Here is a 72,089-nt window from a genome sequence, read left to right as displayed (position 1 = left end):
AAAGATAAGGCGACAAAGCGAAAAGAAGTTGTCGCAAGACCAAATGATGAATAGGTATAGATCCCAAGAGGACCAAATTTCTAGGGGAAGTCGGAGAAAAACGGAAAGAACAACAGTTAAAAAGTTAAGAGGATCCCCAGCAGATTTGCGAGATACATGAACAACTCCGACAGATTCTCGACCAAGCTCCACAAGGGCCGGACAACACAGAGCGGGGAAGGAAGAGAAAAGAAAAACCATCCCCAGCAGGAATATCAGCCCCAGCAAATAATATCATCCCCAACAAGTTTTATAGCAAAGCAGGGAAAAGAAAAGGGAAAAAACCATCCCCAGCAGAAGTGGCACGACCACTCGCCCCGTTTTAAACTAACAAATTTTTCTTTGATTTAAAGTAGGGAAAGGAAATATTATTGACAGCAGAAAGACAGGGTCACAAAGAAGATTATCAAACTGGGGCAGAAAATTTTCTATCATTACGAAAATTTTCTTGAAATCAGATAGCCATTTGGGAAAGAGAGAAGATAACACAAATTTTTGGAGGAAGTAAAATCCCCAGCAGTATACGAGAAGGGAGATACAAGTTTTAAAAGAAAAGCAATCTTGGAAGAAGCAAGATAACCCAAAGTTGTAAAAGCAATGACCTTTGAATCAATATCATCCCCACCATTATTAAAAGGAGGAAGATAATTCCCCAGCAATGTTATTCCCGGCAGGTTTCAGGGAAGTGAAAGCACCAGCTTTAAAGGAAATAGTCTTTGAAGAAGGAAAATGACATATTGGTGAAATAAAATATCGGTGTTATCCCCAGCAGTATTTAGAGAAATAAAACACCAGTTTTGGGGGAAGCAGTTGAAAGAAGATGATTCAAGTTAAAGTAGTCCGGAGCCCGCCTGGAGAACGGAGGCTGAAATTTCTAAGAAATTGTTGAAGTCAGGAGCCCGCCTGGAGAACGGAGGTGTTACATTTAAGAAGATGTTGAAATCAGGAGCCCGCCTGGAGAATGGAGGTGTTACATCTAAAAAGTTGGAGAAGTCAGGAGCCCGCCTGGAGAATGAAGGCTGAATTATTTTTAAAAAAGGTTGAAGAAGTCAGGAGCCCGCCTGGAGAATGGAGGCTAAATTATTTTTAAGAAGTTGTTGAAGTCAGGAGCCCGCCTGGAGAATGGAGGCTAAATTATTTTAAAATTGTTGAAGTCAGGAGCCCGCCTGGATAATGGAGGCTGATTTATTTTCAAAATTGTTGATGAAGTCAGGAGCCCGCCTGGAGAATGGAGGCTGACATTTTTAAGAAGTTGTTGAAATCAGGAGCCCGCCTGGAGAATGGAGGTGTTACATTTAAAAAGTTGGAGAAGTCACGAGCCTGCTTGGAGAATGGAGGCCGAATTATTTTCAAAGTTCTTGAAGTCAGGAGCCCGCCTGGAGAATGGAGGCTGAATTATTTTGAGAAAGTTGTTGAAGTTAGGAGCCCGCCTGTAGAATGGAGGTTGTTAAATTTTAATTTGGAGTCAGGAGCCCGCCTGTAGAACGGAGGTTGTTATATTACAAGATTGGAGAAGTCAGGAGCCCGCCTGTAGAAATGAGGTTGTTATATTTAAAGAAGTTAGGAGCCCGCCTGGAGAATGGAGGCTGAATTATTTTCAAGAAGCTGTTGAGGTCAGGAGCCCGCCTGTAGAACGGAGGTTGTTTATTGTAAAAAGTTGAAGGAGTCAGGAGCCCGCCTGTAGAATGGAGGTTGTTATATTTTTGAATTACTGTTGAAGTCAGGAGCCCGCCTGGAGAATGTAGGTTGTGTCATCTTTCAAAAGTCAAGTTGGAGTTAGGAGCCCGCCCGCAGAACAGAGGAATACATTTCAAGATCAAATCAGAAGTCAGTAATGAGGAGGGTTACAACAAAAATCCCCAGCATAACAAGCTTTAATGTAGGAAGCAGTGTCCCCAGCAGACAGAGCGGAATGATAAAACTTGTGTTCACAAAAGCAAAAGGCCAGTGTCATCCTCAGCAGTTTTCGAAAGAAAAGCACCAGAGGAAACACAAGCCGACAAGAAAGCAAGGCAACCAAAGCAAGTGGAAGATAGATAGGATTTTGTAATTCCTAGTTTAGTCTAGCCTCTTGTTTCTTTTGAGCACAATGTAACCAGGAGATCAGTAAGCAGTAGTAACAACATGCAACAACAGTAACAACAAAAGGCAGTCCCATGGTAGTCCCAGCTGCCAAAAATTTCCTGAACTACATTAACCTGATTCCCTTCTAGCCAGGGATATGTAGGAAACCTTTGAAGTAAAGGTTCGGTTAAATATTTTTCAAAAAATGCTTCACACGGAGTATTCCAACAGGCAAAAATCGCTCGTTTCCGCTCACTTTATCTTTGCACGAAAACCTTTTGTGTTTTCGGACAAAGAGGGGCAGCTGTGGGCACGTGATTTTTGCTTCACGAAAACTACTCCAAAAGAAATAAAAAATAAAACAAAACTCTCTTGGTGTACAATTTTTAGGATTTGTGTGGCATTTTTGGATAATTATTTGTGTTTTTGTCCGTAAATGTTTACCTTGTTGTAGTTAATTGTAAAATACAAAAATACATGTTGCATGCATATTTAGGATTTAATTATGCATTTAGGAATTAATTAAACCATTATTTGGCTCTAAAAAGAAAATCACAAAAATATGCGTTTTATTCTATTTGTTGTGATTGTGTGATTTTATTTTAAGGTTTTAATTTGTGTGTTAATTGTTGTAAGTGTTAATTAATATTTGTGTAGTTGCATTTAGGAAGTCAGTAATATTAAGGGGTTTTCAGGGTTGATTTAGGAATGAAACAATTAGGATTATATTTTAGTGTTAGTGCTTTGTTAGTGGGATATTAATTAATTTGGTAATGGTGAACAAAAGAGAATGGGGGGGCTGAAATTAAGGAAAAGATTTCCTTAGTGAGATTTTTCAGATTTTAGTGGAAGAAAAAGGGTAAGGCAGACTTGTATAAGAGGGAGAGGAGACTGAAAACTTGGTTACTCAATTGAAAAAACTGGATTGAATTTTGAAAGCTGAAAACTTGAAAAAGAGTAGCTATTTTTATTTGCTTGGCTTGAGAACTTGAAATAACTTGAACATTTCTTCTTTTTACTTCTGCTCTATGCTTGGGAAAGTTTTTAGCTGCTGGTTATTTTGTTGTTACACTACTGTTGCAACTTCTGTTGGTTACTACTGCTGCTGACCTTTTTCTTCCTCTTCTTTTATTGCCTAATCCAGGTATATGTCCTGAATCTCAAATCATGTAGTCGTCCAGTCGGAATAAAAATGAAAAATGGAAGTATAACTTCATTGGAAGCTTTAGTTCTTGCCGTATTTTATCATAGTTGATTGTAGTAGTTTGTACTGTAATTAAAATTTTCTACAATAATTTAGATGGGTTTGGACTGTTAAATTCATGGGCTGTTCGGGACATTTGGTCATTTGTTAGACATGTGGTAGTTTAACTTCATTTAGTTGTAGTTAAGTTTTGAAAATAAGAAGTTATTCAAAGCATGAAGTGATCTTGTTATTCACAATCCTCATTCGTCTTGATAAATGGCAGTGTAATCCTGGGGTCACATTGTTTTGTATTTAATGGTAATCATGAGTTAGCTTAGAGCTAGACGGGTAATTTGACTGTTGGATTTTCTTATCACTGATTAGCAGCTAGATATGGCATAACGTTAGATTACGGACTCAAGATCCTTGCAAAGACGTGAACATTAGTCAATACAGTATGCAAGTTTAATTTGAGCAGAATTGTTAGATTGTTGAACTATTGGACGTATTTCTGTAGGAATTGCATAGTTATCAGTTTCAGTTTTGCTAATTCACATATTTAAAATAATGTAGCTTCGGAATCACATCCCAACTCGAATTGGTAATTAGTTAATGTAGTGAATCGATTTAATTGGTTGGTAAAATCTAACTTTAAACTCGCGAATATTGGAATAGAAGTAACTTGAAGTTTTTTTTGTGATTTTTTTTGAATCTCGTTAGTAATAAAGATCCGTAAATGTTAGGTAAGTATAATTGGTTAGTAATTTCGTATAATCCATAGGCTTGATATATTTGAAGTGCGATTCAATGTAGTAAGGCTAAGAACACTAATCCAATCAGTTATTTAAGTTATGATTTAGTTTATCAAACTTTCGTAATCGTTAGTAATTAAGGTTGGTTTAGTTTCAAGTAGTTGAAAACAATTAGTTCCAACGGTTCATTTCATCTAATAATGTGGGTTTAAATTAGCTATAGGATAATTAGTTTCCTTTGAATATATATTGTTTGTCAATTCCGTATTTATTTATAATTTCAATTTCAGTAGTATTGGCTTATAGAATAAGGCATGAAATAATCCCCTTTTATGCAAGTTTGATTGCAATTTTCCGGTTGCGTTTGCTTTAATCTGATAAATAAGTGATGGCCTTTTCAAGTATGTAATTAACTAGGATTTTTCTCTTTCATTTTTAGAGACAAATTTAATAGAAAAATGTAGGCACTTCAAGATTATCCTTTTAAAATAAACGAGATGAGCCTCGCCCAACAAAACGCACAAGTTGCGGGGCCCTCAATAATTGGTTAATAATTGTATAGACTTCGGGATCGGCCGTTTAGCAAATTTCACGGCCTTACCCAAAATAATGATATGCTAGTTGCTTTAGGCACGTACTTTAATAATTCACCTCCTTAAACTCGGGTGCACATTTATGTGACTCAAATCCAAATCTCAACAGAGTCGAGATGTGTCAACAGCCACGGGTGCATTGATTGTGACGTGGTTCGAGATGCATGTCCATGACGTTGCAAATTCCTTTAAAAAATAATGAATTAGACGAGCCTCGACTAAACAAGAATACACAAATTGCGGGGCCCTCAACGGATAGTTATTTCGAATGCTTAGATTTCGAGACAGGCCGCATTGTGAACTTTACGGCTTTTCTCAAAATAACAACGCGTTAGTCTTTAGGCGCGTATTTAATAATATTATTTTCCTAAACTCGGGTGCACATTTATGTGACCCAAATCCAAATCTCAACGAAGTTGGGACGTATCAAAAATTGCGGGTACATTTATGTGGCGCAATTCGAGATGCATTCTCACGACGTTGCAATTCTTTGAATAAACAATAACAAAGCGGTAAAAAGTTAAAATTTACACGTAGGTTCATAATTGTAAAAATTCAGATAATTAAGCCGAATATGACAGTTGAGCGGTCGTGTGCTAGAACCACGGAACTCGGGAATGCCTAACACCTTCTCCCGGGTTAACAGAATTCCTTACTCGGATTTCTGGTTCGCGGACTGTTAAACAGAGTCATTCTTTTCCTAGATTCGGGATTAAAACCGGTGAATTGGGACACCATAAATCTCCTAAGTGGCGACTCTGATTCTTTAATAATAATCCCGTTTCGATTGTCCTTTAATTGGAAAAACTCCTTTACGCCTTTGCGGGCGCGGGTAAAAAGGAGGTGTGACAGTGTATATTTTGGTTTCCTTGTTGATATGTGGACGAAGGCCGATAAGTGTTTGTTCAAGCAAGTTCGACCATAATCTTTCCTTAAATCGCGGCTGAGGGTCGGTGGGTGTTTGTTCAAGATGAGACGAACATAACTTTTCATTAAATTGTGGCTGAGGGCCGGTAGGTGTTTGTTCGAGCGAGGTCAAACATAACCTTTCCTTAAATTATGGTCGAGGGCCGGTAGGTATTTGTTCGAGCAAGGCTGAACATAACCTTTTATTAAATCGCGCTCGAGGGCCGGTAGGTGTTTGTTCGAGCGGGGTCGAGCATAAACTTTCATTAAATCACGGCCAAGGACTGGTAGGTGTTTGTTCGAGTGGGGTAGAACATAACCATTCAGTAAATCGCGGCCGAGAGTCGGTTGGTATTTGTTCGAGCGGGGTCGAACATAACCTTCCATTAAATCATGATCGAGGGCTAGTAGGTGTTTGTTAAATCTAGGCCGAACATAACCTTTCATTAAATCGCGGCCGAGGCCCGGTATGTGTTTGTTCGAGCGGGCCGAATATAACCTTAACATGAAAAAGGTGTGCTTGTTGATACCCAATTTTCCCCTATTTATAGACATATATACTTTCAAAATAGCATATATATGCATATATAAGCATGCACAGGGTTTTTATAATTTTTCTATAATTTTAAAGGCTTTAAAATTATTTAATTCTTCCCCTTTTACTTATAAAATTTCCAATAATTATCCCTTAAATTATTGTTGTGGTAATTTAGCCATCTAAATCCAGTATTTATGCCAAAATAGTACTTAAGTATTTTTAGTGCATTTTTTATAATTGCATTTGCAGTTTTAAAACTAATTTGCATATATTTGCAATACTAGCCCTATTAACGCATAATTATATTTATATGCATAAAATGATCTTCTATATTTTTAAAATATTGATATCTATTTTAAATCATTTTAGTACATGAAATTATTTTTTAGAAATCATCTATTATTTATTATAAATTATATAGTGTTAAATTGGCTATTTAAAACTTAGCCAAATTGTATTTTAATTTTAGCCTAATTTCAACCCAACACCCAGCCTAATTTCAACCCAACACCCAGCCTAATTCTTAATTAAATTATCCGACCCAGGCCCTAAATGCACCTACCCGACCCATGGCCCCATCAGATCCTGGTCGTTGATCTTTTAGATCAACGACCCTCGTTTGTTCTTTCCTTTTTAATTCCAAACGACCCCTAACCCTAATCACTTCTCTACATCCGCCGCCCTAAAATCCTCTCTGCTCTGAAAACACTCTCAACCTAACCCTAATCTTCAACCGCCGACCTCCCATCTCCAGTGACCTCTCATCGTCTCTTAAGCCTCCAATGGCTTCTCTCATGCCATTCTTGCCTTCTCTAAGGCCCTCAAGGGCCCCGAGCCATGCCGACTTGCATCTAGGGTTCATCTTCTACCTGTTCTTGGCTATTCCGGTGTGATTTCAAGCAAAATCATTCTATATTTGCTACAATCTTTGGGATTCCAGACAAGTTTCTTCATCTCTATGTGGGTTCTTCCGAAACCCTAATTTCTTTTCTATACCTCCTAGATCTGTATATATCTAGGATGATTTGAGTTTATTTCTTGAATGTTTTACACTGTCCTTGAGGTTCTTCACAAGAATCATGTGGTTTCAAGTGTTTTTCATCTTCTTCTGAAAGTAGGGTTTTTGGAACTTCCTTTTAAAACCTTGTTTAACTCATTCTTTGTGTTTAAACTTCTATTTCTTACATATTTTGACTGATTCTATGATTTTACTACATCTTTAACTCGTCTATGTTGAAAGCCCTAATTTTTTAGGGTTCTTCGTTTGGTTCTGTGTATCAGCATGACTGACTGGTTTTCGTTTTTGAGATTCTGTGATTTCTCGTGACTATCTTGCCTTGATATATTTCCACTGAGTTTCTTAGCCTAAATTTACACTAATTCTATATGCCTGTGTTCATCTTGACTATTCAAGACTTGCCTTTTTCTCATTGAATCAGTATTGTTTAACTTTCATGTTTGCTAGAGTTGTATGTCGACTCTTGACTATCCATGTCTTACTTTATTTATATGCTAAACACTGACTCATGACTTTCTCTTTGATTGATTCTGAATTCCGTGTTTCTTGGTCTGTTCTGAACATTTTCCTTTAAACCTTCGATTCCTACCTTTCTACTCAATTTGATTGATTTGCTTACCTTGGCTGCATTGGTACTTGATTCTTACTGACTATCTCCTTAATTAGAGTTTTTCTGAACCTAGCCCTAATTGTTTACTCTATGCCTACTATGTTTGAATTATTTCCTTGCCTACACATTGATTTCTTTCCTTATTTGTTACTTGTTCTTACCGTTTGAACTGATTCCCTTAAATTAAGGGAGTACTTGTATTGATTTTGCTCTAATTGGTTCCGAGTTCCATAATTACTATACAATTGTGATTCTTGCCTTATTTTACCTAGTTTCGAACTACTATATATAGGCTCTCTCATTAGAAGTCAAGGCACAAACATTAGTTCAATAACTCTCTCTTACACTTAAAAGCTCTCTGCTTTTTCTTGTTACTTGCTACTTTTACTGAACTAGCTGGCTGTAAGCCAAGGCTAGTTACTGCACTACACCTGCTCTATACTCTATGTTTGCTCTCCTTAACTGGTATGTCCTAATTCAATTTCAAGTCCAACCCTATGTGTTCTGTTACTGCTTTAGTTCATTGATTTCTAGTCTTGTTCCTGCTTGCTATTTGACTGTTCAACGTGTAACTAACATGTCTAAATTATTGTTTCACCTAGCATGCCTAAACTACCCTGCTTAATCACTAGCATGTATGAATTCTGTCCTGTTTAACTTGTAATTAGTATGTCTAAGGATCTGCCTATTGCTTTATATAACATGCCTCAACCTGAGTTGTCCTATGTATGTCAGCATGTTTTGATCAATCTGTTTACTTAGACTTTGATTTAATCTATTTTGCTAAGTTGTCTAATATCTCTAAGTAACTATGTTTCTATGTTTAATTTGTCCACTGTAGTATGTTTCCACATGGTTGTTCTATGATTCATGCTCTATGTCTCTACTTCCAAGTTATATGGCTTATTCCTTAATCCTATAAAACTTTAGAAAAGCTTCTGTGCTCCTGTTGTTATGTGCTTCACTATGACATTGATGTCTTCTGTATGTCCCCAATTCCCACTACCCCTGTGTGAATTCTGTTGTTAAGTGATGCTGGACCTGTTTGTTCTGTAGCCAGCCTATTTGCTTGCTGATTTTTTTGTAAAAATGTTTACATTGTTTTCAAACTGTTTTAATACTGATCAGTCCTTATTTTTAGAAAACTTCTTTACTTATTGAATCAATCCAGTACTGTTTTCTTGTCAAAACCTTTTCAAAACTATGTCAAGCACTCTCACTTTACTCCTAAGTCCCTAGGTTCTGCCCCATCCAGTGTGTGTACTGCCTTGGGATCCTTCTGATATTCCTCTGAACTCTGGAACACTGAGGCTGGCCCTTCCACACCGCACTTATTCAATCCCTATTATGGAAATTCTAGGTGTGAGCACTGCCCGAGATCCTTGAGATCCTTAGGGAACTCTGATGTGCCTAGAAAATAATATTGTCTACGAAATTTGGCATCTGAGGCTATTGGAGGTTTGAGAAATCACTTGGGCCTGCTTCAGGCTCCCTATAGTGTAACTTCTTTTTTTTTCATCTATTTATGTAATTTATTCATCTGGTTTGTAATAATTATTTGTAAATGAATATTGGGGTGATTAGTAAAAAGGGATGGGTAGTTACATATCTGTGGGGTAATATGGGTAGAAACCATGCCTATAAGATTTTATACTTGCTATGTCTGCTTTACCATGCTAGAAACTATGACTATAGGATCATATTAATATACTTGTTACGTTTGCCTTACCATGCTAGAAATTATGCCTATATGGTCTAAATGGTTCCAATAATAGAAATCATGTCTATAGGTTTAAAAATCAACTCCTTAAGTATATACCATACTTATAGAATGTGATCAGATTCAGTTACAACGTGTATTTACATTTGTATTCAGTAAATATCATGCCTATAAGTTTCTAACATCAGTTTATAACAATTAGATACCATGCCTATAGGAATTAAAAATAAGAAATTTTGCCTATAGAAATTAAAATCAATTTAGTTATACAAGTCAGTCCAATTCATGTTATTTCATTTGAATTTGGCTTAGTCAATTGTCCGCTTCTTTAATCGATATTTTAAACATTGCCTTCATTCACTACTGCTAGAAAGCATGCCTCTATTTTACTACATCAAACGTAGTTATCATGCTCTTAGGACATCACTATTCTGCGTTTAGGCAAGCCTATAGGGAGATTTTAAATTCTGTAACTCTGATAATTGTATCTTTTTTTCTATTTAAAGCTTTTTAGATTTAACAGGTTTAAGCTCAGTAGGCAAATCGATTAGAACCTTACTGTCGAGTTTATAAAAACAAAGTTGCATACTTCTATGCATTGACACCCACTTAGATGTCCTGTTTAGGTCTTTTCTCTAATAAGAACTGATTTTGTTTGTGCTTGAGAGGTGCTGCTTATGTGCATTACTTGTGGAGGTGAACCTGGGCCTCTTAACTATTTCTTTCTATATTTAGCTGTTAAGTCCTATGTGTTCTTGCCTGTCGCTTAGAAGTTTCTCCTTTTAAAACACCTTAGGGGTTGTCTAGAACTGCTCAGATTTAGAGGTCCTAAAATACCTCCCGGGACACAAGGAAGGGATGGGTAGTGCACACATAGATATTGTCAAGGTTATTAGAACGCTTTACACTATGACCAAAGGGAGGGACTTGGGTAGAACGGGATATGATGACTACGCGCTAATGTTACGTGTAGCCTCTTATTGAGGAGTGTTTACCGGGCACTGCGTGGGGTGATCCTGTAGGCTAACCAACCTAGGACCCCTCCTTCCCAAATTCCCTTTTCCTAAAACACTACTTTTCTATATTACTTGTTCAAATCCTTTGTCTTATTATTTGAGCCATACAATGTCCAACATGCTTTATTTGCAATCATTTGTTTCAACTGCTTATTTGTTAAAGGACTAATTCATAAGTACCAGTTCGGCCGGGACCCACAGTTATGGACCGAGAGGGGTGCCTAACACCTTCTCCTCAAGGTTATTTCGATCCCTTACCTTAAATCTCTAGTAATGCAAACCAATCCAAGAGTTAATCTCTTTTGGTGCCCTAACGCACCATAATCCGTTAGGTGGCGACTCTTCAAAATACCCAATTCCCAAAAGGAAAAAAGTTATTACCCTCATAAATGTCAAAACCCGGACCTTTTCTTCCCCGTAAAAAAGGGAGAGAAAAAAGGGGGCGCGACAGCATTGCGACTCTGCTGGGGATACCTTTAGGCTCTTACCATAACGAACTTGTTTTTATGAATTAGTCCAAACATGCTTTATCCCGTACCCTTTCCCCTTGTTTTCATTTAGCTGTCTGTTTTCTTTTAAGCATTTATGATTCTTTATCCCTGAAACTGACTTATCTTTTTGTTTCTTTTTCCCGTAGATGTCTTTCAATTATTTAAATACCGTATTTATTTTTCCTACGTACAAATACTTGACTACATATTATTAATTATTGCATAAATCATGCTCCACATCAGATTTCACTCGTGCATATCAAATCCTATAGAAACGCTTAATGAGTGGTTGCACTTTTCCTATTTATTACCCTTAAATTCAGAAAGTCTTATTTGTGGTAAAACCAGTCGATCAGCGGAGCAGTCGATGTTTCCGTGCCTTCCCCCTCAAGTTGTCCGCTTGAGGGTACCAGTCTAAAACTCCATAGCAGCCTTACTCTGGTCAAAATTGTGCATGCATCATGGTCAAACCTAGTCGGATCAATATGCTGTCCACATAATGATCCTTTAAGATAAGCCTTATCCAAAAGTCCATCGGGTTTTCCATAATCCCAACGGACACAACCACGTTCTGCGCATTAATTTGGAGAACTAAATGCCGATATGCTGATCATAAATGTATAAATAGTCGAGTCTGGTGGGGGTAAGGCCTAACCATTTTGTTTTGCGGAAAATGAGGAACGAGGTCCCCAGCTTTGGTGTGGTTAGCACACCCTCACTCTTGCTAGCCTGGTGGAGGAATCCTCCATCAGACAACCAAATCAATGAATGGAAAGAGAGGGCTGCCAAATCTAGCGAAAAGCTGGAATACCAGGAATACATCCTGGTGGAATTGGAAGGAAAGGTGAGGAAGAGAGTCACCGACCGCCAGAACGCTGAGGGAAACGAAGGAGTACATTTGGCAAAGGCATTCTTACTTGTGAACCTACGCGAACTGGAGGATTTGATCAACGAGAACATTCAACCTGAGGAAGGTCCGGCTGGGACCAAATAGTCTAGATTTATTTGCTTTTTCCTATAATGTAATAAGGCCAAGCGCCAGTAGTGACTTATTTTCTTGTCTTAGTGTCATTTTGGGATTCGTCTATTTTTATATTATGAAATGAAGCATTTATTGGCATTACAAGTTTTCCAAATTTATTTGTCTCTATGCCTATCTCGGGCACAACGAGGTTCCCAAAGTAGGACACGCATTTACATTTCCACAATATGTGTTTAAATACTGCAAATATTTCAGAATCCTCACTAACTCGTTACCTTTTTGTTTTTCCTTATTTTTGATTATTCCCATCCCTTTAGGTTGGTTCACTCATACTGGCCTCATCAGCGTGTCATACCAGATCTAGAGGCCGTCCAACTTCTCCTCCTCCAAGCAACATAAAAGGCAGAGGAAAAGCAAAAATGGACGACTTAAGTGGTATCCGGAAGGAGAATATTGAGAACGCAGAAACCTCAGATGGTCGTAGTACTCCAGCCCCAAATGATCTAGTTTTGAGACTGGAGCAAAAGATACTGGAACTGCAAGGAGACCTTGAGCAGGTTCTCAAGTTGGCAAACCTGTCACTCACCTTAAATGTCCCCGACATCCCACAATAAAACACAAAGAACCCAACACCTTCTCAGAACACACAGAACCAAAATCCTCCCGCGCCAAATCAATACATAACTCCACCCCAAAATCTCAATCCACTGCCAATACCAACTCTGTCACAACATCACCATCAACCAATTCAGTACCCACCAACCACCACTCCCCACACTCCCCACAACATACCACAACCCATTCCCGATCCCCAAAACTCCACCAATGACTATCACTATACCTAAGTCCCTGGCACCCATCAAAGCAACCCTATATATGTGGAAACTGTAAATCACTCTATCCAACCAATTTCCTATACACCGGAATCCTCCGAGAAGGACCTGCTCATTAAAAACATGCCTGAAGAAATCAAGAAGTTAACAAGCCGAGTTCAAGGTGTTGAAGGCGACAGAAGAATAGAAGGATTAAACTATGAAGACCTGTGTATATAGCCAGATGTGGAATTGCCTGAGGGATACAAACCTCCCAAGTTCGAGATGTTCGACGGCACAGGTGATCCTAGGACTCTTTTAAGGACCTATTGTGACAAGCTTCTCGGGGTCGGGAAAGATCAAAAGATACAGATGAAGCTCTTTATGAGGAGTCTTACTGGGGATGCTTTGTCTTGGTATATCAGTCAAGATCCCAAGAAATGGTCCAATTGGGTAAGTATGGCATCAGATTTCATGGACCGGTTCAAGCTCAACATAGAGAACGCACCAGATATTTTCTACATTCAGAATCTTAAGAAGAAACCTACTAAGACTTTTCATGAGAATGCTACTCGTTGGAGGTCGGAAGCGGCCAAGGTCAGACCATCTTTGGATGAAGAACAAATGAATAAATTCTTCGTCAGAGCACAGAATCCGCAATATTATGAGAGGTTGATGGTTATCGAAAATCACAAATTCTTTGACATCATCAAATTTGGAGAAAGAATCAAAGAAGCAATCAGGAGCGGGATGGTAACGAATTTCGAGGCACTACAAGCCACAAATAAAGCATTATAGTCAAGCGACATATCAAAGAAGACAAATATTGGAACAGTAATGGTGGCCTAGGGCCCAAAATCTCCACTTATCTATCAAACACCTCCTCCCACATATCAAACACCTCCATCCACATATCAAACACCTCTACCCACATACCAAGTATCACCGCCTACATATCAACCTTCATCTCCCAAATATTTCCAACCAGCCAGTGTCCATCACACCTCTAACTCCCAACCATATCACTTCCAATCACCACCATCTCACCAAAATTATCCAAGACCAAGACCCAACTTCGACCGCAAGTCACCTAGATAATACACCGCCATTACTGAGCCCATCGACCAGTTGTATAAAAGGTTGAAAGCCGCAGGTTACATCATTCATGTTCCCGTTGTGGCATTAGAAAATCCATCCAAATAGGTCAATCCAAACAAAACTTGTGCGTACCATTCCGGTATGAAAGGGAAAACCACTATTGAGTGTCGAACCTTGAAGGATAAGATCCAGACGCTAATTGACAACAAGGTCATACAGGCAAAGGAAGCCGCACCTAATGTCCGCAACAATTCCCTCCCTGATCATAGAGGTGATAATCTACATGTGATAAAGATGAATGAAGAATGGGACTCTGAGGGGTCGATCAGGCTTATTCGAGAAGGCGATGACTTTAAAGTTGCAGTCACACTTACTCCTATTATGGTACAGACTTAGTCACCAATCGAGGTTGATGTAATTGCATCAGCTCCATTCGAGGTAGAAGTGGTCACACCTTTCATTGTGACAGTATCAATCATACCTCCATTCAACTCAAAAGCAATACCCTAGGATTATGTTGTCGAGGCTTGGCGAAAAGGGAAGGCCAAGGTAGAGGAATCTGACGCCACACAAGGAATGATTAGAATTGGAAGAGTCTACACACCGGAAAATTTGGGAGGATCAAGTAAGGATGCCACTATTAGGCATCCTATCATTGAGATCGGGCCAGATGACCTATGGAGGAAAGTACAGGAAAATGAGTATTCTGTTGTTGACCATCTGAACAAAGTCCCTGCTCAGATATCTATCCTATCACTATTGCAGAATTCAGAGGCACACAAGAACGCTTTGATGAAAGTACTGAGCGAGGCTTATGTACCCAATAACATCACTGGCGGAGAAATGGCCAACATGGTAGGGCAAGTATTGGAAAGTCATAAGATTATCTTCCATGAAGATGAACTACCACCTGAAGGGCTGAATCACAATCGGGCATTGCACATTACAGTGCAATTTGAAGACAAATTCATTGTCAGGGTCTTGGTTGATGGAGGTTCAAGCCTAAATATTTGTCCATTGGACACTCTAAAAAGGTTGGACAAAGGTTTCTATGAAATACGGGTAGGAAGCATGAACGTGAAAGCTTTCGATGGGTCCCAAAGGGCCACTATCAGGGAAATCAACCTTTGCTTACAGATGGGGCCACCTTGGTTTGACGTTGAAATTCAGGTACTCGCATACCAGCCTCATATAACCTTTTGTTGGGCCGATCATGGATCCATGCCGCTGGAGCCGTTCCTCCCGCACTACATCAAGCCGTGAAGTTTGAATGGAACTGCCATGAGGTAATCATTCACGGAGATGGAAGTAACCCCATCTACACTAGTCAAACCATCTCGGCCATTAGACATAAGAGAAGGCTAGGAGGGGAAACCTATCATCATATTGAACGGGTCAATGCTATCGAGAAGGATAAGTGGTGGACTAACAAAATAGAAAGCATACTAGCATGGTCTGGATATGAACCTGGCAAAGGGTTGGGAAAGAACCTTCAAGGTATCACTAAACCGATACAACTAAAAAATCATGGTACCACCTTTGGGCTTGGATACCAGTACACATGGCAAGAGTACAAGGATTGGTCGCCTCCATGGCATTGACCATATTACCCTCTTGAGTAGCTAGTGCCACATTTGGAACAAACTTTTCACCAGGCTGATACGATATGGGGGACCGCAGAAGAAGAAACACTAGCTGGATTGAAGAATTTGTTCTTGGAGGATGAAGACATGGATGACAATGCCATAATTGAGGAGGAGGAGGAAGAAAGCCTCATTATTCAGACTGTGAAGAAGGGAGCTGTTCTCAAAAACTGGACCGTCATACCATCCCGAGCCCGCCGAGTCCCTAGATAGCTTGGCAGAATTTACTTCTATAGCCATTCTAAGCATTTAAGATTTCCCGTAATTTTGTTTTAAGCTTTACTAGTTTCAAAATAAATGCTCGATTCATCGAGCCGTACTTTGTCCGGATGATTTTTCAGTTTTAATCAAATGCATTTGCTCTTTATTATTCACTACTATCTTTACGTTTTTCCTTTCTACAACATTATTATTACTTTTCCTGATGAACCAGTGACTATGACATGTAATGAGGCAACACAACATGAGAATAGTGATTCAGAGGAAGAAGATGAGATACCCGAGGAAATTGTAAGGGAGGTTGAAAATTTTGAGAATAAGCCTAAATCCAATCTGGACGAGACCGAGGCGGTAAATTTGGGAGATGCTGAGACCATCAAGGAGCACTCATACTTACAAAAATGGATGGAGAAGTCTGGCCAAAACCAATCAATTCGGACGCAGTCGAGAGATACTATGCCTAGATTATTTTACATTTCTCTTCTGAAATGATTGAACTACACTTGACTTGATTCCCATTTTAGAGGGGATATGTAGGCAGCCTTATAGGTTCAGTCATATCATAATAAAATTTCCATTTTCCTCCAAGCTCAGAAACTGGGGTAGAAATTTGAGGAGGACCCTCAAAATTCCGGAGCAAGTCCAGCTAACGCCATCGCATGCCAGAAAGTCAGTAATTAGTTTAGAAACTGGGGTAGAATTTTGAGAAGGATTCTCAAAATTCCGAAGAATATTCAATAAGGCCTACTATCCGCAAACAGTCAAAAGTTCATCCACCAAACTGGGGCAGAATTTTGAGAAGGACCCTCAAAATTCCAACATAAGAGAGATACAATGCCTTTGAGATGTGTTACGGTCACCGGTTCATCTAAAATTACTTAATAGATCAACATATTTCTAAATAATTGCATATTTTTCAAAAACTCTATTTTCGTAACAGTCAGGTGTTACCCAGGGGAACTCAAAAGGTTTTTAGAAGGGAGCAAAGCAAAGCCAACCGATAGAAGCACGAACCAACCTTCCCCCACAAAACTTACAATTTTTCTTTGAATGCAGGCACATCCGACGTAACGTAGCAAAATCACTATCAATCAGGCCATTAGACACCGAATATATCTCTAGCTAAGACATATACTACTCTTATTTGCTACGTGCTATTTGCATGAGGCTAATCCTTGCCTCCACATTTGCATGAGGCTAATCTCTGCCTCTATATTTGTATCAGGCTATCCTTGCCTCCATACCTATATGAGGCTAATCTCTGCCTCCATATTTGTATCAGGCTAATCCTTGCCTCCATACCTGCATGAGGGTAATCCCTGCCTCCATACTTGCATGAGGCTAATCCTTGCCTCCATACCTGAATGAGGCTAATCCCTGCCTCTCTATCTGCATGAGGCTAATCCTGCCTCCATACCTGCATGAGGCTAATCCCTGCCTCCCAATCTGCATGAGTATAATTCCTGCCTCCCTATTTGCATGAGGCTAATCCCTACCTCCCTATTTGTATGAGGCTAATCCCTGCCTCCCAATTTGCATGAGGCTAATCCCTGCCTCCATACATGCATGAGGCTAATCCCTGCCTCCCTATTTGCATAAGGCAAATCCCTGCCTCCATATCTGCATGGGGCTAATCCTTACCTCCATTCTTGCATAAGGCTAATCCCTGACTTTACATTAGCACGAGGCTAAGCACTGTCCCTCTTTGCACAAGTATTGCTCTATTTCTAGCAATATCTATTTGCTTTTCGATCGGGCTAAGCTCCGCCCTCCATTTCAAAAGAATAAGCCTTGTATTGTTAATATCATTACTGTATATCATGGGCTAAAATATCGCCAATCTATCCGACGGCGTTATAGTCTAAAGGCATCATCCTCATAGCCGGAAGACACCATGCCATAACCTGAGGATCTCTCAAATTTGCATATCATTATTCAAAGGCGTCATGATTCGGAGACACCATTTTCATGGCTCGAGAACATCATTTCATGGTCTGCGAATCCCTCACTAAGAAATTCAAGTCCCAGGACATCATGGTCCAAGGACGTCATGGTCCAAGGACGTCATATATAACTGTCCAAAGACAACCTTCATGGTACAAAAGGAATCTGCATCATGTTTAATTTTTTGCAAATAAATGTTTGTTGCATCTTTTATCTACAGGTAACCAGTAAGCAACCGCTATTATAGTAGGAGCGATCTCATTCCAGTTCCTTCAACTGTCCCGAGCCTTAACCGCTCACCATAACCGCTTCCGCATCGCGTGTCCGTTCTTGCAACAATTTCATCGACATATTCTGCATATGAATCCAGAACTACACACGGTCTGATTCTTGTAAACTAGGGATATGTAGGCAACTCAAAGACTAGAGTCCGGCCTCTGTCTTTCAAAACATCCCACTCGGTCAAAATTGACCATCATTTCTTTATCTAAAAACTCTTTCATCCTTCCCAGGTAAAGAGGGGCAACTGTTAATACCCAATTTATCCTATATATTTTTGTAGACATATATACTTTTAAAATAGTATATATATGCATATATAAGCATGCACATGGTTTTTATAATTTTTCTATTATTTTAAAGGCTTTAAAATTATTTAATTCTTCCTCTTTTACTTATAAAATTTCCAATAATTATTCTTCAAATTATTGTTGTGGTAATTTAGCCATCTAAATCCTATATTTATGCCAAAATAGTGCTTAATTATTTTTAGTGTATTTTTTATAATTGCATTTGCATTTTTAAAACTAATTTGCATATCTTTGCAATACTAGCCCTATTAACGCATAATTACATTTATATGTATAAAATGATCTTCTATATTTTTAAAATACTAAATATATATTTTAAATCATTTTAGTACATGAAATTATTTTTTAGAAATCATCTATTATTTATTATAAATTATATAGGGTTAAATTGTCTATTTAAAATTTAGCCAAATTGTATTTCAATTTTAGCCTAATTTCAACCCAACACCCAGCCCAATTCTTAATTAAATTACCCGACCCAGGCCCTAAATGCACCAACCCAACCCAAGGCCCCATCAGATCCTGGCCGTTGATCTTTTAGATCAACGACCCTCGTTTGTTCTTTCCTTTTTAATTCCAAACGACCCCTAAACCTAATCACTTCTCTACATCTGCCGCCCTAAAATCCTCTTTGCTCTCAAAACACTCTCAACCTAAACCTAATCTTCAACCGCCGACCTCCCATCTCCGGCCATCTCCGGTGACCTCTCATCGTCTCTTAAGCCTCCAATGGCTTCTCTCATGCCATTCTTGCCTTCTCTAAGGCCCTCAAGGACCCAGGGCCATGCCGACTTGCATCTAGGGTTCATCTCCTGCCTATTCCTGGCTATTCCGATGTGATTTCAAGTGAAATCATTCTATATTTGCTACAATCTTTGGGGTTCCAGATAGGTTTCTTCATCTCTATGTGGGTTCTTCCGAAACCCTAATTTCTTTTATATACCTCCTAGATCTGTACAGATCTAGGATGATTTGAGTTTGTTTCTTGAATATTTTACACTATCCTTGAGGTTCTTTACAAGAATCATGTGGTTTCAAGTGTTTTTCATCTTTTTCTGAAACTAGGATTTTCAGAACTTCCTTTTAAAACCTTGTTTAACTGATTCTTTGTGTTTAAACTTCTATTTCTTACATATTTCGACTGATTCTATGATTTTACTACATCTTTAACTCGTCTATGTTGAAAGCCCTAATTTTTTAGGGTTCTTCGTTTGGTTCTGTGTATCAGCATGACTGACCGGTTCTTGTTATTGAGATGCTGTGATATCTCGTGACTATCTTGCCTTGATATGTTTCCACTGAGTTTCTTAGCCTAAATTTACACTGATTCTATATGCTTGTGTTCATCTTGACTATTCAAGACTTGCCTTTTTCTCATTGAATCAGTATTGTTTAACTTTCATGTTTGCTAGAGTTGTATGTCGACTCTTGACTATCCATATCTTACTTTATTTATATGCTAAACACTGACTCATGACTTTTTCTTTGATTGATTTTGAATTCCCTATTTCTTGGTTTGATCTGAACACTTTCTTTTAAACCTTCGATTCCTACCTTTCTACTCAATTTGATTGATTTGCTTACCTTAGCTTCATTGGTACTTGATTCTTACTGACTATCTCCTTAATTAGAGTTTTTATGAACCTAGCCCTAATTGTTTACTCTATGCCTACTATGTTCGAATTATTTCCTTGTCTGCACATTGATTTCTTTCCTTATTTGTTACTTGTTCTTACCGTTTGAACTGATTCCTTTAAATTAATGGAGTACTTGTACTGTTGCTCTAATTGGTTCTGAGTTCCATAATTACTATACAATTATGATTCTTGCCTTATTTTACCTTGTTTCGAACTACTACATATAGGCTCCCTCATTAGCAGTCAAGACACAGACATTAGTTCAATAAGTCTCTCTTACACTTAAAAGCTCTCTGCTCTTTCTTGTTACTTGCTACTTTTACTGAACTAGCCGGCTCTAAGCTAAGGCTAGTTATTGTACTACATCATGTCTATAGGTTTAAAAATCAACTCCTTAAGTATATACCATACTTATAGAATGTGATCAGATTCAGTTACAACGTGTATTTACATTTGTATTCAGTAAATATCATGCCTATAAGTTTCTAACATCAGTTTATAACAATTAGATACCATGCCTATAGGAATTAAAAATAAGAAATTTTGCCTATAGAAATTAAAATCAATTTAGTTATACAAGTCAGTCCAATTCATGTTATTTCATTTGAATTTGGCTTAGTCAATTGTCCGCTTCTTTAATCGATCTTTTAAACATTGCCTTCATTCACTACTGCTAGAAAGCATATCTATAGGAACTCAGGAGTTTGTTTTTAAAAAACTACTCACTATTTTACTACATAAACGTAGTTTCATGCTCTTAGGACATCACTATTCTGCGTTTAGGCAAGCTTATAGGGCAATTTTAAATTCTGCAACTCTGATAACTGTATCTTTTTTGCTATTTAAAGCTGTTCAGATTTAACAGGTTTAAGCTCAGTAGGCAAACCGATTAGAACCTTAGTGTCGAGTTTATAAAAACAAAGTTGCATACTTCTGTGCATTGACACCCACTTAGATGTCCTGTTTAGGTCTTTTCTCTAATAAGAACTGATTTTGTTTGTGCTTGACATGTGCTGCTTATGTGCATTACTTGTGGAGGTAAACCTGGGCCTCTTAACTGTTTCTTTCTGTATTTAGTTATTAAGTCCTATGTGTTCTTGCCTGTCACCTAGAATTTTCTCCTTTAAAAACACCTTAGGGGTTGTCTAGATCTGCCCAGATTTAGAGGTCCTAAAATACCTCCAGGGACACAAGGAAGGGATGGGCAGTGCACGCATAGACATTGTCAAAGTTATTAGAATGCTTTAGGCTATGGCAAAGGGGAGGGACTTGGGTAGAACATGATATTATGACTACACGCTAATGTCACATGTAGCCTCTCATTGAGGAGTGTTTACTGAGCATTGCATGGGGTGATCCTATAGGCTAACCAACCTAGGACCCCTCCTTCCCAAATTCCCTTTGCCTAAAACTCTACTTTTCTATATAACTTGTTCAAATCCTTTGTCTTATTATTTGAGCCATATAATGTCCAACATGCTTTATTTACAATTATTTGTTTCAACTACTTATTTGTTAAAGGACTAATTCATAAGTACCAGTTCGGCCGGGACCCACAGTTGCGGACCGAGAGGGGTGCCTAACACCTTCCCCTCAAGGTTATTTCGAGCCCTTACCCTAAACCTTTAGTAATGCAAACCAATCCAAGAGTTAATCGCTCTAGATGCCTTAACGCACCATAATCCGTTAGGTGGCGACTCTTCAAACTACCTAATTCCCAAAAGGAAATGAGTTATTACCCCCATAAATGTCGAAATCCGGACCTTTTTTCCCTGTAAAAAAGGGATGGAAAAAAGAGGGCGTAACAGTGCTGATAAGCATAAGTTTCTTATTGCTTTAATATTGTTGCTTTGGTTACATACTTGGAGAAAATTACAAATTTTGAGTGTAGGTTGGTGTCCAGTCCGAGTCCCAGTCTATCTAGTGGCTTCATTGGTTGACCTGGAGAGTATTGAGAAGCCGAGCAATGAAATAGTAATGACAATCTTATCCTCGCGTAGTTTGATTTGAAGTGTTCCCTTTGTCGCCTCGTAAAAAACCTCCTTGAGAAAACCCAAATGGGACAAAACATAAGTGAGGGAAAAAAAGTACGACTTGGGGGACACTTTTTCTCTCAGAAGGTGAAGTACTTGAGGTGGCTGATGTTCTAGTTATTTGGTAGTAGCTTTCCATCCATTGTCTCTAGTTGGAATGAACCCTTGTTTGCTTTGGCTATAAATTTGTACGGACCGTCCCAATTCGTTCCCAGCTTGCCTTCCCGGGGGTCTTTGCTCGCTTGAGTTTTGGCCTTGAGTACGTAGTACCCAACTTTAAGCAGCCGAACCTTTACTTTCTTGTTGTAATAACATTCTGCTTGTTGTTTTTAGGCGACCATTCTTATATAGGCCATATCTCTTCGTTCGTCAATTCGTCGAGTTCCTGCCTTTTGCTCTCGTCATTACTCATGCTGCTTTCATGGGAGTACCTTAGGCTTGGTTCTCCGACCTCGACCGGTATTACTGCTTCGGTCCCATAGACTAAAGAGTAAGGTGTCTCTCCAGTGCTCGTCTTCGAAGTTGTTCGGTAGGCCCATAATACTTTATGGTAGCATTTTCGGCCATAGTCCCATGGCGTCTTCGAGCTTCTTCTTCATGATATTTAGTATGGACTTACTGGAGGATTCTACTTGCTTGTTACCTACTGGGTGGTATGGGCTTGAGAGTATCCTCTTGATATGCCATTTCTCAAAGAATTCAGTGGTTTTCTTCCCTGTGAACAGGGTTCGTTGTCAAAGCTAATTTCCTTGGGTAGGCTAAATCAGAAAATGATGTTTCTCCATATAAAGGTGATTACCTCCTACACCCGTATTTGGGCGAATGCTCCTACATCCACCCATTTAGAGAAATATTTAGTTAAAACCAAAAGGAATCATACATTGTCTCGCTCTGCTGGGAGGGGCCCCATAATGTCCATTCCCCATTTGATGAACGACCAAGGGGAGGTGACCGAATGGAGGTGTTTGCCTGCTTGGTGAATGATTTGAGCATAATTTTGGCACTGTTCGCATTTCCTCATGAAGTCTGCAACATCTTTTTTCATGGTGGGCCAGTAGTATCCTGCTCGTATGAGGCATTTGACCAGTGCTCGATTGTTGGGGTGAGCTCCACAATGGCCTTCATGGACTTCTTCAAGGACGCGCTAGTTTGGTTCGGGCCCAAGCACTTCTCCATAGGGCCACTGTAAGTCCTCTTGTACAGGTTGCTATGAAGGAGACTGTACCTAGCCGCTTGCATTCTTAGTTTCTTGGCCTCTTTTTTGTCGTTTGGGAGTGTGTCGTCCTGCAAATATGCGATAATACGATTACCCCAGTCCCAAGTTAAGTGTAAGGTTCTTACCTTGATTTGGTCTATTAATGAGTTGAGGAGGTGGGTTACATTTTTGTCTCCGATCATGATGCTTTTGGTGGTTGTGGCCTGTTTGACGAGGTCATCTACCTCGACATTCTGCGCTCGTGGGATCTGATCGACATGGCATTTGTCAAACTCAGGCAATAGCTTGTATATTTCGTTCTGGTCTTTTGCAACCTTTGTTCCTTAATTTTTGAAAGTCCCTGTGACTTGGTTGACTACGAGCTGGGAATCACAGTGGAGTTTTAGCTGTTTTGTCCTATACTTGAGTCGCCTTAACCCTGCAATAACGGCCTCATACTCGGCCTCATTGTTAGTCATATCTAGGCACCTTAGGGACTGGCGAATTACTTAGCCTATTGGGACCTCGAGTACGAGTCCCAATATAGACCCTGATGCATTGGATGCGCCATCGGTGTATAGGACCTAGAGGTCTTGTGTTTGGGGGAAGCTTGGACAACTTCACTTTCGACTTCAGGCATGATTTGTGCACTAAAGTCGGCAAGCACTTGTGACTTTATCGCCGTTCTCGGCTGGTATGTTATATTATGCTTGCTTAGCTCGATGGCCTATTTGGCCAGCCTCCCTGATAGCTCGAGTTTATCAAAATACTCCTCAGGGGAAAGGTCGTGATGACCGAGATGGGGTGGCATTGGAAATAGGGTCGAAGCTTCCGTGAAGCTATGACCAGAGCCGATTTTTTGAGGTGCGGGTACATTGTCTCGGCGTCGACGAGTATTTTGCCAATGTAATAGATGGGAGATTGAGTACCTCTCTTCTCGCAGATCAAGAGTGTGCTTACCACTACCTCAAAGACAGCTAGATAGATGAGAAGTTGCTCCCCTGGTTCGGGTTTTGCGAGAAGGGGCGGTGATGATAGGTATGCCTTTAGTTCTCGCAGAGTCTGGACGCACTTGGAAGTTCATTCGAGGTTGTTGTCCTTCTTGAGTACGCCAAAAATTTTATGACATCTATCCGACGACTGTGAGATGAACCTTGACAGGGTGGTGATATGTCCAGTCAACCTTTAGACTAGCTTTTTGGTGGTTAAGAGTTCTGGTATCCCATCAAAAGTACTCAACCTCGGCCTCGACTCTTGTTGACTCTTCGACAACTGACTTCGTCGCTTCTTGGGTCATTTCAGCAAACGACGACTTGGAAACTCTTCCCCTAGTACTATCTTGGCTTAAGTATTCTAAAGATAAATTTTGGTCCATACACAGGTTATTTAAAATATAATTTCAAATAACTCTACGGGAAAGAAAGCTAAAAAACAAAAAGGTACATCTAATGGTCAAGGTAGCCTTTTTTCAAGGCGAAGTCCTTCTTAACAAAGAAATAAATTTTATAGGGGATATATGGGACATGAAAGTCCCTTAATGGTATATGGGCATAATTGAGTCAGTTTGCTAATACCCTATTTCTAATGGTTCGGGGGCATTTTTTGGACAAAAGTTGAGGGTATTTCTCTTCTAGTTCCAATAGTTAAAGAGCATTCTTTGCCCTTTTCTGTTAAAATAATTGTTTTACTAATAAATCAAAGAAAGAAATAAAACATAATGGCTCTCACAGGAAAAAAGTATGGTTTATTGTCTGAATTCAATTATATAGAAATTTCATAAAAGATTCTAGGGAAAAGGTTCAAATTTACTCCTATACTTTTGAATATTGTCCACATCTAACCTTCATTATACTATTCGGCCAATTTAGCCCTACCATTATACTATTCGACCAAATTTACCCTTAACATTAATAAACTTTTAAAAACTACCCTTCAGTATAATGGTAGATGTAAATTTAGCTGAATAATATAACGGATGTTAGATATAGACAATATTCAAAAATAGAGGGGTAAATTTGGATCTTTTCCCAAGATTCAATTTGATATGTGTGCTTGTGGTCAATATAATTTATTTTAAAATTGTTTGGTCATTAAACGAATCATATCTTGTAATTGTCTTATAATGACGTAATCGTACTGGTTGGAAAAGCATTAGCTCGCTTCCAATAAAACATTTTGCTTGTCTTGACCGATTGGCCCCTTTTTTACTTATATCATTTTGTCATCAACACTCGTCTCATAACTATAAACACCCCTTCCCTAGCTTCTAAAACTTTCTTTTTACCATCTGTAACTTCTTATCTAATTATCATCAATGTTCTTATTATTTAGTCAAAATTGATTAAACTAATGACTAACCATTAAAACACTTTTTGAAGTTAAAAGAAAATAAAAATTTAAAGAGAAATTATATAAAACTATTCTTGGAGTCCAAGGCTGCTTCTAATTCAGTCACTTTCTCAGCAGTGGCAGCCTCGCGCTCGGTTGCAGCAAGAATAACGTCCTAGACTTCAGCCCATTTAGCCTTAGCTTCATCGAATCTAACCCTCAGCGGGCCAATTTATTGGCTAAGGTTGACCACCTTTTACTCGCTTTGCTGCAAACGAGCCTCCAACACAACTGCCTCAGTGGCTTTGGTTTCTAATTCTAAGAGTCGGGGAACAGTTTGATCCTGTTCTACCAAAAGTTGATCCTGCTCAGAGGTGAGTTCCTCCTTCTTACGGATTAACCTCTGAAGGCCTTCGGAACCAAGAAAGCTGGCATACCAAACAAGAAAAACAAAACTTAGAATGCATTCAGGCAAAAGTAGAAGAAATTACAAAGGAATAAAGGAACACACCGCTGCAGCATTATGCATGGCATTATTTATCATACACTCTCCCGAGAGTGCTTAGGCCTTTTCTCAATGTTTATCTAAAGCCAAAGACTTCAAATAGTTAGCAAGCTCCATTGTCCTAGAAATCAGGTTGCACCCGGTAGAGACCGAAAGAGTAACATTCCTCCTCCCCTGCGGATCATCAAAAGGGGCATCATAACTTTGCCCGAAATTCCTATGAACTGGGGACTGAGGAAGAGGAACACCCTCTTCATGGTCCTGTGCGGCTGACGAAGATGATGTAGCAATTTATGGTGAAAGCATTGATGAAGATGGAATTCATGTGGTAGTTGTTATTGTTGGTGAAGATGGAGATGAAGCTAACGGAGTCAAAGAATGAGAAGCAGTGGCATCAAATGCAGCACTGATAGATGGATGCTCCCCAACCAAGGACGACATGGATTCTGTACTCGGCCCGTAGTACCGGGTACATCAGCAGGGACCCGGTAGCGGGAGTTTGCATTTTCTACCAAATCAGACTCCCAGAGCATCGAAGCGTCATCCTCGGTTGGAACAATTAACTCAACAGATGGAGCATTCTGTTGAGCTGATGATGAACGTCGCTTTCTGTGTAGAGAAGCCCCACCATCACTGGCTTCTCCATTATTGTCGACCTCCACAGTGTCTATGAATGGCCCAGGAGGAAGGTTAGTGATCACGACTTCCGGAGACTACTTGGGGGGCAATAGACTTAGCCCTTTTATTCTTTTCCCCGGCCAAGGAAGAACACCTTCTTTTTGGTTGCTTGTTCTCCAGTCGGGGACTCCATAATGAGATACCTGTGCCTGAAGTAGTCCCGGAGATATGTGTTCGAGTAAGTGCCTCCTGAAGCAGCCTCGCTGCATCAGCAAGGTCAGCCAAGACGTCCTCGGGGACAGTAACAAAGCCCGCAGGTAGACCTAATTTCATGAACAAGTCAGAAGGGTTCAACCAAGTTCTTCACATTAAAAAATAAAAGAAAGATAAGTTTAAATTTCCATGATTTTTGGCCTTCCACCCATATTTAAGTGACATCACTTTCCATAAATGAGTTTCGGGCATCGTGACATCCAAGATCTTTTGGACCCACCAGTTTAAGACTTCCACCACCGGTAGGACCCATCGAGTTGCCGAAACACATGACGAGATGAAGAGTTAATAGAGTCAAAAAGGAATTTAGCAAAAGAAAATATACTGAATAAAGGTCTTACGAGTACGATTCCAAGTGGCCGGAAAGGGTGATGCCATTGACGGAATAATATTATTGGTGGCAATTGCAATGAACCGCTGCGTCCACCCACGGTCGCTATCATCACCCATGCTGGTCAACAGAGCATGGTGGCCATGCTTGCAGAGGTTTATCATTCCCCTACGGAAAATCTTAGGAGAATAGAGATTCATCATATGAGCTGAGGTTAGCTCTTCTCTAGTCTTTTGGCATAGACGCCGAAGACAAGCAATCGTCCTCCACACTGAAGGGTTCACCTGTGCCAAGCATACTTGGTAGCGAAGGCAAAACTCTGCAATCATGGAATCGAGCTCTCCACTCAAAGAAAACACATCCAAAGTAAAGGGATACGTGTAAAAATATGTAAAACCTTCCCTAGGAAGGGTCACTCGCCCCGATAGATCAGGAGCAATGATGTCCAACTCGTGGCAGTGACAGTCTTTCATCACAGTAGGAATATTGGAAGGGCGAATTGAAGATGGATACCTACTGACAGCCCATGAACGAGGGTTAGCAGTAGGAAATTTTTCTTCGAAATCTTTTGAGGTGTAAGACTTCGTGGGATAATGGAACTTATCGTTGGAGGAGCAGAGTCCTCAGTCTTGTTCTTTTTCTTTGAAGAGCCAGCGCGTTTGGAAGAAGAAACCATTGAATAAGAGGAATGAAAAGGGTTTTGGTTCGAAGAGAATTAAGGAAATGATGGAAAACAGAGATGCAAGTTAAAAGTTTGAGAAATTATGAAGTACATAGGAGAAAGGTGATGCGTATAAGTAAAATTTTGACGGCTAAATTCATGGCCATGATTACCTCAATAATCAGCAAAGGTTGTGCTTAATCGTGGGATGACACGTGTTTGGGGTATTAAATGCGCAGAGACGTGCGTCTAATCAACTGTCGGAGGCTTGCAAAGAGAATTATAATTCCTGCCAAAAGGAGTATTTCTACCAACTTCCTCGTAATACAAGATTGTGTCACCGGAAAGCAGGGTGACTATCTGTATATGGAAAAATATGATATGACACGTGGTCACCTAAAGGAAGGACACGTGGAACCCAAGACGGAGATGGTCACTGAACGCAGCTATTCCGCTTGTCACCGGGAGAGAATGTTCATAAAGGTGTATTAAATGCTTTGCGTACGATCATTTAATAGAGAATATTCTGCAGTATTAAGAACGTCAACCCGTTACAAGGAATTTGATATTTATTTCAGCATTATATCTTTATCAATGCCCTTATAATTGACATTAAAGGAGGGCACGATCCTAGGACCTCCTTCCCAAGACATAGCTATAAATAGAGAGCTCGATTATCATTGTAAAGGGACGAATTTTCTGGCAAACTTATACTACATTCTATACAAAGTTTTATATCATTTACTTTTTTTTCTTTTTGATCTCATCATTGCTTTGACCAGAAGTCTTGCTCCCGGAATCGTCATTTCTGCTATTTTATCTATATTTTGAGGCTAAGTATCGTATTATTCTTCAATTATTTTATTATTTTTAGATCAAATTAGTTCACTTGTCTAAAAACCACGTACAAATTTAACTGTACCGTTTTACGGGTAAACAAAAATGTCCTTATTATTCTTGTCGATGTTTTTTAGGCTTTCGATCTTAGTGAAGTGGGCGTACCACAACCTGGAGATCATGCTGGAATATGCAAGGTTATTTCAACTTCTAAGAGATATGAATGTTTGCACATATATGAGCAAAGATGTCAAAGTAGTTATTTTCTATACCTTGAATGAGGAAGAAATTGTTCGTGCATAATATATTTGGCCATTTTGGATCATATTGAACCAATTGCAAGGGATATAACACGGAAATGTGGTGGGTTGCCACTAGCAATTCTATTTCTGGGCAAGTCCATGAGAAATAAATTAAACTGATATTGATCAATAGGAATATGCTTTGGAATAATTGAGAAGCTGGTATATATTAACCAAACTGTTCAACTGTAGATCAAGAGGTTTTCATAAACATAAAAACTACGATTCTTTGGAGAGAATATTGGTCTTTGTTTTTGTTCATTTTTTATTTATTAGGTCGTTCTGATCAATTGGTTGATTTAGGAACTGTTTTCTTAGCCTTATCGGAACCGGACACAGAGCTTATTAACCCTTCTTACTCAATCCATTGTGCAGATTAAAATAACAAAATTAAAATTCAAGAATAATAAAATAACTATGAGATTAAACTAGTAATTCGATCATTTATGAAGAAGAATGGCCAACAACTAATCTGATCAAATAATTACTCAAATAATTCTTTTGGTTAGTCTTAATCTGTAAGAGTACGAAATTTAGTTTGTAGTTTAACTGGAGTCGATAATTTCTTAAGTTCAACAAATACAAACAATAAAAGAAATAACGTAAGAAATAATATTTACAAAGCCACGGCTAACTAGACTGGGTTAACTATCATCAAAAGAAAATCCATCTGCTATATTTTTTGAAAAATTGTTCTTACACTCATTTGTCTCGCCTCATCATTGACAAAAATAAAGATCCATCTTTTTTCTTGTGGATAATAGAATACATTTGCATTCTACTATTATAAGGTCCTCTAGTTTGAGTTTCGTAGCATTTTGTATCAAATAGTAACATCGTGAATAACTTCATTTTTATAATTAGCAAATGTCAAAATATAAATGAACTATATATATCAGTTCATGCTTCGCTTTGGGTATTTATCTTTATCCAAGGAACGAATTATTTTTGTTTTTTTGCACGATTTTTACGACAAATATCCTGCACTCTTTACAAAAACAAGAAAGATAAAATACGGCACCTATATTTACTAACATTTTCAGTGTCTTATTAATTTTCATCAAATAACTTAGGAACTTGCACCTGCATATCGTTTGCTTTACAACCCCCTTCTTGTCTAACATGTAAAAGACTTGTACCCAAAAAGTTGGTCAATCAAACCAATTAAACCAAAATTATTAAAGTCAACCGTACATACCAATCACATCTACTGTATAGTACTTTGTCTTAGAAGTAGTTGGAATAATTTTGTATTTTCTTATCATATTTGAATTTTCTTTTAAGGAAGGACAAATAGTTTTCCATAATTGATTCTTACTTTTCCTACAAGGGAAGTATAAATCTTTTCCATATTCATCATATCCCTTTCTCATGGGAAAAAGTTGCGACATCTATAAATTGAGAATCTCTCCTTTATATATAAAATTCATAATGTAGTATTTACGAGAGTTTTGTTTAGGGGATAATTTATTCTCTCATTAGCCTTTTCTTTTATGTTAGTTTTCTCGATTAATTGACCAAACCATATTAAAGAATTATACTCTTTTAGTATGTTTTTCTTTTATATTCTGATTTATGGTCGTTTGAGGATTTTGGCCTTCAATTTGATTTGACGGGGGTTTTATGAGCATCAAATTGAATGTAGGGGATTAATCTGGACCACTGGATGAGTGGATTGTGTTGTATGAGCCACAGGCATATGGCTGGATAACTCGGACAGGCAAGAAGAAGATACTGGGATGGAAGGATAACAGAGGTAATACAGTGTTGCATATTGCTGCACAGACAGGTCAAGTTGAGGTACGATGCATGTTCTTAATTTTGGAAGATTATTTGGTCTAATAGAAATAATGTTTTTCGTGAGTACCTCTTACAAAATATTGATGGTATGCTATGCTATCCTAAAGGACATTTTAAAGACTTGAATGTCATGTGTATGACTAGGTTATGAGGAATATTTTAGCCGATTTGGATGAATTGTTGGTTTGTTTGATTTGGAGGAATTGGCCGAACGAAAAGAAGAAAACTAATGGCCGGCCCGGCAATATTATATATTAATTTCTAGATTAAAAATGCTGACAAGCTATGGGTTGTCACAGTCTATGTATAATATACTTTTTACTTTACATGACGCTGTAGCTCCAAAATTGATATCTACTTTATTTTTTCTCTTATGTTTCATAAAGCTTAACCTTGTATTGTGGTTGAGTTTTGTTTTACTAATATTTTATACTCATGAAACACGGTTATCAGGTTATTGAGCGATTAATAAAAGAGAGAGTTAACCTTCATGGCAGAAATCAAGCAATTCAAACAGCTCTTGATGTGTGATAGAATATATGAGTCTATCAAACTATATAGAGACCCGGTCCTCTATGAGTTTCTTCTGAGAATGCTAATAAAACAATAAATAAATAGAATATGGAGTTTTTACGTGGAAAAATCCCTTCTCAAGGGGATAAAAAATCACGACCTCCACTGGTAAAATTTCAACTTCACTACTGAGCAAATTTTAGATTACAACCTATGCAATCTAGGAATTAAACTCTTAATCCCTCACTAACTTGTAATACACCTATTACAAGCCACTTTGCAATACACCTATTATAAAGACTTCAACTCATGACTAACTCTAGTCACGACACAAACACTAATAGTTTATGGTTTTACAAGAAGTTCCCACATAACGCTTCTAGATAAGCAAGGTAGGAATTATAATGAAGAACAATTACAAAGTTACAACTCAACTAAGGACACACAAAATACTAGTTGTAGGAACTGGTCCGTAGTAGTGTTAAACTTTGTTCTTGATGCATTTGAGAATTGAATGTTTGAATGTCAGAAGCTTGAATGTCAGATGTTTGAATGCTTGAATGAATTCTCAAGTGTTCAAGTGATGTATTGTTGTAATGTTTAATGTTAATTCAACATGGATTACATCAATTGAATGATGTAATCACTTGGTAGGTTAAATGAGAAGTGACTATAGAACTGTGTTGCACTGTTTCTGTGTACAGTGCAGGCAGTCACTTTCCCGCTGTAGACAGTTGACTTTGTACTGTTGTCAAGGAAATACAAGGGTATCAGGTCCCTGTGTTAGTTCTCTATCATCTGAAGTCATAGCAACTCATATTGGCTGGAGTCCGTTGATTTGAGATGTGTACCAAGTGTGTCAGGTTCCTTATCTGGTTCTTGGACAGTAAGTTTGTTAGATCATCAAAACATAAAGCTAAGGTATTGTAAACCTATCAATTCCCACCCCCCTTGATGATGACAAACTTAGAAATTGATAACACATGTTTAGAGTAAAAAACCCCAGATGAAGTAACATGAACTTCACAAGTTCCCCCTGACTTTATGCTTCCCCCTTAATCAGATCCCTATTTTAATTATACTTTCCCCTTTTGGCATCATTAAAAATACACAAGCAAGTAATTAGCATAAAGAAGTCTAGCCGAGCTAACTCATGCCACATATATGCACACAACATGATAGAAAAGAGAAACAGAGAAACATAAATAATAAACAACAAAAGAGGATAGTTGTTATAAAACATAAGCCTTTGCCATTACAACAAGGCAGAAATTGGACTATTATCAGCGGGAGCAGTACAACTACATTCCATCCACATCACAAAAGAAAAACAAAAACAAACAATTGCCATAGTCATAAAAAAAAGAGATAATCCAGAAACTGGTCACTGAAACGATTAGCCTAGGAGACACTAGAGGTAGAGGGCTTAGAAGCTGCAGCAAGAGTGTTGAGAACGAGATCAATTCGGGCATTGGCCGACATTTGCTCTGCAAGCAGTTTCTCCTTTAGGTTCTCCACCTGTTGCTTGAGATCAACATTTTCTTTGCTCAAACGAGCGATCTCCTCATTTGACCCTGGTGCCCCTTGGGCCTGCTGAATCTCCAGAATGGCATTCCTTGCCCTCAACTTCCTAATCTCCTCAGTAGCACTATTCTCGGCATTGATGAGCTGAGAGATTGTTGAAGTGCTTCCTACTCCTCCACCTCTTTCAATACATTCACATTCTTCCAAAGTAGTTTGGGAGAAGGTATGCTTCTTGGTCCCCATCTTAGGCTGTCCCAAAGGCACTTCGAAGAACTTGAAAACATGCGTGAGAATAAATCCATATGGAATACCATGGTTTCCATCTTTAAAAGTTGCCACTTTTTACATGCGCTCAATCATAATGGCTGGCAAGTTTACAGCCCTAAACCCATCCAGTGCTTCCATCAAATACAAGTCAGACTTGGAAGTAATGGACCTTCTCTCAGCATGGAGTAGAAGAGCCTTGTTTACAAACTCAAATATCAGCTGATAAACAGGAAGCAGAGCTTTCTTGTGAACCCATTCCCCCTTGGACTGCACCTTCCTTCACAATAGCATTCCTAAAATTTGACCCACACACATTTTTGACAGAGGACATACCATCTGTAGGGACCTTAAGTATGTCCCTAAGCAAAGCAACATCCAACACAATATCAACTCCACTGACAACAACACAGATATGATCAATTTCAACAGGAAAGAGGTCTGCATAGAAACTTTGGACCTCATCCTCATAGACTTTGGGCACATCTACCTTGAACAGATGTCCCCACTGTTGAAACTCGATCATGTCTATTATTTGTCTCATTTAGGCCATTTCAGAGATCTCTGGGTCAAAAGTGCAACCCCAAAGAACCTTTTGGTACCTTAGCCTTTCCTTAACAGACATACTCTTATGCTTCACTCTCTTTGCAGAATCAGGTTCCCTCACAGTTTCCCCCTTCCTTTTTCCAGACTTCACACTCGATTTTCCTTTTCCACTTGACTTTACTAACACATCCCCATCAGACAATGACTTTTCACTCACAACTTGTTTCAACTTACCATCACCTTTCACTGATTTAGAACTTGGCGTAGCAACACTTTTCTCTCGTTTCTTTTTCTGAGACCTTTTCCCTAAGGAACTTGGTTCCTCTACTGCTTCCTCATCTACTTCCACTACAGGAATGTTTTTGTCACACACAACCTCTCCATTTTTCACCAGCCTCTTTTTCTTCTTCTTGTTGCGTCTTTTGCTCTTTCGCAGGGTAGACTCATAAGCCTCATTTGCTTGCAACCTAGTAGTAGGTCACTTAGGAGAAAGCTTAGGAGTGAGTACTGCCCTCCTCTTGGAAATGAGCGCCTCTAGAGCAACATCATCTTGATCTTCTTCATCACTGGACTTCATAGTAGGTGGCAAAATTTCCAAGGGCTCAACATCAAAGTGAGGAGAAAGAGCAGGGTCCAAACTGAACTGGGAAGATGATCCTTGACCTGTTTCCTCAGGAGAGGGGTCAGGTCCTTTAAGAGGGGTCACAGTAGTTTCTGCTGGTGCAGAATTTTCAAAGAGCACCACAACTCCTTTTTCTTCTGACAACTGTGTCTCTTTCCTCTGAGACTCAAGCACAGAAGAAATCACCCCATACACTATTCCATCAGTAGATATGGACAATATGTTTTCTATGGCCTCTTTCTCTTGAGACTCCATGGGTACAACAACCTCTGAGACAGGAACAACTGCAGGCTGATCAATATTAACCTTTAAGACCATTTCGACCCGCAAAATCGCACTCTTTTCACCATCTTTTCTTTGGGATGTGAGAATCTCAGGCGATAGAGATGAAGACCTATCGAGTTTGGGGGTTTTTGAGTTCTCAACACTTAGAGGGAGAGAGAGGTCTGAGGGAGTGATAGGATAAATAGAGGGTGAATGGAAGTCAGATTGAGGAGTATCATCTACAGAGGTGGTTGAAAAGGGAGTGGTGAGAGGTTTTTCACTAGAGATAGAAGTATAAAGGGTTTTCTCAACTGAGAAGGAGATCATTGGTTGATCTTCAGTCATGGTAGAGGAGAAGTTTGAAGGTTCTGGAGAAGGGCTGAAGAGAAGAGATAATCGTTCAAAGTGAAGAGATGATTTTAATGAGAGAAGAGATAATTATGAGGGAGAGGGAGAAACCGGTTCTGAAATAACGGTAATTTTGTGGGGAGCTGCAACGTTTCAAAGGGAGATGAAGGGATTTAAAATGAAAAGACGTGATATATAGGGTCTAAAAAGGTTGATGGCATGACACTCTTTTTGCATCCTTTTAAGATATGTATGAAAAAGCACAAGACTACTAACTTGTGGTACAAGAACCAGGTTCTTGACCTGTCCTTCAATAATTTCCATCCTTTTTTACCACTCATGCTGTGCATCTACAGCTTCTATAATCATCATGCGTGTCTAACTGCAACAGTATTGAAGTGAGTTAGACTTGGCCAGAAAATACTTTAGCTAATGTTACCTAAATGTGACTTTCATAGCCAACTGATGGAAATTAGGTCCTCAATGAGGTTTTATTAGCCCCAACTCCAGCCTATTTCGCTCAAAATATTCTCTGCTCAATGCTTTGGTGAAGATGTCTGCAATTTGGTCTTCTGTACTACAAAACTTCATACATATAAGCCCTTTATCCACGTTGTCTCTGAGAAAATGATGTCTCACATAAAGTGCTTGGTTCTTTTATGTTGAACCGGATTCTTGGACATGTTTAGTGTACTGGTGTTGTCATATAGAAGAGGCACACAGTCAGTGTACACACCAAAATCTTCCAGTTGTTGTTTGATCCATAGGAGCTGAGCACAGCAAGAAGCTGCAGCAACATATTCTGCTTCAGTTGTTGAAAGAGCCACTGGATTTTATTTCCTTATGCCCCATGAGATGAGACATGATCCTAGAAAGTGAGCTATTCTAGAAGTGTTTTTCCTATCCACAAGATAACCTGCATAGTCAGCATCCGCATACCCAATAAGATTAAAATTATCACTTGAAGGGTAGTACAGAACCAGGTCCTGTGTCCCTTTAAGATATCTCAATATTCTCTTGGCAGCCTTCAGATGAGAGTTAGGATTTGACTGAAACCTTGCACATAGCCCCATACTAAAGACTATATCAGGTATGCTGGTAGTAAGATAGAGAAGGGACCCAATAATGCCTCTATACATGGTTTGATTTACAGGAGATCCTGGTTCATCCATGTCCAATCGAGTAGTAGTGACAATGAGAGTGTCAATTACTTTTGATGCTTCCATATCAAACCTCTTCAGGAGCTCCTTGATGTATTTATGATGGCTAATGAATGTACCCTTTATGGACTACTTCACTTGAAGACCCAAAATGAAATTCAACTCACCCAAGATGCTCATTTCAAACTCACTTCCCATGAGTTTTGCAAATTCTTCACAGAGTGAATCAGTTGTTGCTCCAAAAATGATATAATCAACATATACCCGAACAATGAGCAGGTTCCTCCCTCGTTTCGTCAGGAACAAGGTGTTGTCAATTTTTCCTCTTGTAAAACCATTTTCAAGGAGAAACTTTGATAGTCTTTCATACCAAGCTTGAGGAGCCTGTTTCAATCCATATAGTTCCTTGTCCAATTTGAATACATATTTAGGGTGTTCATGACATTCAAAGCCTAGAGGTTTCTTTACATAGACTTCTTCCTTAAGGAATTCATTCAGAAATGCACTTTTGACATCCATTTGGAACATAGTGAATTCCATATGTGATGCAAATGCAATAAGGATTCTGGTAGCTTCTATGTGAGCAACCGGAGAAAAAGTCTCATCATAATCAATTCCTTCCTCCTGATTGTAACCTTGAACCACTAGCCTAGCCTTGTTCCTTGTAGTGTTTCCATGTTCATCAAGCTTATTCCTAAATACCCACCTAGTTCCTAATGGTCCTATCTGAGGGTCTAGATACCAAGTGCCATACATTGTTCCTTTCTAACTGATGCAGCTCATCTTGCATAGCTGTAATCCAATCTACATCCTTTAAGGCTTCATTGATGTTTTTGGGTCCTATTTAGGAAAGAAAGGCCGAGAACGCAAGCGAATTTCTGGATTTTGATCTGGTTTGTACTCCTAAATCTAGAGGGGTAATTATATTGTCCAGAGGGTGGGAGCTTTTGTGTTTCCAGTTGGGCACTTGAGCCTCATTGGTAGAGGAGCTGGGTAAGTTTGACTGGTTCCCTTACATTCTTCTCTCAGCTACTTGTGGAGTACTTTGAACTGCATCAACCACTCTTTCTTCAGCTTCGGTGGTTGTAATTGTGGTACATGGTTCCTCTCTAGCTGGTGAGAAAGAAACTGCATTGTCTTCACTTGGCTTCTTCACATGACTCATCATGTCTACCTTTTCGTTTGTCATGTCAATGACTTCACCTGGAACTAGCAGAGGTTCTCCATCTTGATCATCCATGTTGCTTTTCTCACAGGAGGGATAAGACTCGTCAAAGATTACATGAACACTTTCCTCAACATACTGAGTCTGCTTGTTGTATATCTTGTAGGCTTTACTTTGAGAAGAGTACCCCAAAAAGATTCCTTCATCACTCTTAGCATCAAATTTTCCAAGCTGATCCTTTCCATTGTTGAGAACATAACATTTGCACCCAAATGTTCTTATGTGAGTTAGCTTGGGCTTCCTTCCATTCAGTAAATCATAAGGGGTTTTGTTCAAGAGAGACCTGATCATGCACATGTTCACCAAGTAGCAGGCAGTATTGATAGCTTCAGCCCAAAAGTTCTTAGCAATCCCACTATCGATAAACATTGTTCTTGCCATTTCCTCAAGGTATCTATTCTTCATTTCCACAACTCCATTTTTCTGGGGAGTCCTTGGGACTGAGAAGTTGTGATTAATGCCATTCTCATTACAGAATTCATCAAACTTAGCACTATCAAACTCTGTTCCATGATCTAATATAATGCATGCTATTCTTGATTCCATATTCACTTGGATTTTCTTCACAAAGGCTACAAACACTTCAAAGATTTCATCAATTGTTCTAAGGAACATAGTCCAAGTGAATCTGGAGTAGTCATCCACTATCACAAAAATGTATCTTTTTCTTCCCCTGCTTTGCAATCTCATAGTGCCATATAGATCCTTTTGGAGAAGATCTAGTGGTTTTGAGGTGTTGACATCCTTATCTGGCTTGAATGAGGATTTCACATGCTTCCCTCTAGCGCAGGCATCGCAAACCTTGTGTTCTTTGAACTTTGACATGGGCAGACCACGAACCAGGTCATTCTGAATCAATTTATTCAGTAGAGAAAAGCTTGCATACCCCAGTCTTCTGTGCCACAGTTCAGTATCATCATCAACTGCTTTCAAGCAACTCAGATCACCACTTTATAGATACTCAAAATCAGCAACATAGATATTCTTGTATCTTTTGGCCACAAGTACCACTTCACTAGTTACTAGACTTGTAAATGTGCATATATTTGACAAGAATTCCACCTTGTTTCCTTTGTCACATATCTGGGAGACACTCAAGAGACTGTACTTCAGGCCATTGACATAGTACACATTATCAATTGAGTGAGTGAGTGACTTTTCAATTTTTCCAACACCAAGAATGTACCCCTTTTTCCCATTTCCAAAGGATACACTCCTTCTTTGCAGGGCTTTTAGTGAAAGAAAGTCCATGGTATTTTCAGTCATGTGCTTTGAGCATCTACTGTCTATGAACCATTGTTGACTGCTTCCTTTCACTGTTCCCAGCACAAGGAGATCACAGGTTAGATCTAGGAACCCAAGCAAGTTTGGGTCCCTTGTAATAAGTAAGAGGATGAGTAGGTGCTCTTTTAGTCCATGCAGGTAACATGCATTTTTATGAGGGCGTAGGAGACACCTAAAGTTGGCACAATCTTTCACTTAAACACTTAAACTAGGCCTCTTTCCAATTAGACACGTTTCTTAGGCAATTCTCATACCAATTAGACACGTTTTTGCTGGCTTATTAATTAACCAAGCGCGTGTTCTGCAATCTCCATCTACGTGACAAAAGTAACCATTAAAAATCGTGCCACATCATTTTTTGTCCACCTCAGCTATATAGTATTATTTCCACTAAAATACAAATACCCCCTTCTGATGATAGATGACCTAAACAATAGAGTTAGCTTATCAAGCTCACTTTCTTGGACCACAAGCTTGTACTCGAACAATATTAAAAAAATATGTGGGGCTGTAAAAAAATGTAATTTTTTTTTATTTTTGTTCCAAATGAAAACGCATGTAGATTAGGGTTTGAGAGAAAGGGAAAAAGAGAAAAGAAAGGAGAGAGGAAATGTTAAATAAGGGATTGGTTTAAGAGAAAGAGGAGGGGGACTGGGTGGGTGGTGGGGTAGCCATTGGAGGGGAGCAAAGAAGCTGCCGTAGGTGGCAACGGGTCAAACTCAAAGAGATAGATAGTGAGATAATAAAAGGGGGAAAAAGAATAGTTGGCGAACCCTTTAGATTTAAGTGTGAAAACAAAAAAAATGAATACAAGAAAAGTTTCATATGGAAAAATGAAAGGGAAAAAAAGCAAATGTACTATACGATAATGGGGGAGTCATATGGTGGAAAAATGAAGAAGATGATGGAACACATTTTGGGGGGGGGGGGAGAGGGGGAGGGGGGATGGGGGATTTAGTGAAAATAGGGGTTTTTGTGGTCAAATATATTTTTAATATTTAATTAATTAAAAAATGTCATGTTTATTTCATTCACGCGCTCAAGGAGACTAAGAAACACTTTCTTTGCCATGTTATAGTTTTGTGTTTAATTGGTACAGTTTGAAATGAATTCTTGTGTGTAATTGGAAAGAGACCTAGTTTAAGTATCTAAATGAAAGATTGTGCCAACTTTAGGTGTCTCCGTATGTATTACGCCTTTTATGAGTGGCACCTGGTCCCTTTTTAGCAGTTACTCTTTCAGCAAAAACTTTATTTTTCTGCAGAGACTGAACCTTGGCTTGGAAAGTTTCCTTAAAATGCCCATTGTTCCCACAGTGGGTACGCAGCCAATTATCAGGTACAATAACATATTAGCTATGAGGGTTGTAAGGAGTTCTCTCCCTTTGAAACCCCACTCTCTGCCTATTACCACCATTATTAACATACATGACAGTGATAGCCTCCGAGGACCAGGTCCACTTAAGAGATTTCTCAAGATTATTTTTTACTCTTTCCAGTTCAGCTTGGAGCTGCCTATTTTTCTCAAGTTCAGCACACAAACTAGTTTTCACAACATTTAACTCGTTTTCAAGCTTAATCTGTGCCTCACTAGCTACCTCTTTCCCTTTTTCAGAATTTCTAGGCATACACTCAGCTCCAAGTTCCTCTATTATTTCCCTTAAGTCGACAATCACTATTAAGAGGTCATCTCTCTCCTGCTCAATAACAGTCACTTTCTCCACTAAGTCATCCTTTTCTTTACTGAACTTCTCAATGGTTTCTTTCAAGTCAACTACTACTGTTGATACTCAATTTTTTCTATATATTTTTAATATGCATAAATACTTTCAAAAGAGCATATATATACATGTATAAGCATGCAAAAGGTTTTTATAATTTTTCTATAATTTTAAAGATTTTAAATTGATTTATTTCCTTCCCTTTTACTCATAAAATCTCCAATAATTATCCCTCAAATTATTGTTGTAGTAATTTAGTCATCTAAATCCTATATTTATTCCAAAATACTGTTAAAAATATTTGTATACATTTTTATAATTGCATTTTGTATTTTTAAAGCCAATTTGCATATAATTGCAATACTAGCCTTATTAGGGTACAATTACATTTTATATGCACAAAACGACCTTCTATATTTTTAAAATGTTGAATATTTATTTTAAATCATTTTAGTACATGAAATTATTTTATAGAAACTATTTACTATTTATTATAAATTATATAGGGATAAATTGGCTATTTAAAATATAACCAGATTGCATTTCACTTTTAGCCTCAATTTTAACCCAACCCCAGCCCAATTCCTAATCGGATTACCCAACCCAAACCCTAAACCCGCCTACCCAACCCAAAACCAATTAAATCATGGTCGTTGATCTGATTAACTCTTGCCTTTTTTAACTCTAAACGACCCCTAACCCTAACTCATTCTCCCAAACCCGCCGCCTCTGTATTCTCTCATCTCCTCTCCTCACCCTCAAACCCTAACCCTTCAACCACCGATCTCTCTTCTCCGGTGATCTCTCATCGACTCCTAAGCCTCCAATGGCTTCTCTCATGCCATGGCTTCCTTCTCTAAGGTCTTCAAGGGCCCAGGGCCACGCCGACTTGCATCTAGGTTTCGTCATTTGTCTGTTCTTGGTTACTCCAGTGTGATTTCGAGCATAATCATGGTGTATTTGTTACGATCCTTGGGATTCTAGATAGGTTCTTTCATCTCTATATGGATTTCTTCTGAAACCCTAATTCCTTCCTATATCTCTTAGATCTATACAGATCTAGGACGATCTGAGTTTGTTTGTTAATGTTTTACACTCCCCTTGGAACTCTTTTACAAGAATCATTGATTTCAAGTGTTTTTTACCTTCTTCTAAAAATTAGGGTTTCAAAACTTCTTTTAAAATTTTGTTTAACTGATTCTTTGTGTTTAAACTTCTACTTCTTGCATTATTTTAACTGATTCTATGAGTTTATCATATCTTTAACTCGTCTATGTTGAAAGCCCTAATTTTTCTAGGCTTCTTCGTTTGATTTTGTGACTGGCCTGTTCTTGTTTGAGTTTCTGTGACTATATCACCTAGAATATATTTCTACTGAGTTTTTATGCCTAACTTACATCAGCTCTATGCGTTGGGGTTCATCTTGACTGGTCAACACTTGCCTCTATGCTTGCTATGTTTGATTACTCCTATCTCACTCTATTTATATGCTAAAACATTGGCTTATGACTCTCTCTTTGATTGACTCTGAGCTCCCTGTTTCTTGGCTTGATTTGAAAACTTCCCTTTAGACCTTCGATTCTCCTATTTAAACTTGATTTATTTGCTTATCCATGGGAACCCATGTTACTCTCCTTAGATCAGTAATTTTGAGTCCTTGATTCACTGATTTACTATATGCTGATTTTCGATTGTTTTCATATTCTGCAACTTTATTTTATTTTCTTACCTTATTGGTTAACTGAGTATTTTATTGATTCTTCACTAGTTGTTTCCTTAATTGAACCCTTATGTACTTATCCTTAATTGTCTATTTTGTACCTGATGCCCTACTTGATTTCTTTCATAAACATTTTTTCCCCATTACCGTTGGTTGATTACCCCTTAATTAAAGGAGTACTTACATTGATTTGATTCTGATTAGTACTTGGTTCCATAATTACTATACTACTGTGATTCTTGTCTTATTTTGCCTAATTTCAAACTACTATATATACACACTCTCTCAGTAGCACAAACACACGAACATTGGTTCAAAACTCTGTCTTTCACACTAAAAGCTTTTTGCTCTCTTTTGTGTTACTTACTACTGTCTAAAGTCAGCCGGCTGTAAGCCAAGGCTGACTACTGGGTTCTCTTTCACTTTTTGTTTACTATCCCCTTACTGGTATATTCTAATTTCAATTCTAGTCCCAAAACAACATGCATCTCCTATTACTTCAATTTGTCATGTTTCTAATATGCTTCTATCTATGGTTTTGTTGTTCAACCTGCAATTAACATGTCTACTTCACTGTCTTCTTTGCTGCATGCTATATACCATCTTAGGATCCCCTTCTAGTATGTCCCAATGTGACTATGTTTCTCTGATTTCTGGCATGCACCTTCTTGTATGAAGTAATTGGCCTATTGATTCTGTATTAACCCTAAAGTTCATGCTATACTTTAAAAGCCTTGACCCATTTTAGGATTCTCTGATTCTGTGCTTACTATATGCCCTATGCTTATCCCAAATCCCCATTACTCTTAAGTGGATGTGTGCATCTGTTTGACTCCATGTGTTGAAGTTCTTCTGGTTCTGTATTTAGTTTGATTGATTGTTATTCACCTTATCTTTCTTTTAAATTGTCTTATGTGTTTTTTTTACAAAACCATTTCAAGCAAATCTTTTTTTAATATTGTTTTCCTACTGAAACCTTTCCAATTGTGTCAAGCACTCTCATTCTACCCTTAAGTCACTAGTTTCTGCCCCCTCCAGTGTGTGTACTACCTTGGGATTCTTTTGAGAACCCTTAACTCTGGCACACTGAGGCTGGCCCTTCCACACTGCACTTACTCAATTTGGTTACAAAGTCTAGGTGTGAGCACTACCCGAAATCCTTGTGATCATTAGGGAACTCTGACGCACCTAGACAATGATATTATCTATGAAACTGGCATTTGAGGCTATTGGAGGTTTTGGGAAATCACTTGGGCCTGCTTCAAGCTCCCTATATTGTAACTTCTTCTTTTCCTTTTATCTATTTATGTAATTCATTCATATGGTCTATAATAATTTGTAGACAAATATTGGGGTAACTAGTGAAAAAGGGTGGGTAGTTACATATTTGTGGGGTAATACGGGTAGAAACCCTGCCTATAGGACTTTATATTTTACTGTGTTTGCCTTACCATGTTAGAAATCATGCCTATAGGTCTCAAGTGGTTCCAATAATAGAAATCATGTTTATAGGTCTTAAAATCAACCTCACAAGTAGATATTATGCCTATACAATATGATCTAGTTCAACTTCTATTATAACTGATATTTATATGTGCTTTCATTTGTTATCATGCCTACCAGTTTTTAACATCAGTTTTTTAAACAATTAGATACCATGCCTATAGGGAACAACACCAGAAATTCTGCCTATAGATTTAAACCAATTTAGTTTAAATAAATTAATCCAGTCCAGGATTAGTTCACTTTGAAACTAGTTTAATTAGTGGTTTATTTTCTCTGAAATGAATTCTTTCAAAATTGCCTTAATCTATCATTAGACAACATGCATGTAGGGATTCAAGAGTCTGTTTTAAAATCTGCCCTGTTTTACTATATAAAACGTAGTTATCATTATTCCGCGTGTAGGCAAACCTATAGGGCATTTTCAAATCCTGTAACTCTAAAACTGTTTCTGCTACTTAGTGTCGTTCTAATTTTAACAGGCTTAAAAAATCAGTAGGCAAACTGATAGGACCATTACTTCTAAGTTTATAAAATAAATAAACTACATATCTTCTATGTCTTGATATTCATTTAGACATCATGCCTTAGGATACTGTTTAACAAAAGACCCTTATTTGTGTTTGAGTCGTGCTGCTTATGTGCATTATTTGTGTAGGTAAACTTGAGCCTTTAATTGCTTCTTTCCTGTCTTATGTGCTAAGGTCCTATTTGTTCTTGCCTGTCGCCTTAGTATTTTCTCCTTTAAACCTTAGGGGTATGTCTAGAACTACCTATAGGTATAGGTCCTAAATTTCCTCCAGGACCATTAAGAAGGGACGGGTAACAGCACGCAATAGAGATCGCTGACCAACACTTGCTTTAATGACCACTAAGGGGGTGAGAAGGGTAGATATGAGATATGATGACTACGCGCTAATGTCACGTGTAGCCCCTCATTGAGGAGTGTTTACCGGACATTGTGTGGGGTGATCCTATAGGCTAACCAACCTAGGACTTCCCCTTTTTCCAAAATTCCTTTTGTTTAAACCTTGTTTTATATGTATACAACTTGTTCAAAATATTTGCCTTGTTATTTGAGTTATACAACGTCCAACGTGCTTTACTTGCAAACTATTTGATTCAACTATTTATTTGTTAATGGACTAATTCGTAAGTATAAGTTCGGTCGGGACCCACAGTTGTGGACCAAGAGAGGTGCCTAACACCTTTCTCTCGAGGTCATTTCGAGCCCTTACCCTAATCTCTGGTAATGCAAACCAATTCAAGAGTTAACCGCTCTGGGTGTCCTAACGCACCATAATCCGTTAGGTGGAGACTCTTCAAATACCCAATTCCCAAAAGGAAGTGAGTTATTACCCCCATGTAATGTCGAAATCCGGACTTTCTCCGCAGAGAAAAAAGAGGGCGCGACAACTACTACCACCAGATTGTCTCTTTCATGTTCTACACTAGTGATTTTCTCAGTTAGAGCCTTCTTTTTATTTTCCAGATTATCTATAGTTTCCTTTAAATCAACCACATAGACTACCAAGTCATCTCTAGCTTTCTCAACATCTCATAATTCTATGGTCAAGGCATCCTTATCATCTACAAGACTATGATAGGAATCAATTAATACATTTACTAATGACATGAGTTCTTTAGGAGAGTAGGATTTCAGATTTCTCTTAACATCCCTGAAGTTTACCTCATCATTGTCATCATCTTCATCGTTGTCTGATTGAGCCATCAAAGCAAATATTGAATCATATTCATTTGCTTTACTTTCAACTGCCATCATAGAACTATCACCTGCATCAATTTCTTCTTCAGACTCACTGGAGGAATCTTCACATGCTGCAAGAACTTGCTTTACAATGTTGTCAGCGACATTCTTTCTTTTGAAGCGTTTGTCAAGAACCGGGTTCCTCTTGGCTGCTTTATCAAGGTTGTATTTGAAGTGTTCCACATTTGTGATAGAGGTCATAATTCTTTGGTCTACTGGAACTGCCTCTCTTTGGTATCCCTCCATTCCCTCTGACCATTTTTTGAAATCTTTTGGTTAGGTAAGCCATGTCACAGTCTTCCTCACTTGAGTCATTGCCTTTAGCTTTGAGTAGCATGTTCTTTTCCTTCTTTGGTTCTCTTCTTTCACTGTCCTTCTTCTTCTTCTTCATCTCATAAGTTTTAAGATTTCAAACTAGCTCATCTATAGTTAGGGCATGCAGTTCTTTGCTTCAGTGATGGCATTCACTTTACTTTCCCATGAACTAGGCAAAACACTGAGAATTTTTCTTACGAGCTTGTTCCTAGGAATGATTTACCGAGCGAGTGTAGCTCGTTTATGATGGAAGTGAATATTATGTGCATGTCTTGAATAGATTCATCATCTTTCACCCTGAAGAGCTAATACTCAATGGTGTGCATATCAATCTTAGATTGCTTTACTTGAGTGGTTCCGTCATGTGCTGTTTGCAATACTTCCAATATTTCCTTGGAGGATTGACAAGCTGAGATCCTATTGTATTCATCAAGTCCTATGCCACACACCAAAATTTTCTTGGCACGAAAATGTTTCTCCACAAATTTACCCTTAACATTAATAAACTTTTAAAAACTACCCTCCAGTATAATGGTAGAGGTAAATTTGGTCGAATAATATAACGAATGTTAGATATAGACAATATTCAAAAGTAGAGGGGTAAATTTGGACCTTTTTCCAAGAATCCATTTGATATGTGTGCTTGTGGTCAATATAATTTATTTTAAGGTTGTTTGGCCATTAAACGAATTCTATCTTGTAATTGTCTTATAATGAAATAATCGTATTGGTTTGAAAAGCATTAGCTCGCCTCTAATAAAAAATTTTGATTGTCTTGACCTATTGGCCCCTTTTTACTTATATCATTTTGTCATCAACACTCGTCTCATAAATATAATCCCCCACTTCCCTAGTTTCTAAAACTTTCTTTTTACCATCTGTAACTTCTTATCTTATTATCATCAATGTTCATATGGTTTAGTCAAAAATTGATTAAACTAATGACTAACCATTAAAACACTTTTTGAAGTTAAAAGAAAATAAAAATTTAAAGAGAGATTATATAAAACTATTCTTGGAGTCCAAGGCTTCTTCTAATTCAGTCACTTTCTCAGCAGTGGCAGCCTCGTGCTCAATTGCAGCAAGAACAATGACCTGGACTTTAGCCCATTTAGCCTTAGCTTCATCGAATCTTACCCTCAGCGGGCCAATTTCTTGGCTAAGGTTCAACACATCTTACTCACTTTGCTGCAAACGAGCCTCCAATACAACTGCCTCGGTGGCTTTGGTTTCTAATTCTGAGAGTCGGAGAATAGTTTGATCCCGTTCTACCAAAAGTTGATCCTGCTCAGATGTGAGTTCCTCCTTCTCATGGATTAAACTCTGAAGGCATTCGGAAGCAAGAAAGTTGGCATACAAAAGAAGAGAAACAAAACTTAGAATGCATTCAGGCAAAAGTAGAAGAAATGACAAAGGAATAAATGAATGCATCGATACAGCATTATGCATGGCATTGTTTATCAAGCACTCTCCCGAGAGTACTTGGACCTTTTCTCAATCTTTATCTAAAGCTAGATGCTTCAGATAGTTACCAAGATCCATTGGCAGAGAAATCAGGTTGCACCCGATAGAGACCAAAAGAGTAACATTCCTCCTCCCCTGTGGATCATTAGAAGGGGCAGCATAACTTTGCCCAAAATTCCCATGAACTGGGGACTGGGGAAAAGGAACAACATCTTCACGGTCCTGTGCAGCCGGCGAAGATGATGTACCAATTGCTGGTGAAAGAGTTGATGAATATGGAAATAATGTAGCAGTTGCTGGTATTGGTGAAGATGTAGATGAAGCTGATGGAGTCAAAGAACGAGAAGCAGTCGCATCTAATGCAACACTGATAGATGGATGCTCCCCAACCAAGGACGACAGGTATTCGGTACTCGGCCTCGTAGTAACAGAAATATCAGCTGGGACCCGGCAGTGGGAGTTTGCATTTTCTACCGAATTAGACTCCCCCAGAGTGCTGAGGTGTCGTCCTCGGTTGGAACAGTTAACTCAGCAGATGAAGCATTCTGTTGAGCTGATAATGAACGTCGCCTTCTATGTAGAGAAGCCCCATCATCACTGGCTTCTCCATTATGGTCGACCACCACGGTGTCTATGAACGGCCTAAGAGGAAGGTTAGTGATCATGACTTCTGGAGACTACTCTGGGGCAATAGTCTTCGCCCTTTTATTCTTTTCCCCGGCCGAGGAAGAAGACCTTTTTTTTGGTTGCTTTTTCTCCAGCCAGGACTCCGTAATGAAATACATGTGCCCGAAGTAGTCCCGGAGATACCTGTTCGAGTAAGTGCCTCCTAAAACAGTCTCGCTGCATCAACAGGGTCAGCCAAGAAATCCTCAGGGGCAGTAACAGAGCCCGCGACTAGACCTAATTTCATGAACAAGTCAGAAAGGTTCAACCAAGTTCTTCAAATTAAAAAAAAAAAGCAAGGTAAGTTCAAGTTACCATGATTTTTGGTCTTCCACCCATATTTAAGGGACAACACTTTCCATAAACGAATTTTGGGCATCGTGACATCGAAGATCTTTTGGACTCACTGGTCCAAGACTTTCACCACCAGTAGGACCTATCGAGTTGCTGAAACACATGACGAGATGAAGAGTTAATACGGTCACAAAGGAATATTTAGCAAAAGAAAATATACTGAATAAAGGTCTTACGAGTACGATTCCAAGTGGCCGGAAAGGGTGATGCCATTGACGAAATAATATTATTGGTGGAATATGCAATGAACCGCTCTGTCCACCTACGGTCTCTCTCATCACCCATGTTGGTCAACAGAGCATGGTGGCCACGCTTGCAGAGTTTTATCATTCCCCTATGGAAAATCTTAGGAGAATAGAGATTCATTATATGAGCTAAGGTTAGCTCTTCTCCAGTCTCCTGGCACAGACGCCAAAGATAGGCATTCGTCCTCCACACTGAAGGGCTCACCTATGCTAAGCATACTTGGTAGTGAAGGAAAAACTCCGCAATCACATAATCGAGCTCTCCGCTCAAAGAAAACGCACCCAGAGTAAAGAGATACGTGTAAAAATATATAAAACCATCCCTAGGAAGGGTCACTCGCTCTGATAGATGAGGAGAAATGATGTCCAACTCGTGACAATGGCAGTCTTTCTTCACAATAGGAATATTGGAAGGCCGAATTGAAGAAGGATACCTACTGACAGCTAATAAACGAAGGTTAGCAGTAGGGAATTTCTCTTCAAAATCTTTTGTGGTGTAAGACTTCGGGGGATGATAGAACCTACCGTTGGAGGAGCAGAGTCCTCAGTCTTGTTCTTTTTCTTTGAAGAGCCAGCATGTTTGGAAGAAGAAGCAATTAAATAAGAGAAAGGAAAAGGGTTTTGGTTCGAAGAGAATTGGGGAAACGATAGAAAATGGAGATACAAGTTAAAAGTTTGAGAAATTATGAAGTCATAGGAGAAAGGTGATGTGTATAAGTAAAATTTTGGCGGCTAAATTCATGGCCACGATTACCTCGATAATCGGCAAAGGTTGTGCTGAATCGTGGGATGACACGTGTTCGGAATATTAAATGAGGAGAGACGTATGTCTAATCAACTTTCAGAGGCCTACAAAGAGAATTATAGTAATTCTTGCCAAAAGGAGTAATTCTACCAACTTTCCGGTAACACAAGATTGTGTCACCGGAAAGCAAGGTGACTATCTATATAGGGAAAAATATGATATGACATGTGGTCACCTAAAGGAAGGACACATGGAACCCAAGACGAAGTTGGTCACCGAACGCAGCTATTCCGTTTGTCACTGGGAGAGAATGTTCATAAAGGTGTATTAAATGCTTTGCGTCCGGTAGCATTTAATAGAGAATATTCTGCAGTATTAAGAATGGCAATCCGTTAAAAGGAATTTGACATTTATTTCCACCGTTACACCTTCATCAATGACCCTCATAATTGACATTAAAGGAGGGCACGATCCTAGGACCTCCTTCCCAAGACATAACTATAAGTAGAGAACTCAGTTATCATTGTAAAGGGACGAATTTTTTGGCAAACTTATACTACATTCTATACAAAGCTTTATATCATTTACTTTCTTGCTTTTTGATCTCATCATTGCTTTGACCAGAAGTCTTGCTCTCGAAATCGTCATTTCTGCTATTTTATCTACATTTTGGGGCTAAGTATCGTATTATTCTTCAATTGTTTTATTATTTCTGGATCAAATTAATTCACTTGTCTAGAAACTACGTACAATTTCAACTGTACGGGTAAACAAAAACAACGTCCTTATTATTCTTGACGATGTTTTTGAGGCTGTCTATCTTAGTGAAGTGGGCGTACCACAACCTGGAAATCATGCTGGAATATGCAAGGTTATTTCAACTTCAAGAGATATGAATGTTTGCACATATATGAGCAAAGATGTCAAAGTAGTTATTTTCTATACCTTGAATGAGGAAGAAATTGTTCGTGCATAATATATTTGGCCATTTTGGATCATATTGAACCAATTGCAAGGGATATAACACGGAAATGTGGTGGGTTGCCACTAGCAATTCTATTTCTGGGCAAGTCCATGAGAAATAAATTAAACTGATATTGATCAATAGGAATATGCTTTGGAATAATTGAGAAGCTGGTATTAACCAAACTGTCCGACTGTAGATCAGGAGGTTTTCATAAACATAAAAACTACGATTCTGAGAATATTGGTCTTTGTTTTTGTTCATTTTTCATTTATTAGGTCGTTCTGATCAATTGATTGATTTAGGAACTGTTTTCAGTGTGCAGATTAAAATAACAAAATTAAAATTCAAGAAAGTTAAAAAATGGTACGTACCTTTATTTACTAGTAACATTTTCAGTGTCTTAATTATTAATTTTCATCAAGTAACTTAGCCCGGCTGTCCCTCAATTTCTAGCCAATATTTCCAAGTATGTATTTGGAACCTCTTCGGTCATTTCTCAAAACCAATAGGAAATCCAAAATTCTAGCAATAGAACCTCGCAATCCTATCGAAAGTCTAACTGCCTCTCTAACTGGCTGGTTGTCGACGTTATTTCACTCCAAGAGAACCTTCTTTCCAAATTCGTTTGCTTCAACACCCTTAATCTTGTCTAACAAATTATTACTATCCAAAAAGTTGGTCCTTGCTGGGCATACCGCATACCTCAACTAGTTATTTTAAAATGAAATAAAGAACATGGTAGAATTATATGTATAAAAAATATAGATTTAATATTACAAAATCCAAATATTCTGGTGGCTGTGTGAATTTCGAAACTTCCTCGTACCTTTCGCGGTCTAGCAAGAATTTTCGCAGTAGTGTGCAAGTAATTCTTCAGTAGTAACACAGCTTCAGTTTTAGGATCTCACAGGTCTCTATTTATATCTATTATATTCAATATTCAATAGTGTTAATAAACTATATTGAGAAATGGAGCTAGAGTTGAAACGGACAGCCGAAACAGGGGATATTAATGCTTTCTATGGAGTTGTTGAAAGAAAACCAGGAATTCTTAAAGCCATAGAAGCGAAAGATTTTGCAGAAACACCATTACATGTAGCTGCATCTGCTGGGAACACAGAATTGGCTATTGAAATCTTGAGTTTAAAGCCTTCCTTTGGGAGGAAGCTAAATCCCAGCGGATATAGCCCATTGGATATGGCCTTGCGTTATGGACAGCAAGAGACGGTTAAGCAGCTCATAAAGTTTGATCCTGAGCTCATTGGACTACGAAGTAGGGAGAGGAAGACTCCATTACACTATGCAGCGGAAACTGACGATGCTGATCTTGTTGCAGAGTTTCTAGTTGCCTGCTCCACTGCAGTCAAGCAACTGACCGTTCGAGGAGAAACTGCAGTCCATTTGGCTGTGCTAAAAGGAAGTACAAATGCTTTTAACGTGCTAATGGGTTGGATAATTCGGACAGACAACACGGAGATACTGGGATGGAAGGATAACAGAGGTAATACAGTGTTGCATATTGCTGCACAGACAGGTCAAGTTGAGGTACGATGCATGTTCTTAATTTTGGAAGATTATTTGGTCTAATAGAAATAATGTTTTTCGTGAGTACCTACCTCCTACAAACTATTGATGGTATGCTACGCTATCCTGAAGACCATTTTAAAGACTTGAATGTCTTGTGTATGACTAGGTTATGAGGAATTTTTTAGCCGATTTGGATGAATTGTTCGTTTGTTTGAATTGGAGGAATTGGCCCGAATGAAAAGAAGAAGACTAATGACCGGCAATTCATTTTGCTGGCAAAGTTCCATATTTTCTGCTATTTTAATCTAGAGCTGTTTCATACACCCAATTTCCATTTCATTGTCTACAGCATCATGTGTCCATAGATGCATACATTTTCCACTACTGTCGAGTGTTCAATAGGTTAGGCTCTCATTCTTACAGTATTATATATTAGGAGTAGTTTCTAGATTAAAAATGCTGACAAGCTATATATGGGTTGTCACAGTCTATGTATAATATACTTTTTACTTTACATTACGCTGTGGCTTCAAAATTGATATCTAATTTATTTTTTCTCTTATGTTTCATAAAGCTTAACCGTGTATTGTGGTTGAGTTTTGTTTTACTAGTAATATATTATACTCATGAAACATGGTTATCAGGTTATTGAGCGATTAATAAAGGAGAAAGTTAACCTTCATGGCAGAAATCAAGCAAATCAGACAGCTCTTGATGTGGTTAGTAGCGCGGAGATTCAGAACTTATTGCGACGAGCCGGCGCTCTGCAGTCGTCAGAGCTTCTTGACGATCTCATGTACAAAGATTTTCTGACCACACACAAGTACAAGCAATGTAGACAAGCAGCGCGGACACAAGTGGATTTGGATAAAGGAATTGCAGATGGCGCGCGAAATTCGTTTCTAGTAGCGACTGTATTGATTGCAACAGCCACTTTTCAAGCCGTTCTTAGTCCTCCTGGTGGAGGTTGGCTTAGCAAAGAAGACGACACTAATTACATAAACAGCAACCCTACTTTACCTGCGCCTCCGCCTCCGCCGGTGGAGTTATACGATGATGTTAACTTCAAGATTGATATGTTCAACTTTTACAAATTTATATTCCTAAATTCCATAACATTTGGTTCTTCTCTCGGGATGACTTTCCTGTTGATGCCTTTGAGACGCTACCACAGTCGCCTCCTAATACGATGTTCACTTTTTTCTCTTATGTTAACCTATGCGATCTGTGTTGTTATCATTACCCCGGTAGAAGTGAATCCCTTGGTATTATTAGGTGTGATAGTTACCGGACTCTTAATATTCTCTCTCTCTGCACTAACATTTTTTCGTCCGGTGGAGCCGATCATACCTCATTGGCTGCGGTTTCACTCTAAAGAGGATATCCGAGTTTCTCAAATATATGAAATGGAAATGCAAGTGCGTCTCGGAAAATACGAAAACAAATGATAGAGCTCCTACACTGCCACTAAAATTGTTTGGATCATCTGAAACAAACTTATTTTTTACTTTTCAAAACTCTAATTTGTGTAATAACTCATCATTTCTTCCTCAATTACCACTAGGTTCGATCTGTAAGAGGGCTGAATCATGAGAGTTTGTCTTTCTTTTAATTTGTTTACAGATTTTCTGTCCTCTCACTCTGTTGAAGTAGCTTGAAAAGTTACATGGAGAAGGGAGCTTTATTACAGAGAAGAGAAGTTAAACCTCAAGTTTCAGTTACATATTTGAATCTTAATTGCAATTACAATACTAACGTTGCAATACTACCATTGCTGGATAATGGTTCAATATGAATAGACGTGTCTGTTATTTAAAAAGGTGTGTTGTAACTGCAATTGAATTGCCTATAAATTACTTCATAAGTGGTTCACTCACGAAAGATTTCTTCTAACTCCTCTTCTTCCTATTTTTCTCTAAAAGCTCTCTTGAAAGTCCGTAACTGAAGTTCTAAAGAGATTTTCAGAAATTGTTGTCCGCAAATCGTTAGGCTTTGTTTTATCCTGAGGGTATATTGTCATAAACCATCAGCAAACTAGTGGGGCAATTAATACCTAAAAGATAGTGATTTTATCACGCCTCAAAGCCTAAATCATACCCACTGTTCTAACACACTCTATCATTTATCGACAGAGAAATAAAAAACTGCATCGTATAGTCTGGTCTCTCTTTTTTAAATGAATTTTCGCAGACTAGCTGAGGGTGTTATATATCGTGAGAAAGAATAAAAAAAAACTATGGTCAGTGGAAATTGAACTAGCAACCTCACAAAAGTGTTGGACCTCTTTGACCACTATGCTATGTTTTTTAACTGTGTCATAGGGATTCAAAATATAATATATGTAGACATAAAATGAATTTTACCTTTTATATATAGTATAATTTTCCGGTGGCGAACCCCCTTCCCCCCCCCCCCCTAAATCTTCCCCCAGCCTTAATTACCACAAATTAACACAAGGATAAAATCTTATCCTTCAAAAAAGAGTGAGGAGCTACTATAAACATTTCAACCCTCAACAAAATTCTAATATAATTAAGTTGAGCTAAGAAGAAAGTTAGTTTTATCACATTTACATGGCAGTTGGTATTTGTCCAGATGAAAGGGAACATTTGCTCCTAGCTGGTAACAACAGAAAAGAGTTATAATAGGAGCTATCCTGACTTGTAGTAGCAAGTTCTGCCAAAAGAATCAACCACATGGTTATAAGCCTCCCTAAAACAGTGTGTAGTCTTGATATAGTGATCTGGTTCATCATTTGTAAAATGTCAAACATGCTAAGCATTATTATCCCTTTTGAATTGTTATTGCTTCAGCGGATAGCTCTTAGTTTTTTGTTTCTCTTAAAATTATTTACCTTTATAATCATTTGTGAATTCATGTGGTCTAAGCTAAGTTAATTGTTAGAAATTCTGATCAACTGGTTGATTTGGTTAAAATCTATATTTTATCTTTCTTTGTTCTTTTAATTAATTATAGGATAACGTTTGAATTTGTGCCAAGAGAAACTGCAGTGTTGTATGGACTTGAATAAAGGTAAATTTTGGACTAGAAAAAGTTATGCTGCAAAAAGGCAAAAGAGTAAAATAACCCGCTGAATGTATAATATATAATGTCTTCTTCCTGACGTATTGTTTTTAACCGATGGTGATGAAATATGAAATGTTTTCTTGTATTTTGATGATTGTACTCAGTGTACAATATTATATATATACAAATTGCTGAGAAAGAAAAATACAAAATTGCCTAACTGACCCATACAAGTGTCTATTCCTAATTGAGTTTAAAATAATAAACTAAAGGAATGTATACAAAATGCAAAACTGGATATACATGACTAATCATCCGTTACTTCCTTCTGGAAGATGCTAGGGACTTAAACATTTTCCAGCATATTATTTAGTAAATAAAATGGACATCCCAGATGCATCCACTTGGGCCTTCAACGGACGAATGTAATTGGTTTGAATATACAATGAGACTTTGACTTCTTAAGATTTTCTTCTTTATTTATATCGAACAAAGTCATCTTCTTTTTTTCTTCAAAGAGTGAACTGCTCAATTTATTATCCATAGAATATGTGGTGCCAACATGCTGAGGACCAGAAAGAGGTTTAGTAAAAATGTCGACAACCTGAGACGACGATGGAACAAAAGAGAGAGAGAGAGAGATAAGTTCGGCAAGGAATTGTTGACAGACGAAGTGAAAATCCAAGACAACATGCTTCATCTGTTTATGAAACACCGGATTTTTTGCGATATGGATAATAGCCTTGCTATCGGAAGAGAGATCAGAAGCAAAGATAGATCGGAGAGTAGACGAACAAGCCAAGTAATATCGGCGACGACACGCCACATCGACCGGTATTCTGCTTCAGACGATGATAGGGAGATTAAAGGTTGTTTCTTGGATTTCCAAGAAATAGGAAATCCATCTAAACTGATAAAAAATCCACTGACTGATCGGCGCTAATCAATGCAAGATTCCCAATCGGAGTCACAAAAAGCGAAGAGCTGAAGAGAAAGAAGCTGAATTCACAAAAGGCCCAACTTGGTGTAAATTTGAGGTATCTTAAGCAATGCATTTCAGTATCAAAATAGGGACGTCGAGGTTGTTGCATATGCTGACTCAGATGTTGTACTACATAAGAAAGGTCCGGTCGAGTATGAATTAAATAATTAAGTTTGCCAATGAGTCACCGGTATACTTTTGGATCAGAAAGAAGCTCTCCAGAATTAGCACTCAATTTGCAGGATGGATCCCAAGGAGAATTAATAAGTTTCAACTCAGTACATCCAAAATTAGAGAGAAGATCTAAGGTGCATTTTCTTTGACTAACAATTAACCCCTTCTTTTCTCGAATGATTTCCAATCCAAGAAAATAACTTGCTTCACCAAGATCTTTAATTTGAAACTCTAAATTAAGAAATTCATTGAGTAGTTCAATTTATGTCGGATCATTACTATGATTAAAATATCGTCAATATAGACTGCTAGGATAGTGATACCAGAATCTGACCTCTTAAAGAACAATGAGTAATCATTAAGTGAGTGAGAATAGCCTTTGAAATTGAGGGTTGCAGTGATCTAAGCATACCACTGTCGCGAGGCTTGCTTTAGCCCATATAAAGACTTCTTTAATCTGCATACATGGTTAGGACTAAGGGTGATAAACCTGCAGGGAAATTCATGTAAAATTCTTCTTGTAGGTCACCATGAAGAACTGCGTTATTAATATCTAATTTAAATAATTTTCAATCCTTCTTTACAGCAATAGCTAAGAGGCACTTCACAGAGGTCATTTTGACCGCTAGAGAAAAAAGTCTCATTGAAATTCACACCATCTCTCTGTGTATCCCCCTCACAACAAGCCTTGCTTTGTACATATCAACACTCTCATCTGAACGATATTTTATTTTATAGACTCATTTACAAGGCAAAGGTTTCTAACCTTTAGGCAATTCAACAACTTCCCAAGTACCATTTGATTCCAAGGCTTGAAATTCCTTAGCCATAGCCTCCTGCCAACTGGGGTGCAATATAGCTTGGGAAAAATGAGTGGGTTCTGTGAGGCGTGAGATGGAGTGAAAAATGCTTTATTTGAAGAAGATAGAGTAGAAATATGCAATGTAACAAGGTTAACTAAAGCTGTCAAACATGAATGAGTAACATCTGCCAAATAGACTGAATTACAGACATAATCCTTCAAGTAGACTGGTGGATTATGTGTTCTGGATGATTTCCTCAAAGCTTGTTCAATATGTTGCATGATAGTAGGTGAATTAATGATAGGATTCCCTTATCTTCCCTAACGTTCAGAGTAGTTATGGTTTGAGATGAGAAAGGAGCACCGGCCGAACGCAATGAATGAATAAGAAATTGCTTGGATCTTGGGCGGATAGCGGGAATCGAACCCGCATCTTCTCCTTGGCAAAGAGAAATTTTACCATTCGACCATATCCGCATTTTTTTGTTCTTGATACACAATATGAAGAGGAGGAGAAGGAGAGATACGGGTGAAATGAGGAAGAGGAGAAGAGACATGAGTAGTGATAGGAGAGGAGGAGGAGGAGGAGGCGGAGGCGGAGGCGGAGGAGTAGACGTTACAGGGGTAGAAGGAATGGGAGGACTAGAAGGGATTGGAGAAGTAGGTGATATGCTCAAATTACACTTTAATTAAATAGTGTAAGGCGGCCGGTGTTAAATATAATAACCCAACAAGATTGGAATTGAATCCCACAGGGAATTTGGTGTGAAAAGCTTACTTTAGTAGTGTGGAACTTGACTTAGGTCGTAATTCTATTCCGTAACGTAACAAGAAAATGATATGATTGTGAATTAAAGAGATAACTAATTGTAATTTTGAGAATGTAAATGATTTGATTAAGGAAACGAAGGTTGCGTCCCCGTCAATGGAATGTAATGCTATCGGTGTTAATATGATATATTTCTAATGGAAGGTCCTTTGATATGCAAATGATTTCTAAATGACTACCCAATATTTTCTAATAGTTGAGTAGTATTTTCCCTTTATGATTTTTTCAAATATAAAAGAGTTGCAATTTAAGAAGAACCAATTTATGCCAAGTAGAACCCACTTATTCCTAAGCGATTCTATTAAACTAGATTTAAAGTCTTGAGTTCTTGATATTCAATTCTACCAAACCCTAACTCACTTTTCCAAGTAAAAAAAGAGTAAAATGGAATAGATGACTAGATTTGCAACCACCAACCATAAATAAAAAACAAGAATTGAATAAATATCAACCAACCATTATATATATATATATATATATATATATATATATATATATATATATATATATATATATATATATATATATTCAATGTTAAACACCCTTTAACGTTATACCCATCTAGGATCCACAACCTTAGTATTTAAAACTAGCTACTCATACTAAAATACAAGAACAAAGTATCTAATAAAATCATAAAGCTTACAAAAGTGCAAGATTCCTTCTTCACAACCTTTCAAAGAAATGGAGTATTCAATGCTCTCTAAGTAGGACCTTGTTTCAGACTTGAATGACCCACAAAATCCTAGTTATTCTCTTTATAGTAGACCAAAAGTCGTTGTCAAAATCGAAAAAATGCCCCTTCACTTAGCTTATGCGATCGCATAATGGTCGCAGACCAGTTATGCAGTCCGCATATTCTTCATTCCATCACACTTGCTGAGTTCCAGTTCTTGTTTTAGTCGCATAATAATTATGCGGTCTGCTTGTGTGTTATGCGACCGCATATTCCATCGCAGATCATGTTGAGAACTTTCTTCTCCTGGAGTCATGCAACCATTATGCGGCTCGCATAGGTGTTATGAGACCACATAATGGACCGCATATTTTCTTCTTCATCTGGCCAAAAGTCTGTCTCTGTTTGCGATCACCATGTGAGTTATGCAGCCACATACTTACAACATATCCATCTTTTTGTGACCTTTTGACTTCTTTTTCATGTTTTCGGGTCTTCAAGCTCATGTACTACAAAATAACCAAACTTGATCAGAATTAACTTGTCATGACCCTAAACCCAGTCCCGGTCCTGATGGCGCCTCTCGTGAAGACAAGGCCAGCCAACACAATACCCAATTCATTTTAAACAATTGAAATAGCATAATTAAGTCATTAACAAGCAAATAGTCCCAAAATAAAGGTGAACTAGTATAATTTGCGAAAAAATATAGCTCGACATCGGGGTGTCACCAGTCATGAGCATCTAATAACCGATTAAAAGTAGAAAGAGTCTACATAGTCTATTACAGAACTAATAGAAGGGTAAATAAGATAGGGGGAGAAGCACTGGGCTGCGAACGCCGAGCAGCTACCTAGTGAACTCTGAACCGCCTGAGCTGGAAGCAATCAACACTCGTTAGCAGGACCCGAGGCTCCTGTATCTGCAGACGGGGTGCAGGGAGTAATGTGAGTACTCCGACTAAGTGAGTAATAATAATAAATGAAGATTGAGCGGTAAGAAATCACATAAAGCACAATAACATGCTATAAAGAAGCAGTGTAAAACCAATAAAAGGCAATGAAACAGTGAAATCTTATAAGAACACCTTAGTTTAGAATAAGCTTCTTTATAACACCTTTTTAACAGTTAAACACAAAAATAAAAAGTAGCTAGAAAAGATAAACACATAAAAACCGCCCCTCGGGCACAATACCAACAGAATCAGCCCCTCGGACAACAATATGGAACAACACCAGCCCCTCGGGCTATATCTCATATTACAATGGATACCTACGCTCGCTGGGGGTGTACAGACTTCGGGAGAGACCCTTTACAACCCAAGTACAATATCAAGTCATCTTGTGGCATAATCAAATAGGCTTTCGGCCTCATATCAAGCCACCTCGTGGCGTACAACTCAGGCTCTCGGCCTCATAATCATAAACCAGTGTATCACTGCTGCGACATGTAGCCCGATCAGAAAGTATCCTCACAACACAGGACCTCGACCTTACTCAGTTAGAAATCTCTAAAAGCCACTCAGGCACAGTAAAAATTGTGATGCTCAGCCCAAAATATCACTTAAAGTATTAAAACAGAGTAAACATGATTGAGTTATGAAAACGGTATAACATAGCATGACTGAGTACAGATATTGAAATCAAGACAGTGAGGATATAGCAGCAAAAATCCCCTAAGGGTCCAAATAGTTGGCACGAGGCCCAAATATGACATTTCGCCCAAAACATAATGATAGCAAATAGTTTTCAATCAAATACGCGGTAACACAGTCATTTGGGATGGACTAAGTCACAATCCCCAATGGTGCACGACCCCACGCTCGTCATCTAGCGTGTGTGTCACCTCAATATAGCACAACGATGTGAAATCCGGGGTTTCATACCCTCAGGACAACATTTACAACCATTATTCACCTCGATCCGGTCCATACTCTAACCTGCGATGCCTTTGCCCCTCGAATTGGCCTCAACTCACGTCAAATCTATCCAAAATCAGAATCATGGCATCAAAATATGCTAAGGGAACGAAGCCCATGCGAAAATAATCAATTTACAACATAAATCCCGAAATTAACCAAAACCCGACCCCCGGGCCCACGTCTCGAAATTCGATAAATTTTACATCAATAGATTCCTTATCTCCCCACGAGTTGATACATATCAAAAGTTCTAAAATCCGACCACAAATGACCCCTCAAATCCCCAAGTCAAGGTCTACAATACCAAACCCTAATCCCCACTTTTAACCCTTAATTTCCATAAATCTTAGGCCAAATCTATGAAATAATGCCATAGGTTCGATTATTAGGTTCAAAAATCTTACCTCCAGACGTTATCCCTTGAATCCCTCTTCAAATCTCCCCAAAAGCTCCAAAACCGACTTGAAATGGTGAAGAACAACTCAAAAATCGCGAAGGAATTCTTTTATACCTTCTGGCCCAGGATTTTCGCACCTGCGGTCCAGTCCTCGCTCCTACGTAACCACTTCTGCGGTCCCAAGCGCCGCTTCTGCGGTCACCACTTATATCCCAGGCGCCGCATCTGCGAAGCAAATCCTCCACTTGCGCTATCACAGGTGCGCCACCTCAACCGCTTCTGCGGTTCCAGCTGATGCCTTCCTTGGCCGCATCTACAACTCCAAACTCGCTTCTTCAAGACCGCACCTACGGTCCCCTAGCCGCAAGTACGGTTATGACAGCAATGGGAAAAAATTTCAGCTGTCACAACCCAACTCAAATCTTCCGCCAACCATCCGAAATCACTTAGAGACCCCCGGGACCTCAACCAAAAGCACAAACAAGTCACATACAACCATCCAAACTTATACCAATCTTCAAAACACCTCAAACAACATCGGATCAACTAAAACACATCGGATTCAAGCCTGAGAATTCCAAAATCTTCTAATTTCTGCTTTCGATCAAAAAGTCTATCAAACCACGTCGAATGACCTGAAATTTTGCGTACACATCCCAAATGACACCATGGACCTAATGCAACTCCCGGAATTCCGTTCCGACCCCTATATCAAAATCTCACCTATCAATCGAGAAATGCCAAGATTCCAATTTCGCCAATTCAAGCCTAAATCTATTCCGTACCTCCAAAACACATTCCGATCACGCTCCTAAGTCCCAAATAACCTCCCGAAGCTATCCGAACCATCGGAACTCACATCCGAGCCCTTTAACACATAAGTCAACATCCGGTAGACTTTTCCAAATTAAGCTCACTCAAAAGAGACTAAGTGTCTCAATCCTTACCAAAACCTTTTGGAACCCGAGCCAACCAATCTGATAATACAAAATACAGCTAAACAAGGCGATAAGAAGTAGAAATGGGGGAAACAGAACGGTAACTCATGAAACGACCGGCCCGGTCGTTACATCCTCCCCCTCTTAAACAAACGTTCATCCTCGAACGAGTCAAGAAACATACCTGAAGCCTCAAATAGGTGAGGATATCTACTTCGCATCTCCCGCTCGGTCTCCTAGGTAGCCTCTTCCACGGGCCGACCTCTCCACTACACCTTCACTGAAGCTATATCCTTGGACCTCAACTTTCGAACCTGATGCTCCAAAATAGCTACTGGCTCCACATCATAATTCCAATCACCATCTAACTGAACCGTGCTGGAATCCAGAACATGAGACGGATCCCCAATATACTTTCGGAGCATAGAAACATGAAATACCGGATGCACACTCGACAAGATGGGTGACAACGCAAGCTCATAAGCCACCTCCCCAATCCTCCGAAGCACCTCAAAAGGCCCAATGAATCGAGGACTCAATTTACCTTTCTTCCCAAATCTCATAACACCCTTCATGGGTGAAACCTTCAATAAAACCTTCTCCCCAACCATGTAGGACACATCCCGAACCTTCCTGTCAACATAACTCTTTTGTCTTGACTGCGCTGTATGAAGCCTCTCCTGAATTACCTTCATCTTTTCTAAAGCATCCTGCACCAAGTTTGTCCCCAATAGCCTAGCCTCACCCGGCTCAAACCAACCAACTGGAGATCTACACCGACTCCCATACAAAGCCTCATATGGAGCCATTTGAATACTCGACTGGTAGCTATTGTTATAAGCAAACTCTGCGAGCGGTAGAGACTGAACCCATGACCCTCCTAAATCAATAACACAAGCACACAATATGTCCTCCAATATCTGAATAGTGCGCTCGGACTGCCCGTCCGTCTAAGGGTGAAAAGTTGTGCTCAACTCAACCTGAGTACCCAACTCTCGCTGCACAGACATCAAAACTGCGAAGTAAACTGAGTGCCCCTATCTGAAATGATCGAAACTGGGACACCATGCAAACGAACAATCTCCCAGATATAGATCTTTGCCAACCGCTCTAAAGAATAGGTAGTACACACAGGAATGAAGTGCGTGGACTTGGTTAGCCGATCCACAATCACCCAAATAGCATCGAACTTCTTCAAAGTTCGTGGGAGCCCAACTACAAAGTCCATGGTGATCCGCTCCCACTTCCACTCTGGAATATCCATCTGCTGAAGCAAGCCACCGAGTCTCTAATACTCATATTTCACCTGCTGACAATTGAGATACCGAGCTACAAATCTCACAATGTCCTTCTTCATTCTCCTCCACCAATAATGTTGTCTCAGATCCTGATACATTTTCGTGGCACCCGGATGAATGGAGTACCGCGAGCTATGAGCCTCCTCCAGAATCAACTCCCGTAGCCCATCCAAATTGGGCACACATATCCGACCCTGCATCCTCAACACCCCATCATCGCCAATAGTCACATCTCTGGCACCATCATGCTGGACTATGTCCTTAAGGACAAGCAAATGAGGATCAACATACTGGCGCTCTCTGATGCGATCATATAAGGAAGACCGAGAAATCACACAAGCCAATACCCGACTGGGCTCCGAAATATCTAACCTCATGAACCGATTAGCCAAGGCCTAAACATCAACTGCAAGAGGTCTTTACCCAACTAGAATATATGCTAAACTCCCCATACTTACCGCCTTCCGACTCAAACCATCGGCCACCACATTGGCCTTCCTCGGATGGTACAAAATAGTAATATCATAATCCTTTAGCAACTCCAACCATCTCTGCTGCCTCAAATTGAGATCCTTCTGCTTGAACAAGTTTTGGAGGCTGTGATGATCAGTAAACACCTCACAAGACACACCATACAAGTAATGCCTCCAAATCTTCAACGCGTGAACAATGGCAGCCAACTCCATCATGAACATGGTAGTTCTTCTCATGGGATTCAACTGGAGAGAAGCATAAGCAATGACTCTACCCTCCTGCATCAATACACACCCAATACCAACTCTCAAAGCATCATAATACACAGTATATGAACATGAAGCTAATGGCAAAACTAACACTGGAGTTGTGGTCAAGGCTGTCTTGAGCTTCTGAAAGCTCTCCTCGCACTTATCCGACCACCAGAATAGAGCACCCTTTAGAGTCAAATTGGTCAAGAGCAATGCGGTAGATAAGAATCCCTGAACAAACCGGTAGTAATAATCCGCCAAACCAAGAAACTGTTAATCTTTGTGGCTGCGGATGGTCTATGCCAACTCTGAACTGCCTCTATCTTCTTCGAATCAACCTGAATACCCTCACTAGACACCAAATGCCCCAAGAAAGCCAATGAACTGAGCCAAAACTCATACTTGGAGAACTTTGCATAAAGCTTCTCCTCCCTCAATCTCTACTACACAACTCTCAAATGCTCCGTGTGCTCCTCCTGACTACGCGAGTATACCAGAATATCATCAATGAAGACTATGACAAATGAGTCGAGATAAGGCCGGAACATGTTGTTCATCAAATACATGAACGCTGCTGGGGAATTGGTCAGCCCAAAAGACATTACCAAGAACTCATAATGACCATATCGGGTCCTAAAAGTCGTTTTAAGAATATCCGAGTCCCTGATCTTCAACTGGTGATAACCTGAATGGAGATCAATCTTGGAGAACACCCTCGCTCCCTAAAGCTGGTCAAACAAATCATCAATGCGAGGCAAAGGATACTTGTTCTTAATTGTTACTTTGTTCAACTGCCTGTAGTCAATGCACATCCTTATAGTGTCATCCTCTTCTTCACAAATAGAACCGGCATACCCCAAGGCGATACACTAGGCTGAATGAACACCTTATCAAGGATTTTCTGAAGCTCCTCCTTTAACTCCTTCAACTCCATTGGTGCCATACGATATGGTGGAATAGAAATGGGTTGAGTGCCCGGCATCAGATCAATACCAAAATCAATATCCATGTTCGGCGGCATGCCCAAGAGATCTGCAGAAAACACATCGGCACAACTGGAACCGAATCAATACTGGAGTCTCTCCACTGACATCCCTCACAAAGGCTAAGTACGAAAGACAACCCTTCCCAACCATACGCTAGGCCTTCAAGAATGAGATCACCCTATTGGGAACATAATCAGTCGAACCTTGCCACTCAATCCGTGGCACACCTGGTATAGTCAATGTCACTGTCTTAACATGACAGTCAAGAATAGCATGACACGGAGATAGCCAATCCATGCCTAAAATAACATCGAAATCCACCATAAATAACAACAAAAGATCCACTCAAGTCTTCAGACCCCCAATAGTCACCACATACGACCGGTACACACAGTCTACAACAACAGTATTACCCACTATAGTAGATACAAGAACAGGTGAAATAAGAGACTCACGGGGTGTATCCAAATAACGAGCAAAATATAATGACATATAAGAATAAGTGGAACCGGGATCAAATAATACAGAAGTATCTCTGTGGCAGATTGAGACAATACCTGTAATAACAACATCAGAAGCAATAACATCGGGTCTAGCTGGAAGTGCATAGAAATGGGCCTGACCGCCACCTGATCGACCTCCCCCTCTAGGGCGACCCCTAGCTGACTGACCTCCACCCCTAGCTGGGTGGGTGGGTGGTGGTGAAGTAACTGGCACTGAAGCCGATGGCTGACTCCTCTGCTGAGAGAAACCCGCAGGACGACGAGGACACTGCCTCCACATATGACCCATCTCTCCACACTCATAACAACTCCCGGGTGCCGGTGACAGGGTCTGAAGGGAACCCCTAGCACCAGAATGACTAGCAGATGCACCTGGCATAGAAGAGCCCTGAACTGATGGAGCACCGAACGAACTTTAAGCTGGAAGGGCACTGAGTGATAACTGGCCCTGATGAGAACTGTGAGAACCATGACCTGATGACGCCTCATGTAGACATGTGATTTTTGACCCTCCCCAAGATTTTTTATATTTTAGCATGTAAATATTTAATTTAGGTCTAAGATCACTATTTCAACCAATTTTGACTCTTTTACTTTATTTTATTACAAGAAAATGAAAGTTACAAAAAAATAGTTTCATTAATATTTTGTAGTCATTTTTAATCTTGAAAAATATCAAAAATAGTTTTTTTAATGGTTAGTATTATTTTAATAGTTATTTTACTTAAGTAGGATTAATTAATAAATGAGATCGCATTTTTAGTCTCATTCGCGGGGAAAGAATAAAATTTGGGCTCAAACGACCCATTTTAGGCCTAATTTTTGGATCTAGCTCATAATTCCTAGGCCTATACCCCTTAACCTAAAAAATCTTACAAATACCTAGTCCCCTAGACTAAGGCTATCAGTTGAAAATACATAAAATACGCCTAAGACCTAGATAGTATTTAGGAACCCGCCGCAATACACACGACCCCCCTCCCGGATCGTCTTCTTCATAGGCCCTCACCCTGCCGCTCTCCTGCTTCAACTGGCATAACACCAGCGACCCCTCTTCAACACAAAATCAGCTAACGCACATAGAGGCACCACGCCATCACCCTCAACCCGCCAAATTACATTTCAGTTTCTTTCGTTAAACTTTCGCTTCAAAAACAATGGAGTCTGTTTGAATCTTAGAGCTATTTCGGGTTGATTCGATGTACCGTCTGAGGTTGAGTTCGAGGTCCAATCATGAGGTTTAGTTGGTAATTCCGATTTGTTTCGTGATTTCGTTCGGGTCGAATTGCTTTTGATTTCTGATTGAGGCTATGGTTCCACTTTGTTCATGTAATTGATGGGTTTTGTTTATCAATCAAGAGACTATTTCAGGATTTGGTCATTTGGGTTTCTGTTGCAAGTGATTAGTGAGTTATTTATCATTGGATTTTTGTTGAATGAATGAATTGGTCGGACCTCGCCTGTACAGCTACTATAAATTTTGCAATAACTGATTTCGATCAAAATAGAAGTCTATTTTGAGTTTGTCCAGTCGAGGTTCATTCTTCTCCCCTCTTCTATTGTTTGCACTGTTAATTTGTGTATTGTGATGAATTGCTCCTTATATCAGATTTTTCCTTATCTGTTATCCTCGATTTAAATTGTTAAAATGACTTTTGAATGTCATATGGTTTGATCCTCAAAAGTAGACTCACGTACCCTCTTAGTGATTTGCCATAGAGTTAAAATATTGAAGTAGTTAAACAATGAAATTCCTATCTACAGAGCTAAAATTATCATGTGTACAAAAAAAGAGTATTGGATCTTGGTTTATATTAAAAGGGAGTTTGGAAAGTAGTGAGGAGAAAAATGGGGAATCTTTAATTGCAGGGACAGGCATATGGTTTGGCCGTTGTTTGTATTTTTCACGAGACATTATTGTTGTGTGTACGGCGAGTGCTTTAACCAAAATGTTTATTATGGTCCTTGCTTGATCATAATCCTGGGTAGATTACAATAATTGGTTCATCACTTTAACTTAAATTTATCGTCGTGATTGTGGATACGTTCGCGTGACGTAATTACGATTCTAAAAACCAATTCGGAATAAGCGTTCGCGCAACTTCGATCAAACTTTCTTAATAATAAAATTGTTTTTAATAGGCCGCTAAATTAAATTTGGTTTATATAGTCCGAGGTGTTCCATCCACGATTTAATCACACATGGCCCTCGTATTAATTTCATAACCTAGATATAAAAATGACAAATATTCGTAGTTTGCTTTAGGCACGTCTAAAATACCATCGTAGTTGCGTACACGTTCGCGTGACATAATTACGATTCTAAAAATAAAACCGGAGTATGCATTTGTGTGACTTCCGCCAAACTTTCTTAATATTAATAAAGCGTTATTAATTGTGAACACGTTCGCGTGACATGATTTTTGACGCGCCAAACAAATGGGTACACGCGCGCGTGACCTGTTTCAAGATCTTTTTTTAATTAAAAGGGGGATGCACATAGGTTTTAAAATGAGTAATAGAGAATTTGATTAAGCCAAGTATGATCAAAGCGACCGTGCTTAAACCACGAAACTCTGGAACGCCTAACACCTTCTCCCGGTTTAACAGAATTCCTTACCCGGATTTCTGTGTTCGCAAACCGTAAATAGAGTCAAATTTCCTCGATTTGGGATTTTAAACCGGTGACTTGGGACACCATAAATTATCCCAAGTGGAGACTCTGATTTTATATAAATAATCGCGTTTCGATTGTCACTTAAATTGGAAAAACTCCCCTATATGCCCTTTCGGGGTAGTGAAAAGGAGGTGTGATAGCTCTGGTGACTCTGCTAGGGATAAGAACCTAGAACTTCCGGTTCAGAGTTCAAGAATTCAAGCTTGTTAATATAATTTTACTTGGCTTTATTTATTTGTTAATATTACTATATTTTGTGAACCTTTATGCTAATTGTTGTCTATTTACCATTTTGATATTATTTGAATTGTATATGACTGTGAGCACGTAACTTTTGCCTCACATGAAGTACTCCTACAGATTTCCAAAATCAGATTTTTTTTCTTTTTAATTATTTGTTATTTTAGGAATTATTACATAATTTTCTTGTTTGTTTGCATTTGGTGTGCATGTTTAATTTTATTTAATCCCTAAAAAATACAAAAAATATGTTGCATTTTGCATTTAGGATTTAATTTTATATTTTTAGACTAATTAGTAAATTAGTGCTTCATAAAAATTGAAAACAAAAATTACTCAAAAAATGACCAATTTTGCATTTTCATTGTTTAATTTCGAATTTTGTTTTTAATTAGTTATGTTAATTATTATTTAGAATTAATTAGTATTTTTGATAGGCTAATTTGCTTTTAAGATTTAATTTAGGTTTTTATTTTTTAATTTTTTTAAAAAAAAAAAGAAAAGAAAAGAAAAAGAATTAAAAAGGAGAATTTGAAAAGAAAAAGAAAGGATTTCAAGAAAATCGGATCTCTTGGGCCAAAATTTGGAATTTCCTAGGCCCAAACCAAATTCCCCCTTTGAAACCCGTCTACCCAAGCCCAAACCCGCCTAATACCCGGTCCAATCTCCCACTCAATCGAAATGACCCCGTTTTCAATAACATGAGATCAAGACCGTTGATTTTCTTTGATCCAACGGTCATGAAATATGGGTGTTGACAGTATAAGACTGTCCGAACCATCCCCCCCCCCTCCCATCTCGTCTCTTTCAAAGACTGAATCGAGAATTGAACAGAACCCTAGAGACGGCGCCTCCATTCCCCACTGCCTCAGCTGGCGGCGCCGATCCCAAATGACCCCAAACCATTACCCCAAACTCCCCTTCATCCCCCCCATTCCAAATCTTCACTTCTTTTCCCTCGAATCATGCCCGAACTGTTCGAATCTTCAAATGAAGATCTGACTAAAAAACCCTAACTCTTCTAAACCACATCATTTTATCACCCCATACTCTCTGTTCCCTCCTCATAACAGATTCCCAACCGGTTTTCCAAGAACTTTCGTTTACTGGTCGGAATTTCAGATCCAAAACTTGAAAGACCTGTTTTCCCCAACGTGGTCACTAAAAGTCCCTCCGTTTCATTCTCTCCTTCAAGGTTGAGACTTCCAAGAGTCCTTTCTCTCACGAAGACTCAGCCAAAGCCATGCGAGGCTGGGTCTATCGGAAGAAACGACTTCTGTTGGTCGAAGCAAAGGCGAAGTTTAAAGGTATTGATGTCCGTTTCTTCCTTTTCAGTAAGTTTCTATCAATGATTTTTCTTTTTTCTTCTTTTTCTTTCTGTCCCTTCCTTCTTCTTTTTCTTTTCTTCTTCAAAGCACGAGCCCCTTCTGTTTCATGGTTTGATCTCTGAATTTTGTTAAAATAGAAAAAAATTGATTGTTAAAATTCTGTTTTAAAATTAGTTTTTAAGTGCCTTTAAAAATCGATTTGTTCTCAAAGTCATTTTTATTTGTTTGTCTGAAATTGCTTTAGTTTGTTAATTAGTTTTAATAATTTAGCTAACTTCCTTGCTTATTTGTATTAATTAACCAATTGCCCTAGTTCAATTTTTTTTAACTTTCGGAACAAATGTTTGTGTTCTTCTATTGATTACAGAGTGCTTTGAATTAATTCGTTTGGGCTTTGGGTTTCAGACCCATTCGCAAAAGAAAGGCAGCCCGTTTCTTTCAATTAAGTCATTAGGTCAACTTGGCCCCTGAGTTTCAGGGGTAATAACAGGGGTATTGGAGGGTAGCTTAGGAATTTAGGATGAAGGAATCTTTGAATAACTGAATTAGGAAGCTTCTAGGAAGCGACTTAAATGAATTTCTGAATTTTAACCTAAGGATTTCTAAGCAAAAACTAAAATTCCAAAAGGATCAAAATGAAAATCTGATTTCTTTAGGCTTCCCTAGTGCCTTGCCTATAAAGGCATCCTTTTCTTCAAGCTCAAGGCAGAATGAAAGAGAATTGAAGAGACTAAAAAATCCTAAAAATTGAAACGGCTGAGTCTAGAAGAAAAATTCTGATAGAACATTGAAATCCTAGCATATCTTTGGTGAAAGCTGCTCGAACTTTGCTTATTTCTGGTTTTCTGATCTTTTCTTAGCTAGAAATTCTGAAAAGTTTCAAGGTCTTGCATTTGGGTAGAAAATGGTTTGAGTCTGGGGTTTCAAAAATTGGTTCGGGTGTTGTTTGGTACTTCTTCATTGCTGATTCTGGGCTGACTCTACTGCTGCTGTTGTTAACTTCTTATTCTCCTTGTTTCCTTCTTAACTTCCAGGTACATATTCTTGATTCTAGACATGTAAGAAGGGTTCATGTGTTTTGAAGAAATGAAGATCTCCATACTTGCTAGATGTTTTCCTCTGTTTTTCTTTTTCATTCGACTTGTTAATCCATGCCTTCTATTTTAGCATGTTTAAAAGTGAGGTTATGCCATGAACATTCGAGACTTATTTTGAGACTTGTAATCAAGACTCTTCTTTGTACTTGTTAATTTCAGCTTGTTTTCGAATCATTTTTTTTATGAATTTGACTAGTTGTATTATCATGATATCAATATGAAATAGTTACTGCCACATTAGAGTTTTCTTTTTTGCAAAATGTTGTATCTTAGTGGTACTAGACTTAAGGATATTCTTCAATAAATGACCTAGGCTACTTTTTTTTTGTCCTTTGAAGATGAATGAGTTGGAAGGCTATGCTTGTCTGATTGTTCCTAAATTTAAACACACATTATTTCCCTCTGAAGGGACTCGGTGTTGAGTCCCAGACTTTCAGCAATTGGCCTTGCATCAGATTTGGGCTCTTCCTGGGCCCAACATTTATTTTTGAATGATGCAACCAGTTGGGTCTAAGGCAGACCTGGCCCAAAGTGTCTGAATGTTAAAATCCAGAAGTCCAATTAGTTGGTTCATGTTTAAGTAGCTGAAATTCAGAAGTAAAAAATGTTAGTTCAACTTCATGTTTCATATAGTTTTTGGTTGATTGGTATTTAATTCATTTTGTACAATTGTTGGTTCTGAAAGTTTGGGCCTAAAGCTGGCCCAATTAATGGACGTTTAATCTCATATTCAATGGCAGTTCAGTGTCCTTGGACGTCCACTCCTCACTAAGAATTGGGCTTGTTTAGGCCCAAGCCTGAAGGCATTGTAAATGGGTTCGTGTAGTTGCTGTTTGCTGAAGTGATTTTTCTTTGAATTAATTGTTTTTTTAATACGATGCTTTTTAGTTAATAAGTAGGGCCGAACGTTTTAGTTTAAAATAATTAGAATTCCATTTAAGCCTTCCTAAATTAATTAATTGGGTTCTTGAAAGTAGGTTTGAGACGTGCCATATTAAGCAAGATATAGTTATGGCCCTCAAGAGCTTAGTTTGATTTTCTTTTAAAATTTGGAATCGAGGTGTGCCGTGCCAAATGAAATCTCAAACCCATGGCCCTCACTTAATTAATTTTAAACATTTAGAAATCGAGGTGTTCCATTTAATTGAATTTTGCATGGCCCTCGCAAACTTGAAAATGTGTAGTTGCTTTAGGCGCGTAATTTAAATTAATTTTCTTAAACTCGGGTGTGCATTTCATGTGACCCAAATCCAAATCTCAACAATTTTAAATAAAATGTGTCGTGGACCGCGGGTGCACTTCATGTGGCGTGGTCCAAGGCATGTTTTAAATAACATTGAATCTTCCTAAAATAATTAAAAGCGGTTTAATAAGTTAAAATTGTACCATAGGTTAAAACATGTATTAAAATCAGATAATAGGCCAATTGTAATAGTTTAAGCGACCGTGCTAGAACCACCGAACCCGGGAATGCCTAATACCTTCTCCTGGGTTAACAGAATTCTTTACTTAGAATTTCTGGTTCGCAGACTTCAAAAGGAAAGTCGAATTTTCCTCGATTTGAGATTTCAAAATAAACCGGTGACTTGGGACACCAGAAAACAAACCATCCCAAGTTGCGACTCTGAATAAAAATGAATAAATAATCTCATTTCGAATAATGTCACTTAAAGTGGAAAAAATCCCTTGTACTACCTCTCGGGGGGTAAAAAGCAGGTGTGACAGCTCTGGCGACTCTACTGGGGATAAGAACCTAGAATCTCTGGTTCAGGGTTCAGAATTCGAGCTTAGAATAGCTGTTATGATTGACTTTTATTTGTTTTCTGATTTTTACATGTTTGAGCCTAATGTGCTAAATGCCTCTTTTACCGCTTTGATATTTTGTGAACTGTATATAAACTGCTACGAAACCCTTCTTCTCTCTGAGTCTTCTAAATCATCTGGGGACTGTGCACTTCGTGTGACTTCTCTTTTTTCTAGAGTCTTATCCAATATTAGAACGAG

General features: G+C 38.7%; 1 protein-coding gene and 1 non-coding gene across 2 annotated transcripts; one reads left to right on the top strand and one right to left on the bottom strand.

The window, feature by feature from the left end:
* Positions 1-50,889: 50,889 nt before the first annotated feature.
* On the top strand, positions 50,890-53,345 carry LOC107795924 (ankyrin repeat-containing protein BDA1-like). Its single transcript, XM_075236713.1, has 2 exons — positions 50,890-51,503; positions 52,130-53,345. Exons 1-2 carry the CDS (start codon positions 50,928-50,930, stop codon positions 52,931-52,933), a joined length of 1,380 nt encoding a protein of 459 aa, XP_075092814.1. The 5' UTR covers positions 50,890-50,927; the 3' UTR covers positions 52,934-53,345.
* A 3,531-nt stretch (positions 53,346-56,876) lies between these two features.
* On the bottom strand, positions 56,877-56,947 carry TRNAG-GCC (transfer RNA glycine (anticodon GCC)). Its single transcript has one exon. It is a non-coding gene; the product is annotated as a tRNA-Gly (tRNA).
* Between the last annotated feature and the right edge of the window lie 15,142 nt (positions 56,948-72,089).

Source organism: Nicotiana tabacum, chromosome 18 (assembly GCF_000715075.1).
Source record: "Nicotiana tabacum cultivar K326 chromosome 18, ASM71507v2, whole genome shotgun sequence".
In the NCBI taxonomy this organism is placed as follows: Eukaryota; Viridiplantae; Streptophyta; class Magnoliopsida; order Solanales; family Solanaceae; genus Nicotiana; species Nicotiana tabacum.
This window is presented reverse-complemented; position numbering and strand designations above follow the sequence as displayed.

Excerpts from the sequence above, each read along its gene's own strand:
- LOC107795924 (XM_075236713.1), top strand. The coding sequence starts at position 50,928 with ATGGAGCTAGAGTTGAAACGGACAGCCGAAACAGGGGATATTAATGCT. Across the intron at positions 51,504-52,129 it reads CACAGACAGGTCAAGTTGAG|GTTATTGAGCGATTAATAAA; the intron begins GTACGATGCATG and ends CATGGTTATCAG.